The following is a 72,089-nucleotide window of genomic DNA, read 5'->3' as shown; positions in this document are numbered from 1 at the left end:
GAAGGATAGAGAGTTAGAAACATTGATGAGAGAGAAACTTCAATTCAGCTGCCTCCTGCACACTCCCTATTGGGGATGTGGCCACAGCCAAGGTATATGCCCTTGACCGAAATCGAACCTGGGACCCCTCAGTCCGCAGGCTGACACTCTATCCACTGAGCCAAACCAGTTAGGGCTTGGCTAACTTTTGCTTAGTGTTTACATGACATATTTGACATATTTTCCATCCATTTACCTTTAATATATTTGTGTATTTATATTTAAGGTGGGTTTTGGTAGATGGTTATAACTTGCTTTCATATCCAATCTCACAATAAATAACGTAAGGCATTTCAGACTACTAGCTGCCCACATCTACAATCTGTTTTTATCTTTTCCACACTAAATTAGTAAACATTAGAAAATGGGTTTGCTGGGTGGTAAGAGGTCAACCAAAGAACTAGTATACATATATGCATAACCCATGGACACAGACAATAGGGTGGTGAAGGCCTGGGGTGGTATATAAGGGGTCAATGGGAGAAAAAGGGGGACATATATAATACTTTCAACAATAAAAATTTTAAAAAAGAAAACAGATTTGCTAAACAGCTAGCTGACTAGTCTCTGCCACACCTAGTAATATTTATCCAGACGTTACTGTATTGCCATTCAGAAAAAAAAAAAAATCCCATTTCCCAGCTTCCACAAAGCTAGAGGATACTACGAGAAAACATTCAGACTAGCAGAATGTGAACAACAGTAATGGGGACAATGTCCTTGTTATCATTTGAAAGACAGGTTGTTTATCCTCATCGTTGTTCTTTCTGCTTCAGGTGGGCTGAAATGTGTTCACAGCAGGGACACAGGTTTAACCTTACAGGTGGGGAATCATCCCAGGAGAGAGATCAACAACAAGGTCTCTACAGAACCCCGGCCCCTGAATGAAGGAGGCAGAACTACTTTCCTAGATGGCCACACACTGTTAGTGAAAGTAGCATTGATATAGTCACAGGCACTACATTTTTCTTTTAAAAATGATACGCTTTCTAGTTACAGTGACTATAAATTGACATGAGGCAAGAATCGAAGCACTTAACCTACTCTGCTCAGTTATACTTACTTTTCAGAACAAAATAAAAACAACCTCTACAGTTGTAGCTTCTAACTTCCAGGAATGGCAAATAGTTCCATACATGCTGAATCAAAAGAGAAACTGAAGTTTTGTGGCCTCTCTGACTTTGGAAATAGTTTCCATATGATCTAAATTGCCTTACATTTTTTTTTATTTCATCTAAATCCAAGCAACAAGGTCATGTTACCACTGACCAGGTTTGTTCTGTACCAGAACAAACTTATAATATTCTTCCAACAAATGTTTAACATAAATTCTGCATTTGTGAATCCTGAGAAATAATAAGGATGCCAGGTGGCTAACTGGGCCCAAATTTTAAAACCAAAGCCTAGCAGCCATTTCTAAACAGGAGCTTCTTACACAAACTGTGATTCAGGGAGAAGCCTGCAATGAACTGCCTGCCTCCCACACTGAACTGCCTGCCTGCACTGTTCCTGACCCTTGAGCCAGCCCTTATGAAGGGTTCCTGGAGTTCCTGGAATTGTATTTCAACAAATAGGACTGAGAATTTCCCCATCCAACAGAAACTACATAAATATAATCCCATCAGCAGCTCCACCAACCAATCATAGCAGCTCCACACTGGCCAATCAGAACAGTGTTTTTTGGATCAATGAAAGGATCTGGAGACCTCATTTTCATAAGACAGACCAATCAAGGATGGGTCAAGGACTTCTGTCTATATAACTCAGCCTCCTCTGCCTTGAGGAGCTCGTTTTTCCCCTTTCTACCAAAGACTGAAGACTGCATTTCCCTGGATGAAGCTAAAACAATGAAAAAGTCTCCTCAGACCAGAGTAGAGCAGAGAAGGCAGAGGGGAGCAGGGCAGAGTGGGGAGAAGGAGAGAGAGATAAGAGTGAATCATTCATCAGCTGCCTCCTGTACGCCCCCTACTGGGGATCAAGCCCACAACCCAGGCTTGTGCCATGACCGGAATCAAACCCAAGACCCTTCAGTCCACAGTTTGATGCTCTATCCACTGAGCAAAACCAGCTAGGGCTCACACATGCGTATTTTGACTGAGTACTGCCAGACTGCTCTACAAAACGGCTACAATAGTCAATCTTTGCACCAGAAGAGGTTCATATCTCCTCCTGCCCACACTCATCATTTTCCATTTTTCTATTTTTCCAGTTCAATAAGCATGAAGTGATATCTTATTAGTCTTATAATATGTATTTCTCACTATGAGTTAGGCTGTGTCCTCATATTTTTGTTGGCCTATTGAATTTCTTCTTTGGTAAATTCTCTTGATCTTCTGCCCGTTTTTCTACGGAGATTGGTGTATTTTACACAACTTTTGTAGGGATTCTTGCATATTCTAAATAGTAATCTCTTATAGATTCTAGTCATTAAAAATAATTTCTCTCATCCTGATTATTAGTATTTTTCTTTGGTACTCCTTGTTAAACAGAAAATTTTAATTTGGGTTTGATTAAAATAATAAATTTGGTTGTGATATTTAAGTTTTAAGAAGTTCTTTTTCCTTGTAGGTCACTAAGACATGCTCTCTCCTTTAGTTTTCTTATCTTCTATATTTTATCTTTAATATTTAGGACATTAGACATTAATTAATCAATATTGATCTGTGAATGTTGTTAGGTTGGAATGCATATTATAATTTTCATATCATAAACCAGTTCCCTAACACCTTCTACACAATTCATTCTTTTCTTACTGAATTGTCAGCATTGAGTAATATTCCATCGTCTGGATGCATCACAGTTTACTTATCCACTCATCAACTGAAGGACATCTTGGTTGCTTCCAAGTTTAGGCAATTATAAATAAATCTGCTGTAAACATCCATGTGCAGCTCTTTGTATGGACCTAAGTTTGTACTTGGTTGAGTTTTGTTCACTATCAATACTTTTATCTAAACACTTTTTTCAGTGTATGGTTTTAAAAATCCAAGGAAGGAATAGTTACATGGTTATGAATTATATATGAACATTTCTCACTTTGATTCATCGTTCTAACACTTATTTTTTCTTATTTTTATGGAAAAGAATTCTCAAATGCTTCCCCCTTGCTTTTTCCTGAACTTTTCCATCTCTCCTCTTTCACCCCAGTCCAGGTTTTCACATCTATATCTGTTTCTCCTTTCCAGGCAAGGGCTCCAACTGGTGGGCAAGGCTGCCAGTAAGCAAAGATTTACTCAGCGTGTGAGGACGTGGAAGAATACCTGGCTGGTGCGTGCCCAGGCTAGCTTTCTCTGGCAGTGCTACACTGGAGACTACTGTCAAACACAACGTCATATTGACCAACGAGCTGGGGAAGAGCCATTAGAATCAGCAGAAATGATCTGTGGGTTGGTCTAATTTTCTCTCACTGTAAAGGAACATTCCTCTTTCAGGATTGTTATATTTCTTCAATTGACATAAGGAAAATGTTTAAATGGTTTAAACAAGATGTGTTTTATGAAGAAGGAACAATTCAGCATATACAATAGAGTTCCTATTTAGTAATGCTTTTTTGGTAAAGAGCAAATAAAGGATTTCCTATTCTTAGGTTTTCAGATGTGTGCAAAATACTCACATTTATTGTAATAACATGCTGAATGCTATAATTTTAACATTTATGGTATGGTGAGGAAATAGAGCATGGGCAGATAAAAGGAAATAATGCATATTGTAAGATACATTCATTTACCTTATGATCATACATAAATGGATCTTAATGTGCATATACTGTGTGCGTATTCTTGCACATAAATAAAAAATTTGCAAGTATTTGTGGGCACTATTCTATGAATAAAAAATATTTTAAATGATTAAAATATGGCAGCAGTCGATTAAACCCTGATTTATAATGCAACAAGTCCTGTAGAAGCTGTAACACATTCAAAGTAGATCTTGCTTTGCTATGGACTAACATCCCCTTCGATAATCTTAGGTGGGTTTACATCAGGTCACATGCCTTACTACTTCTTCATATAAAACAAGAAAAGGAAGAGTGATAAACTCTCCCAGAGTAATATACACAAGATCCACATGAACACACTTACTTTTGTGGTATCTCCTCTATGCAAGCCTCCATGGCCACTGCCCATACATTCATCTTTGACATTACAGACTGGTAAACCTAGCTAGACTCTTAATCTCTTCTGCATCTTCATTGTTTTCATTTTTCTATTATGTTTACCTTGCTTTTTAACTTTAGGTTTCCAGACTCCAGCCTAATCTACAAACCAAAACTTATTCCCACTATTTTTTGAATCATCCAGATCTTGGATTCGTCCAATGACCTGAAACTATGAAAACTCTCAGCTCTTAGCTTGTTGTGAGCAAAACTTGATGACTCACTGACTTGATCTGAAGTGTGTGACCATCCATGTGACTGCAGAAACCCTGTGTTTCAGTTTGGCATCAACCAAATGAATGCATGATTATCCTCCAAGCATAAGTGGGTATTTAGTCCATAATATAAGTCTGTTTACTCTCAGAAAAAACAAATATAACAAGAGTCCTCTGTCTTCAATCATTTATCAAAATGTATGAGTATAATACTTTTCCATGTTTTTGTGATTATTCATGGCTTATTATTCTGGTGAAAAAATGTTATAGGCTTCACATTGGGAAAAAGGTAATATATTTGAAATGAAACTCCTGTGATAATAAAATATTCTGCTATTAGTAAAAGGTAAAATAAAATTTTTATGTCACTATTTCAATAATTTCACTATTCCAATAAATGCAGGGAGAAGTTCAGAATATCCTCCCTAGGTTCTTATTAAATTTTTAAATAAAAAAATTAATAACAATAATTTAAAGCAAAATGTCTAATTTTATTATCAAATCATTTCACAGTACACTGAATAGAGGGTGAGTCTAAAATCACTTCACATCTCTGCATTTTGCTTTTCCCAGCAGTAAATTGTAAATAACGAACATCTATCTACTTCATGAAGATTTAGTCAAAATCAAATTAAATACTATATGTGAAAAAAAAATGTAAATTGTAAAACACTACTGAAATTTCAGGTATTATTCTGTGACATTTTCATCAGAATAACAAACATTAATATAAGAAAAACTTATATTTATTAAAACATGTAAAAGAAACTGGTGTTATTTTTTTTAGAATTCTTTTTTTAAATATATTTTTATGGATTTCAGAGAGGAAGGGAGAGGTAGAGAGAGACAGAAATATCAAAAAATGAGAGAGAATTATTGATCAGCTGCTTCCTGCATGCTCCACACTGGGGATCGAACCCACAACCCGGCATGTGCCCCTGACATGAATCAAACCTGGGACCCTTCAGTCCCCAGACTGACGCTCTATCCACTGAGCCAAACCAGTTAGGGTGAAACTGGTGTTATTATTAAATGAATTTTACAGTATTTATTACTTTAATAAAATATAGGTTAGAATCATAACTTAAAAGAGTGTCAAAACTTTTGAATTTGTGCATATTCAGCATTGTATGAAAAATTACTATTTACTAGGTGTATTGGTTAATAATGCGTATTTTATAATCAAAGAAAACACAATAATTTCAAGAGAAACATCAAAAGTGCTTCATTCAAAGTAATATCCATCGCTAGCTACACATCTCCCCCATCTTTCAGGTAATTTGTGGATACCATCCCAATAGAACTTGTTTTGAGGCAAACCATTCGGAGACCCAATTTTCCACTTCTTCGTACATTTAGAAGTGCTGCTCAGTACGTGTGTGTGCCATCGATCGGAACAAGTGGTAAACTGAAGGAGCAAGGACTGGTGAATACGGCAGGTGGGTTAATACTTCCCAGGCAAGATCTTTTAACGTGTCTTTAACTGGTTTTGAAGTGTGTGATGGTGCATTATCATGAAGCAAAATTACTTTGTCATGTCTTCTGGCACATTCTAGTCATTTCACGATCAAAGCGTGATTCAAATTGATTATTTGTTGTTGGTAGCGATCAGTATTAACAGTTTCACTGGGTTTTAGAAGCTCGTAAAGCTTCCTGATCCCACCAAACGCAGAGCATTCATTGTCTTCTTTCTGAAGTGATTTGTCCTTGCAGTCGATGTTGATGATTGCCTAGATCAACCCATGATTTTGTGCATTTTGGAATTCTCAGAATAAATCCACTTTTCATCACCAGTCACAATTCGATGCAAAAAAGACTTTCTTTTGTGCCGCTGAAGCAATATTTTACTGATGACTTTTTGGTTTTCCATTTGTCTTTCATTCAGTTGATGTGGTATCCATTTTCCTTCCTTTAAAATCTTTCCCATTGCTTGTAAATGATTGGAAATTGTTTGCTGAGCAACGTTTAATCTTTCTGCAAGTTGTTTTTGAGTTTGACATGCATCTTCATCCCATAATGCTTGTAATTGTTGGTCTTCAAACTTTTTCGGTTGACCTGGACGTTCTTTGTCTTCCGCATTGAAATCATCACTTCTAAAGCGTTTAAACCAGTGTTCACAAGGATCTTGAGATGGAGCATGTTCACCATAAGCTTCCCGAAGTATCCAGCAGCACTTTTCTTCAAAATAAGGTAATGAATTAAAACTTCCCACAAATGCTCTTTTTATTGGCACAAAATTCGACATTTTTAAGTGTAAAAATATCTATGATGTTAACACCTTCAGCAAATTTGACATATGAAGTTTTGAAACTTGTTGTCAATACAACAAAATAGCATACATATCAAATCGCATATATATCAACATATGTGTAACTCCACCTATTGAAAAAAATCTGCATAATTAACCGGTACAACTGCTACAACAATGCAATGAATATATGTAGTAGATAAAAATGAGCTAGGAACTAAGTCAGAACATTCAATGTTGAGACACATATTGGAGATTACTGAAATGGATAAATATATTTTTAAGTGTCCTTTCAAATATGCAAGGAATATTTGTAAGAGATAGAATGAGAGCTAAGAACTGAGAGCAAATCTATGCAGAAACATACCTGGTTATTCTTTTTTTGTGTTGACTACAACTTGTTGCCTATATACATAAAGAACTTCTTTGTGATACATTTCGCACACTTATGTCAACTAAATCCTACTTAGATAGACTAAGGTTAATTTTGTAAAAGAAACAGAGAAAAGGTTGACCCCTCCTGGAGGGACTCTGCCAGGTGCCAAGCAAATGTACCAGGGGGGGAATAGAAACATGCCAGCACACTATGGACTGCATATGACATATGATCTCAAGTAATAAGCTCTAGAGATACCATACATCCACTTTAATAAAATGTATAGAAGTTATGGTCCAGGGAACTGTAATGATAACTCAAAGCAAAGCATAGGGCATCTGATATAATATAGCGTTTCTCAAACTGGAATATTTGGCAGACAAAATAATGACTTTTTACAGTTCTTAACAAAATTTAAACATGTGAAATTAGCTGGGAATTTTTTTAAAAAAAATCAGCAGTAAGACACATAAAATATTGAAATATATTACAAAGCAAATAAATAAAATATATCAGTACTGGCTGATAGATTTCTAGATCAGTAGATCCGAAGATAGAGCCAATAATCATATCAAGTACTACTTATAGAAATTTAGTTCAAATACAGCATCACTTTCAAATTTATTTGGGAAAGATGAATTAAAAAAACAGTATTAGAAAAGAATGGATAGCCACTTGGAAAAATATAGTTAGATTTATCCTTCCTGTCCTTGTACCAAAATAAATGTTTGACTGATCCAACATTTAAACATAATAAATGAAAATCTTAAAGGGCTTCAAGAAAATATTGAAGATTTTTTAAAACATATGCTTGAAGTAAGAATGGCCCTTCTAAGTGAGATGCCACAAAATTAAGAAATAATTAAGGAAAATATTGATAAATTTAACATAAACATACAAAAATTAAAAATAAAAAAATGGTGAAAGTGTTTTAAAATAATAAGGTAGTGTTAATTTCTTAATTAGAGTGGTATAATAGTTAATGAGTTCACACGCATGTACGCACAAATTCATAAATACATACAAACACATGCATATCTGTGATTATAAATGTACAACAAAGCTTAGTTGAAATATAAAGAATAACTGGGGTCATGTTACTATACTTTTCATCATGTATCTTTTTAATTTCTGAATGTTTTAAATTGTTACCATGGATTGTGTCACCTTTTCTGAATAAAATACTATTTGTAACAACAAACATCTGTAGTTTTCTGATTCCAGCCATATTAAAATAGCTTGTTTTAAACTAACCCTCCAGCAGAAAACAATGAAAAAGGGAGGGGGGGGGGAATGTATAAAACATAGATTTTAAAGGTTTTGGAAATCATCCAGTATAGGCAGGGCTTGAAGGACTAACATCCTTGAGAGAAGGGAAGTATGAAACATGAGATTCGCATTCTTTCTGGAAGGAAAGACTTCACTGAAGTCATTTTCCAAATATCAGAGAAGGGAAACAGCATAAGCAAGAAGTGTACGCCTTACTGTGCTGAGACACGGAGGCCAGATCTGGGGGCTGCCTTCCTACACAATCACCAGGAAAGGAGGAAACCTCAGAGATGGAGTTCAACAGTTCATGCACGATTCTCCCCTAAGTCATCAGCTGACTTCTATCCTAAACTGCACTTACAGGGAAGACTCAAAAAACATTTTAAAAACTTAGTAGAATTAGCATCTGTGAGTTGAGAGCGCTAAACCAAAGATGGCAGCAGCCACAAGGCATTGAGAGACAGGCTGGCGTTCAATTCTGCCAAGGGGGGTGGCTCTGCTAAGTGCCCAAGGCTTTCATCTGAGACCCCAGAACGGCTATGCTCTAATAGTGAGATCGCACCTTGGAAATAGAGACAAAACTAAAATAAGTAGGCCTAAGGACCACTGAAAACTAGCCTTAAAGGACCGGTGCTCTGGTGTTCCAAAAGAAAATTTAGCCCACCTGGAGGAAGATAGTATCATTTGGAATTTATACAATTTTCATCCAATCCAAACGTATGAAGCATGCAAAAAGAAAAGAAAAAAAATCAAAGAAAAATAAGAAAAAGAGAGAAATCTACAGGTGATTTATATATTTTATATACCAGTTAGTTATCAGACAGAAATATTTAAAAACAGCCAAAGAAAATCACACGTTGCTTTCAAAAAAGCAGAAATAAAACTTACATCTTTTTTTTTAATGTGTGTTTGTGTGTGTGTGTGAAGAAGGAAGAGGGAGAGAAAGATAGAAGCATCAATGATGAGAAAGAATCATTGATTGGCTGCCTCCTGCATGCCCCCTACTGGGGATAGGGCCTGCAACACGGGCATGTGCCCTGACAGGGAATTGAACTGCGACCTCCTGGTTCATAGGTCTACGCTCAACCACTGAGCCACACAAGTGGGGCAAAAACTTACATCTTAATGGTCATCCTTACTATGGGAGGCAAAAGACAACGGGATATCTTTAAAGTGATCAAAAAGAAAAGTCAATTCACCTAGAATTCTCTCTCTAGGAAAATACCTTTCAAAAATGAAGGTCAAGATCTACCAAATGTACAAAAAAGAAAAGTTGAGCAATACACAAGCAGTTGGCCTGCACTCGTGCATATTATAAGATAACTAGAGGCCCGGTGCACAAATCGTGCATGGGTGAGGTCCAGCCGGCCCGCCCTGATCGAGGCCGATGGGGCCAGGCTGGCCAGGGGAGGGGACGCGGGAGGTTGGCCGGCCAGCCCTACCCCCTGGTCAAACTCCCGGTGGAACTCCTGGTCAAGGGGGCAATTTGCATATTAGCCTTTTATTATATAGGATTCCTCATATTAAATAAAGATGACACCATATGGAAACAGAACTTCAGAAATAAAGACAAACATTGGAAAGGTAAATATATATAAAAATTGACTACTTCAAGGAACAATATTGTCTTGTAAGGCAGAAGTAAAATTATGGCAACACTGGAGCACAAAAAGCAGGAATGGGGTCAATGGAATTGAACTGCTCGAAGGTGTTTGCACTGAGAAGTAACAAATGTGCTAATTTAAGGTGGACAGTAATATATTAAAAATGCATAGTACCGTTTCTGGAAATTACCACTATAAGAAAACTAAAAGAATACGAAGTGAAAATGTTAATGGAGAAGGAAAGAATGGAATAATTAAATATACCTGATTCATCCAAAGAAGACAGGAGAGCAGAAATAAAGAAAAACAAAAAATCCGGACAAATGGAAAACATAGACCAAGTGTAGGGGGCGCAAGGAATTTCAGAGCTGATCAAAGGAAGATATATAAGCACAAGACGGCAGGAGCACACAAGCTTCATTGGGCAACGTTTTGACAGGTTTGCATGGGGGCATGTCCCCTACAACTGACCAGAGGCTGAGGTGTGGGGATGAAAGACAGGAAATATAATCAAGATGCCAGAGTATCACATAGGGGTCTTACCTCTTCTAGGTGAGGTCTCTCAGCCGCCTAGTGGAGAGCTTGTCTGCCTGGTTATTAGAAGCTCCTCCACATTGATGGCTTCTGGGCATTTGCTTTTTGATAAATTCTGAAAAGTATATGTGCATACCGAGATTAGACTCCCTATATACCGAATAAAACAAACACTGGCTGTGGGACAGGGAATAATAAAAGCAAAGAATCTAGAGTCATATTTTAAGAGTTCTAATCCTGGTTCCAATATTTATTTCCCGGGTGATTCTGAGGAAGTAACTGAACTTTTATCATCTATAAAATGAACACAATAATAACAGTACTCTCCTCACTGTATAGTGTGGATTGTGTGGTTATAAACTGCTTAGACAGTGCCTGGTGTAAAATAAGCACTATATGGCAATGTCTATTATCAGTACTATTTTTAAAAGCATTTGATAGACTTCTGAGGATTTCACACAGAAATACCAGTTGTCTGGTAACTTTTAATGTCTCAGAGGATATACTAGTATGTTGAAATATATTTTTTTTAATTTTTTAAAAAATAGGTTCTGCCCAGCTGGTGTGGCTCAATAGTTGAGCATCAACCCATGAACCAGGGTTGTGGGCTCAATCCCCAGTAGGTGGCCTGTAGGAGGCATCTAATCAATGATTCTTTTCTCATCATTGATGTGTCTATCTCTCTCTCCCTCTCCCTCTCTGAAATCAATTTTTAAAAAAGTTCTGATGCAACCAACAAATATGCTTTTAAGATAATGCAAACTACCTACTTAGGGTTATTTCTATTAGCATGGTGCTCATCCATGTAGAGTGTTTGTAATGTAATCACTAGCTTTTGATACCTTCTGAAGTGTGTGAGGATATATTCAAAGTGTTTAGGCAACAGGACTCTAACATTTGGTTTGTGCTCTTATTCTGGCTTTATCTTGGGGAAACAGAAAATATTATTGGACATCTGAAGACCTTATTTAAAAGTCAGTTACAGCTCTTTCTGACTTTGGCCAAGTCAGTTCATATTCCATTCTTTCCACCTGCAAACGGACAGGATGAATGGTAGTTAGATGAACATTTATCTAACACACCAGCAGTCTGTGAAAAATGTGAATTCATACACATCCATCCATTCACACACAAAAAAGGCAGGAGCTGTCCAACCATGGTTTCTGAAAGGAGCCTAAAATTTTTGTTTTGTCGATTAAAACCGTATCAAAGTTATGGGACAATTTCCAGCGCATCTGTTCTGGACAATATTATCATAATTATTTCCTCCCATTGAACATCTTAGCAGCGCCAGAGCAATAAGCCACGGAGGAGCAAAGGTTTTCTTATTAAGCAGTAACAAGCCGCCAATTCTTTTCTTTCTCTTTTGTACGATCGATCATCTAAGTCAATTAAAGATTTCTGGCCCTAGCCGGTTTTGCTCAGTGGATAGAGCATCGCCCTGCGGACTGAAGGGTCCCGGGTTCGATTCCTGTCAAGGGCACATGCACAGGTTTCGGCCTTGATCCCAGTGGTGGGCGTGCAGGAGGCAGCCAATCAATGATTTTCTCTCGTCATTGATGTTTCTGTCTCTCCCTCTCCCTACGTCTCTGAAATTAATAAAAATATATTTTTAAAAAAGATATCTGGTGGAATTCTTCAAGTTAAAGTACATAAAGGCTATTTGGACTTAACAGCTGTTCATGAACACTCACCTCTCCGCTAAGTGCAAAGCTGGCGTTTGGCTCACTTCTCTCACTGCGAGGTCCAGCCGGTGTGGTCTGGGGGGGGGCGGGGGGGGGGGGTGGAGGCCGGGCCACAGGCTGGGACTTGAGGGGCACACACCGCGGTGCCAGGCTCCAGCCTGTCCCCTAAGCGAGGCGCCTGTACCCCCAAAGCCAGCTCTCCTTAGTCCTGCCATCCAAGGCAGTGCCTGCCGGCAAGTCCACCCATTAGAGAGACCCTTGGAGAGCTGAACCCGAGACCATGGGTGTCTTCCCTGCACCGGACAGAAAGGGAATGGCTCCAGCGACCCCCACCCCCACCCCCACTCCGCATCGGAAGGGCGGTGGGGGGGCGCATGGTCCCCAAGGTGGCCCGCAGGGCTGGGTCAGCACCTGTTCGCACCCGCCTCGAAGTTTTGAGGCAGGAGCTGGGGTGCAGCAGAGCGAACTGCTGAACTGCGCATGCGTGTCCTGCTGCGCCAGGCAGGTGTAGGCGGGGCCCCAGGTGGGGACGCCTCCAGGGTACCCGGATGCTGCGAGCTCCTCCTGCTGCAGAGCCAGTCTCCCGGGATCTCCCAGGCCGGCCAGAGCCACGTGGGATGGAGACGCCCGCGTGTCCCGGCCTAGCCAGACCGGCCCTGGGTGCTCCCCTGCGCAGGCCTTGGGCGTGTGCCCCGAAGGACCTTCCCGACGCCATGCCAGGAGCGTGGGGGGGACACGGCTGCAGGAAAGCGGCCTGCGGGGCCTGCCCAGGGCCCGGCGTTTTCATGGGGTCGCTCTCAGTGTTTGCTGACCACCAGCCCGTTCACTCAAGGAAACGTCCGAGACCTGGGAGGCCCGCGGGCTGAGTGAGTGGAGCGTTTCCAGAGCTGGGGGTGCCCAGCGCCGTGTGCCGGAGGGGGATGCCCGGCCCCTGGGAACGTCAAAAAGAGAATCCAGGCAGACCACGCCTTAGGCTCAGGGCGAGGCCGGGCTGCTCTGCGCAGGGACCCAGAGGAGGCTTGGCAGCCGCCGCAGAAGAACCATTATGCAGCAATGAACACAAGCAGAATGCTGGAAAGGCCTCTTCAGAGAAGAACATGAATCGGAGTCACTAAAGTGACCTCTTTGAAATGTTAAAAGCAAACAACTGTTAACAAAGAATTTCATACCCAATGAAAATACTTCTCAGAAATGAAAATTAAAAAATTTTTGAGTAATCCGATGACTGAAAATGTATAATTCAAGTGCTATCATAATCCTGGAGTGGTAATAGTAATAACAAATAAGACAGTCTCCTGAACAAAATTATTACCAGGTATTTTGATTTATATCACATGTTGAAACTATAATTTGGATAACATTTTATTAAATGTATTAAAATAAAATTCATTTTTTAATTAATTTTGTGATAATTAGAAAATTTAAGATCATATAAGTGAAGTCTCCCTGAAGTCTGTCCTGGGTCTGGGCCTTGTGGAGATAAATATATTGGAAATTAAATTTTATCATTCATATAACTTAATTATAGATATGTAAATTTTAATAATTATATAAATCATTAACCAATTATGTAATTTAATGTGTTTAATAATTAAATATATTCATTATAATCATATAAATATATATATTATTTATTAATTAAATTTCTGTTGGACATTACTAGAATAAAGTATCCAGTAATAGATCCACATATGTGTGATCAATTGATTTGTAAGAGAGGTATTTTAAAAACTCTTACTATTATAAATTAATATAAAAAGAAAACCAGTCTAATTTTAAAATGGGCAAAAGATTATTTGAATAGTCACTTCACAGAGTAGATATACAAATGATGCATGAAAATAGTATTAATCATCAGATAAATGCAAAGTAAAAACATGCTGAGATAGCACTACACACATGTTGAATAGCTGAAATTATCACCAACTAATTTCCTGCTATGTTTTCCATTTTTATACATCTCTTAAAATTCCTGCTTTTAAACAACTTTGAAGCATGTCTTACTTTCTGGAGTTAGCTAACTCTGACATGTTCTAATCTCTTCTGAGACCTGATACTTTTCTTGTTTTGTTTATTTTCTGTGCTAGCCTTTTCTTGTTTTATGAGTATAGTAAAGTCCTCTTGAGGGTTTCTATACTAGTATATATAAAACCCTAAGCAACCGGTCAACCGTTTGACCAGTCGCTATGATGCACACCGACCACCAGGGGTCAGATGCTCAATGCAGGAGCTGCCCCCTGGTGGTCAGTGTGCTCCCACAGCAGGAGCACCGCTCAGCTGACAGGTGCCAGACTCGGGGCTCACGGCTGGTGAGCGCAAGCGTCTCCCACCTCCACAGCAGTGCTACCCAGCAGCTGCGGCGGCAGGAGCAGCGGGTTTGGGATGAGCGCGAGTGGTGCAGCACCCAGCCCAGGCTCGGGCTCCTCCCTGGCCACCTGCCACTTCACAAACTACTACATCTCTCTGGGGATGTCAGACACCGGTTTTGGCCCAATCCCCGTTGGCCTGTGGAGATGGGGCCGGAACTGGCAGTCCGCCATCCCCTGAGGGGTCCCTGATTGTGAAAGGGTGCAGGCCAGGCTGAGGGACCTCACTGGTGCACAAATCTGTGCACGAATCCATGCACCAGGCCTCTAGTTAATGATAATATTTTGGAGGTACTCTTTTCTCTGAAATGTCTACTGCTTCTGGTGTCAGTTAATGTGATATTTGCTTACCTATGCATATGTCCCATGACCCTTTCCTCTGTTCACATATAAGTTTGAAGAACTGGTTTGATGAGCAGGTATCTCTTATTGTCAATCTGTTTCCTGAATGAGGAGGGTCTGATTTAAAGTTCTTTGTGTGTGGTGAAATGTTTGTCAATTGGAGTTATTTGAGGGTTTGTGGGCCGGTTGGGGTTGGAGAAGAAAGCATGAAATTGGGGAAGAAAGGAAGCTCACTTCAATCACTTTGGTTTATGGTTCTATCATTAAGAAAGGCCCTCTCATCAACTAGAGCAGTGGTTCTCAACCTTCCTAATGCTGCGACCCTTTAATACAGTTCCTCATGTTCTGGTGACCCCCAATTTCATTGTTACAAATTGAACATAATTAAAGCATAGTGATCAATCACAAAAACAATATGTAATTATATATGTGTTTTCCGATGGTCTTAGGCGACCCCTGTGAAAGGGTCGTTCGACCCCCAAAGGGGTCGCGACCCACAGGTTGAGAACCGCTGAACTAGAGCCTTCTCTTGTGCAGGCTCTGAATCAGTCAGTCATCAGTAGGATTCCAGTGGCCTCCCATTTTCAGGATAGTCATGCTCTTATGAGTATATTATTTTTATTCCTCCTTGTTATCCTTTTAATGAATTGGGGGAGGGGAAGTATTGAATCTATTGTCTTGTAAAAGTAGTCCACTAATTTTAAACCTATAGAACATAAACCTCAATTTTTCCTGTGTTCCTTGAACCAATGTTTTGTGTTTATTTTATTTTTTACCGTATAGGCCACTTCTAAAGAAAATTAAATCCCTAATTCCTCTTTTGCAGATCTTCCCACATCAAAAAAATGTTTGGCATAATTAAGGATTATAGAAGTCTCTCCAGTAGTACTCAACCTGGTGTGGGAGAAGTTAGTGAAGTTATTCAGCCTCCATGGAAATATCTAACAGGGGTGACCTACTAGCAAGAGCATGGACTTTGGAATTAGATAAATGGAGACTTGAATTACATTTCTCAAACTCAAGGCCCTAACCCGTGGTCGGCAAACTGTGGCTCGCGAGCCACATGTGGCGTTTTGGCCCCTTGAGTGTGGCTCTTCCTAAGCCTTAGGAGTACCCTAATTAAGTTAATAACAATGTACCTACCTATATAGCTTAAGTTTAAAAAATTTGACTCTCAAAAGAAATTTCAATCGTTTTACTGTTGATATTTGGCTCTGTTGACTGAGTTTGCCGACCACTGCCTAGACAATGTTGCTTAACCTTTTAGAATCTGCATTCCAATACATGAGTTGGGAAAAATAATCTTGTCTCACAGGTTTGCTGTGAGAATTGAATAATACATGTGAAAGGTAAAGCAGTGTTAACACATAGTTGGGTGCTCAGTACATGCCATCCCCACTCCTCTCTCTCATACATTCATCTGTAATCCATGATTTAGACATGCCAATCATATAATAATCACACTCTTTGGATCCCAAGAATATTGGGGTGACATTGGTTAATAACCTTATACAGGGTTCAAGTGAGCAGCTCTATAATATATCTGTATATTGCATCATGTATTTACCACCCAAAGTTATATCTCCTTCCCTCACCATTTATTCCCATTTTACCTCTTCTATCTCCCCCACTCCTCTTTCCCTCTGACAACACTGTTGTGTCTGATTGTTTTGTTTTTGCTTAATCCCTTCACCTTTTTTCACCCAGTCCCCCAAACCCTTTCCCCTCTCACATCTGTCGGTTCTCTGTATCTATGAGTCTGTTTTTATTGTGTTATTTTATTTTGTTCATTTGACTCCACATATAAGTGAAATCATATGGTATTTATCTTTCTCTGACTGGCTTATTTCATTTAGCATAATAATATTTTAAAATATACTAAAACTCTAATATTGGCACTGTTATAGGATGTATTTGATTCTTTTGCTCCTCTGCTCATATTCTGAATACCTGAGTGTCTTTTGAGCATATTAATATGTCATACTGTAGTAGTATTCAATTTGGGCATCTCTTTGAGCTCCAACCCTACCTAGTTATTCCTCCTCATCCTTAAGATCTAAGCTTTAATATCAATTCTACAGTAAAGTCATCTTTCCTCTCCCCAACTAGATCAAGTCCCACTTTTATATACTCCCACCATACTACTGTATAAACATTTTGTTTGTAACTCTGTAGTTCTGCAGTCTTCATGGTTTATAATCGTATTATGTCTGTGATTATTTAATATCTGTCTTATTGGCGAGATTATAATTTCCTGAGGGCCTTTTTGCTTACAAGCATATCTACAGCGATCAGCCAGTCCATAGACAAATTGTAGGAACTCAGTATTTTTGGAATGAATGAAAGCAGAAAGCTTCAGGAGCGGCTATTTGTTTACTTATTTGTGGTTTTCACTATATTGTCCCCAACCAAGGTATTCTCATATGGATTTAAAGAATCACCTTTGTTTTAGGGTTAGTCAAGCGTTCAATCAGATTGGGATTTTACATTTGTAATGTTATCTTTAATCACTTCTAGCACTTTTAAATATTTAGCCTTGACTTCCACTTCATTTGTTTACACGGGTTCCTTCTTAAAACTGAGCTTGGCATGTACAGTTTTCTACAGGCTCTCTGCTTTTCATCTTCATCAGCATAGTCATAAATGTATTTGACAATTATGTTTTAATCAGAAAGAAAATTTTTAGGAATCATTGAAAATGCTGTTTCCATAATTTAATGGCCTAATGCTAAGATGTTTATCGGCATTGTTTTACACTCTGATTATGTGGGGGGACATGACATAGGGATTGGATGATAAAAGGAAAAGAGTACTGTGTCTAATTGCCCAGCATAAGTACAGAGTTCTAAAGGGTTTGCCTGCCTTTTAAAAATCTCAGACCGATATAATTTACCCTTTAATTCCGACAAATTAGTGAAAGAGGATCAGATTATTCAGCTAAACTATTTCTTCAACTCCTGAATATTATGGTGCCAGGGTGGAAGTATCACTTCAGATAAGTATTTTAAATTAACAAACAATGAAATTCTTTGTGCAATAAACTAGCTTAAATTCAAAATTTGAAGTTTATGTTTGCCAAGGATAACTCTGATTTTTTGCTTAGCTCACTGTGCTCTCTAAAAGAGTTTACATTTCTTTTAAAAATATTAGAAATGCTAGAAATGTTCAAGATTTCAAAATATAATATTGAATAGAAAAGTATACATTATAATATTCCAACTGTAACAAATTAGGAGAGAAAAACTTTCGGTGAATTCTGCTTTGCTCAAAATGCACAGACTGCTTTTATTAGACACAAAACATTAAACAAATTAAAATGTGTTCTGGTAAACTTTGAAAACTAAATTAATACGGTTAATACTATTTTATAAGCCTTGACCTCTGTTTTAAATTCACATTTAGAATGTTTATCTATAAATTTTCATTAGCTGTAATAATCTATTTTTTGCTCTAATAATATGTAATATTCATTTATGTCATCAATAATAAAATTAGGGATAACTGAATATTTATTTAGTAATATTGACCCACCGTGGAGAAAGAAAAATCACTGTGTCTTTCATGAGTAGAAAGATTGATAAATAGTATTACTATTCTCATGGAGCTTATCCTTAAGTCTAAGGAATTAAACATAATACAAGGCAAAATTTTAAAAATTAATATCCTATGATGAGTAAAAAATTAATATGGTCAAATTAAAAGGGCATATTAAAGACCATTATTTAATTATTACCAGGATAATTGCAGGGAACTTCCTGGAGGATTTCACACTTACTGAAGTGCTGAAGGATAAGTAGTGTAGTATAATAGATGCAGTTTCCCCAAGGTAAATAACAACAAAAATGATTACTATGTTATTAATAAAAACTAACACAAATTGAGCACATACTCTGATGTTCTTTTAAGTACATGACATGTAATATCTCAATTGATTCTTAGAGCAATTCCTAAAGGTATTACTTATCCCACTTTTTAAGATGAGGTAATTGAAGCATTGAAAGTTGAGCAGCTCACTCAAGACCACACGTTGTGTAGAAGAGCATAGAAAATCAATATGGAACAAGACTACAGAGGTCTTTAAATCTATAATAATAAAAGCATAATATGGAGAACCAAGATGGCGGTATAGGTTAACGCCGGAGTTTGCTGCCTTGAACAACTACTTCAAAAGTGAAACTAAAAAACGGAACGGACATCACCCAGAACCATAGGAACGCTGGCTGAGTGGAAGTCCTACAACTAGGAGGAAAGAGAAACGCATACGGACACTCAGAGGAGGCGCAGTGCTGAAGTCAAATTCTGAGGTGCGGAGTGCGCGGAGCGGGCTGGCGGCGGAGGGCGCGGTTAGCGTTTTCAATCGGGAGGGAGTCGCAGACTCTGAGCTCCAGATCCGGGCGAGTCTTTAGGGACCCAGACTCAAACGGGAGAAGCGGGACTGCCTGGCTTCGGTCAGAGCCAGTGCAGCTTTCTCTCCGAGGTTTGCAGCGGGTACTGGGACTCAGAGAGGCAGAGCCCCTGGGGACAGGACTGAGAGCCGCCATAACTCTCCGGCCCACCCTGTTGATCCTGTGCGACCCGCCCCGCCCAAGCCCTGCACAGAGGCATTTGCCGGATAGCCTCAGGCAAAGGCTAGATTAGCACCTCCCTAGAGGACAGAAGTTCTCTCACTGCAGACACAGCTGATTCTCACAGCCACTTGGCCTGGAGGTCAAACCCTCCCTGGTATTAGCTACAACAATCAAGGCTTAACTACAAGACTGCGCACAAAGACCACTAGGGGGTGCACCAAGAAAGCATAACAAAATGCGGAGACAAAGAAACAGGACAAAATTGTCAATGGAAGATATAGAGTTCAGAACCACACTTTTAAGGTCTCTCAAGAACTGTTTAGAAGCCGCCGATAAACTTAATGAGATCTACAAGAAAACTAATGAGACCCTCGATGTTATATTGGGGAACCAACTAGAAATTAAGCATACACAGACTGAAATAACGAATATTATACAGACTCCCGACAGCAGACCAGAGGAGCGCAAGAATCAAGTCAATGATTTGAAATGCGAGGAAGCAAAAAACACCCAACCGGAAAAGCAAAATGAAAAAAGAATCCAAAAATGCGAGGATAGTGTAAGGAGCCTCTGGGACAGCTTCAAGCGTACCAACATCAGAATTATAGGGGTGCCAGAAGATGAGAGAGAGCAAGATATTGAAAACCTATTTGAAGAAATAATGACAGAAAACTTCCCCCACCTGGTGAAAGAAATGGACTTACAGGTCCAAGAAGCGCGGAGAACCCCAAACAAAAGGAATCCAAAGAGGACCACACCAAGACACATCATAATTAAAATGCCAAGAGCAAAAGATAAAGAGAGAATCTTAAAAACAGCAAGAGAAAGAAACTCAGTTACCTACAAGGGAATACCCATACGACTGTTAGCTGATTTCTCAACAGAAACTTTGCAGGCCAGAAGGGAGTGGCAAGAAATATTCAAAGTGATGAATACCAAGAACCTACAACCAAGATTACTTTATCCAGCAAAGCTATCATTCAGAATTGAAGGTCAGATAAAGAGCTTCACAGATAAGGAAAAGCTAAAGGAGTTCATCACCACCAAACCAGGATTATATGAAATGCTGAAAGGTATCCTTTAAGAAGAGGAAGAGGAAGAAAAAGGTAAAGATACAAATTATGAACAACAAATATGCATCTATCAACAAGTGAATCTAAGAATCAAGTGAATAAATAATCTGCTGAACAGAATGAACTGGTGATTATAATAGAATCAGGGACATAGAAAGGGAATGGACTGACTATTCTTGGGGGGGGGGGAAGGGGTGTGGGAGATGCGGGAAGATACTGGACAAAAATCGTGCACCTATGGATGAGGACAGTGGGTGGGGAGTGAGGGCAGAGGGTGGGGCGGGAACTGGGAGGAGGGGAGTTATGGGGGGGAAAAAGAGGAACAAATGTAATAATCTGAACAATAAAGATTTAATTAAAAAAAAAGCATAATATTCTAATTAGTCCAGATGTCCTTCTGGACATCCTTCCGAATGAAGCTGGGGCTGGGGCTGCTAAGGAAGCCCAGGTCCCAGGAGCCAGAGGGAAGCCGGTGCCAGCAGTGGGGGAAGGAAGGTCTACTCTTGTACGAATTTTGTGCATCGGGCATCTAGTGCTTTTATAAGATGATTTGGTTTCCTTAAATGATGGCCACTTATAGAAGAGAGTGATTCCAGTTAAAAAAATTAAGGATGCAATGTAAAGGAATGGAGTTTAACAAAATGAGGAGACTCCAGTGGAAACATTGAAATAGTATGGGAAATTGATGATAAATATCTGAACTAGGGACAATACTAAAATCCTGGCTGAACTGAATGGGAGAAGTGAGAAACATGAATCTAGCTAAAGTTTAGATTTCAACCATGCTGTTCAAGAAGGTATAATGAGTCATTTGGAAAAAATTTTCCCACCAAATTTGCTTTAAGTTTTGAAATGTTTAATATATAAGTGCTTAAGTTTGGATTACCTATGTTTTGAACCATTTAATTCCCAGCCAATATTTGATAACTAATCATGATGTACATTATCTTTACAATTTGTTCTTGAGCAGCTTTGTATACGAGGTCCTCCTTTCTTTTCTTTATTTTATCAATCTTTCTTACTTTCCCTGACTTGTGTAATTTATCTCTATATTCTGCTCCTAAACACCTACTCATTTACTTTCTAAAAATATTTAGAGTATCTATTGTCTTGTCCATTCCTTTACAATCATTTTCTATCTTCCAGATTATTTTCTTCTAGTTTAGAAATTCATTTCCCTCATTGTATTCAAATTTTCCCTTAATAGAATATTTCTAAACTTATGATCATCTCTCCTTTCACATACAAATACCTACTCAGGTTGACTTTGCAGACTTTTGGTATTAAGGATGTTATTTATATTAATGTCAATAACCCAAATTTAAAAGATAACAATTTTGAAAATTAAAAATGATTACTAAATCAAAATAAGGATGCCAAAGAGACTGAAAATAATAGTTTGAAACATGATTATTTTAATATGTATACAGGGAAAGAGTAAATTCACCAGCAGAAAAAAAATACCAAAATTAACATTTTACAGATTTTTAGTCTCAAAGCACAATACATTTTTCATAGAAACAAATATATCACCATTATAGGTACCATAATATGGCAACATTTATACACACAGCCATGTACCATTAGGAAAATCAGTGGCAATGGTGATGCAACACATTAGTTCATCTTCGTTCAACGTTTGCTATGATACTTCCTGGCCCGCAGGAGTATTTGCCAGGATATAAAAGAAAATATGACGTCAGTGAGAACAACACACAAAAAGCTCTGGCTACCCATGCTTACCCCTTTGTTTACTGTGTGATACAAGGAATGTTTCCCACCATCGCTCTTGACTTCATTGCATTTACTACAAAAGCCATTCCCAGGGAATCAAACAGACTAACAGATTTATGTGGATATTAAGGAATTTTTTTATACAAACAAGAAGTATAGCACCAGGACTTAGTATCCTATATGCCTAAACTTAACAGAAGAAAAAACTATACAGATACTAAGTGGAAAATAATTTGAGATTATTTGGAGTAGGTAATGGCATAGTATTAAGCTGGGGAGAAATGTAATAACACCGTTTCTTTCATTTTAGAGTTGTTATTTTTGTCACTATTGTTTTTAAATGTACCAGATGATTGTCTGAGGGCCTTCACATTCAATGTTTAGATTCATGTTATTAGTGGCATATACAAAGCACCATATAATATAACATATAAAATGTAGAACAACCATGACTATGTAATTAACTGTAGAAATAACTGCTAAGAAAATATAGCAATATTTAACACAGGATTTCTAAAACCATTACATATCCATTACTTTTTCCAAAGCTAATAATGTCCCATGTTTTATTTTACAGACTTTGTGTATCAAGATTTATATGCATTTGGCATTTTTTTTGGGGGGGGGGGTATGGGGGCAGCTGAAAATAGTTGCGACCTTCTGTACAGTAATGTTACAGTTTTATACACTTCAGAAATATGGCATTTGGGATAGTCTTCACGCTCCTCTTCCAGGTGTTCCTCCTCACACAACAGCAAATACTCTGAAAGCCTTTCCTCCTGGAGGATTCTGTAAACTGCAAAAATATAAATAGTACATTGATGTCACCTCTACATATAATCCCTCAAATAAATCATGTTTTCTTATGACAGTCAAGTAAGCCGCCCTGTGAGGCCAGATGGTCACCTGTCTTAGGCTGCTGTAATTTATAGTTATTGGAAAGCTAGAATGAGGATGACATAATTCTTTTTATTTTAATTTTAAAAATATATATTTGTTATTTTTAGAAAGGAAGGGGGGGGGGGAGAGAGAGAGAAACATCATTCAGCTGCCTCCTGCAAGCCCTCTACTGGGGATGGAGCCCACAACCCAGATGAGTGCCCTGACTGGGAATCCTACTGGCAACCTTTGGTGCCCAAGATAATGCCAAACCAACTGAGCTATGTGGGCCAGGCAGGAAGTGAGACATTTTACAGTCTTCTGCTGAGGACTCTTATTCCATAACTTGCGTGTGTGTGTGTGTGTGTGTGTGTGTGTGTGTGTGTGTCTGTGTCTGGCATGGGTTCTGTAGGTTTGCACCTTCGTGACCAATAAAACCTTGAGAATGATGACACAATTCTTTAAATCTTGGTTATATGCTGAGCTGCAAGTTCACTAAAGAAACTTAAGATGCATAGTAGTCATAATAGTATTTTATATCGACCTTCACCGATTCCAGATCTTGTTTTCATAGATTACCACCTCTGCTTCCAACAGAGCAGCTCGCAGCTGCAGTGCAGTTTCCCCGGGGGCATACTGAGATGCTGCTATTCAGTGCTGAGACCCAGCTTCACTGCCTGACTGCCAAGGTCAGATAGGAGCGGCAAGTGAAAAAGATGGTGCTATTTAAGCAATACTCTGCAGCCCTAGCATTAGCATTTCCGAAGTCTGACAAAATTTAAATTTTATGGCTATCATATTCATTAAGATTTTTTAACATCTACAGTTTCAAGAAAACTCTTAGTGAGAAAATTTAATGGTCAAATCTGGAAGGTCCTAAGAATTTTTTCATTAAAATGAAAACACACACACACACATACCACTCAATCTCATTTTGGAGATATTTTAAGACAAGTGAAAAGCAATACAGAATCATGCATTTTACTCTTTCTTAAATTACTTATATTTTATTTGCCAATATCAATCAAGGGATGTTTTGTTTAAATGCCTAAAGTTTAAAATATATTAATAATGCCATTAATCATTATTTATTCTAATCAAATGTATGCTTTTGAAGTCTGATTGTGTACAGGATTTTTTAAATGACAATATTTACACAACTTTTTTAAGCATATAGTTTTCCTTTCTTAATGATAAAAAGGACTTTGGAGACCAACACAATAAATGCTAAAAGGGAGATAAAGTAAAATTCCTTGTATATGTTTATTCATGTATAAGAAAAGGGGAGAATTTTAGAGTATATTTAAAAAAGGTGTGCACACACCATAAACATAGGAGCCAGGTTTTTCACAGAAGCTGATGGCCACTTGAAAGCGATTTTATCCAGAGGACACAGATTGACTAAGTTCTAGAAGTGAATGTATTTTCTTTGTACACAGTGATAATACTGGGAAAATGCAGATTTCTGAGCTTACAGATCTAGCGTAAACCTGAGCTCTGAGACTGGCCAGTTACATGGCCTTGGACATACCACGTATCCTCTCTGAGCCTCAGTTAATACTCTGTCAACATTAGTGTTGACAGAATCATCTTTATAGTGCTGTTGGTGGAACTGCGTTAATGTACTTGAAGTGCCCAGCAGCATCTGGGGAATTCGTAGCAGATTCTCAGAAATAAGTATTCTCAGTCTTACTGTTTAAAAATAAAGTTAAGAAATATGACAGGTGACCTGGCTGGGTAGCTCAGTTGGTTGGAGGGTTGCCCCATACACCGGGTTCAATTCCCGGTCAGGGCACATACCTAAGTTGTGGGTTGGATCCCTAGTCAGGGCATTTATGGGAGGCAACTGACCCATGTTTCTCTTGCACACCAATATTTCTCTTTTTCTCTCCCTCCCTTCCTCTCTTCCTTAAAAATAAAAAAATTAATAAAAACATATCCTGGGGCGAGGATTAAAAAAAAAAGAAATATGACAGGTATAATGAAACTACATCGATCAGCTCAGCTTATGAAACTGCTTATCAGATTCTTATCACTCAAGAATCGACTATATATCGTATCTGCTTAAGGAGACCATAAGCCAGGCTGTAGAGAAGTCACCTTGACATAGTCTCATCTGAAAACAGATGCTAAATACAAATCAGTCTTTTCATGGAGACGGCACCCCGATGGTTCTGTGGAAGGCAATCCTGGCCCTGCAGGGCACACCCTTCGGTATCCTTTAAAGCAGTGGTTCTCAACCTTCCTAATGCTGCGACCCTTCAATACAGTTCCACATGTTGTGGTGACCCCCAACCATAAAATTATTTTCATTGTTACTTCATAACTGTAATTTTGCTACTGTTATGCATCGTAATGTAAATATCTGGTATGCAGGATGTATTTTCATTGTTACAAATTGAACATAATTAAAGCACAGTGGTTCATTACAAAAACAATATGTAATTATATATGCGTTTTCCGATGGTCTTAGGCAACCCCTGTGAAAGGGTCATTTGACCCCCAAAGGGGTCGCGACCCACAGGTTGAGAACCGCTGCTTTAAAGGAACCTTACTAGAACGTAGACCTTCTCTACATATGTAAAAGTTAGGGGGTATTCTGTATCTATACAAAATATATGGGATTGAATACTTCCATAAGTACCAGTGATTTGACAAATCACTATAGGTTCTTTCAACTTTTATTAATACTTGATAAAGTAAGCCCCATGAATTTTCTCAAACCACCAAAATATATGATACTAATGAGCCAGATACGCTGAGATGACCTGCAAGAGTTCACTTATGTCATAGGAGGCACCCAACATCCAATCAAAAAGAAAATTTGGCTCTGGGGAAAACCAGACTCATTGTTTTTTGTCAAATATTTTGTCAGATAACTGGATTAGAGAAATATTCAGTGCCTTGCTCATCTAGGAGGAATTACATATAAAAACCTAATCTAGAAAATCCAAAAGAGGATGAAAGCTATTTCCTCATTAGAAGATCAGCTAACAAAAGAGTGGTTCTGACTTGTAATCCGATTTTCATTTTGATTTTTGTAAGCCTGCAGGAGGCAGGCACCTCTGGTACTACGGCCTCTCCCATCCCTGGTAAACCTCCTACTGCCATCAGCAAAGGAAACGCCGCTCGGCCACTAACCTCAAACCCACACAGAAATGAGCTGCTCATAAAGCAAGCACAAAAGGATAGAGAGATTACATATGTGATTGTGAGTGTACCTTTCTGAGAAGATTCCATTCTGAAAAGAAGCAGTGTAAGCCTTTCTTCGGTCCACGGGCATAACGTCCACGTAACCACCGTGATTGCGAACCACCCCGGCATGGACCGCTGCTCTGCAGATGCTGGACAGCTGAGGGGACAAGGAAGGACCTGCCGTTAGCAACCCCCTGTGGAACTCGTCTGCTCGCTCTTCCGCTGGACTGGGTCGCGCTGACCTCTGTCTCTCCGTGGATCCTCGGGAGCAGCAGCGGGATGAATATGTTTTGTGCAGAGAGGAATGTTTCAAAAGTCAGAGTTAAAGCCATTTCTGAGCCCATCTGAGGGCAGAGCTCAAGGGTGGCTGCAGTGGTGAGAGCCCTCCCCATCTAATCTAGGGAAGGCATGCCATCCAAATAAAAGGCTTTCTCTGTTGTTGAAGCAATAAAATGCAAATCAGCTCCTTTGATCTTTTCTGGGCCTATTGATCATTCTCAAATCTCCGCCTTTGCTAGTCCCTGCTGGAGTCACTCTGACCTAATGTTCACAGACTGTGTTATCAGAACCTCATTTATCTTCAGCTTGACTTATAACAATTCAACATGCCTCTGTATATCTCTATGGTCCCTTTTCCAAGATACAGGTATATATTAAATGGGGAGTTTTTCCCTATTAAATAATATAATATCTTCAGAGAAAATTTTCCCCAAACAGTACCCCCCCCCCCCCCAAATATGAAGAACAACCACAGCTTCCACCTAGATGTACAATGTCTATAGCCACCCCCGTGTGAACGTCTGACTCAAGGGACCAGGACTGTCCGCTCTGTGATCATTGCATCGTGTCAGTTACATAATATGAATTTCATGGGATTTCCATGGAGGAGAAAATTGTTGTTTCAGGTCCGGCACTTTCAAATTTTTTAAATGACTGACTCTCTAAATTTTAACATTTGCTTTAATGCAAATGTTCTGCCGAAATTTGTCAAGATAGCTGCGTACAGCCGGAGGCAATCCCACACAGAGAAACACCAACTGGTCCAGCACGAAGTGACCCACCTCCTTTCCCCACGGGCCTGTTCTGGTCCCACTGGTGTGCTCTTCTCTCATCGCCACGCACATGTGAGGGGCTTAATGTGCTTTGCGAAGTGCATCTTACGTGACCTTGCTTTATTACTGTGCTCTGAACCTTGCGGCATCCGTCAGTATTTATTAGATCAGAGAGCCAGAATGCCAAGCTGGTTAATCCTCTTCATGTTTTAATCAGCCACAAAAGGCTATATATCTAAACCCCACATCCTTACTCTCAGGAGGCATTTTATCCATCAGTTAAAGTCCCTAGCTGAATTAATATTTGTATCCAGTATGGTTCATAACAGATGGAATTAAGAAGAATTCCTTACACATTTCAGTATTTATCTTGCTCCCTCAAAAGAGGCATTATCAGCATTTTTTCCCCAAGGCAATGGAAGTGCTTAGATAGCACTTGCTAAATCCAAGCATGTAATATGTTTTGAAACTATTGCTTTGCCCATAACTATGCAGTCAGCAGGCATTCCGATTTGAGTTCAGAGATCAGAAGAGATTTTCTGTTCATGTCCACACTTTAAAAGCATTAATACATCATGGGGAAAAAATTTATCTGTGAAAACAGTGGAACATTTTTAATGAATGCAAGAAGTAACTTCATCTGTCACAAATGAGAAAGAAAAGCTGACATCAATAAAACATATAAGTTGTAACTCTACAGAGGAAAAGAGAGGAAGGTGGGGAAGGGAAGAGGGAGAAAGGAGGGAGGTGGGTAGATTGGTTCTCATCTCTCCATATCTTGCATTTACAGATGTAATACATTTTGTAGTGGTGGGAAGATTGGCAGGTGATGGTTGAATCTCTTTCTCTGCACTTACCAGTAATAATAATCTTTATATTGCCAACTTATGCTTAAAAGGATTTACATAATAATACATAATTATCTGCCCATTTCACTGAAGAAGAAAGATAAAATGATCTCAGGATATAAGTCCTAACAAATCCTTCACTCTAGCAAAGAGATTTCTTATTGCTATAGGGCTGTGGAGGCTATTTTGAAAGATTTTCAACTAAAATGAAAAGTTTTGGTGCTTAAAGATACAATCTGGAAAGAATGATTTCTTTGAAACTCTCTGATGATTCTAGATATTCTAGATATGCTCATTCATATATACAAATTAATTTATTTTTTTCAACAAATATTTATGTGCAAGTTATTTTCTTCGTTTCTGATGTTACTCTGTCCTCTAAGTCAAGTCAGGGAGCCAGCCTGTCTTGATCACAACTGGGCACCCATCAAATCGTTGATGATAAAGTGATGCATGAAATGCCCAGCTGCTGCCCTCGAGGGACTTAAAAACTAATAGAAGAGGTGGGGAAACAATCATAATACCTCACCGAATCAGCTAAGTGCTAATAGGAGAAAACAATGCAATAGGGTTGAAAGAAGGGCAACATTATCCGTGGATTAGGAGAGAAAGTAGCCATAATTTAGGATGTGAAGAGTGACCATGATTTTGACAGAAAGTTAGAAAAAGGATGTTTTTGGTTTTTTTAAACAGAAACAAGAAGATACAAACAAACATGAGCACCAGCAAGTTAAATATCAACAGGACATTCAAGCTGGAGATAGCACACTGCAGAGCTGGAGCTTGGGGGAAGCTGATATGTGGAGAATAATTTCAAGGTAAAGCTGACCTGAAAGAAACGCTTGCATTTAAAGGAACTCAGCCAGAGAAACAAGCTAGTAACATACATATTGCAGACCACTCTTCACAGTCGCATTTCCATAGAATTCAACTGAACACATGCATCAAGATTATTGTTTCCTAAGAGTGATTTTGTAATTCCCTGGTTTAGAAATCTGTAATGGTTTCTTTTCTTTCTTTTTTTTTTTTAAATATAGTTTATTGATTTTTTTACAGAGAGAAAGGGAGAGGGACAGAGAGTTAGAATCATCGATGAGAGAAACATTGATCAGCTGCCTCCTGCACACTCCCCACTGGGGATGTGCCCGCAACCAAGGTACATGCCCTTGACCAGAATCGAACCAGGGACCCTTTGAGTCTGCAGGCCGACGCTCTATCCACTGAGCCAAACCGGTTAGGGCATGTAATGGTTTCTAAATGTCTGCCACACAAAATCCAAATTCATCAGCATGCATTCAGACTGTCCATTTATGTTTCAAGAGCTGGATCCCTCTGTCACACTAAATTGGTTGTAGCCTTTTCAGCTTCCATTCTCACCACTGCAAAGCAAACCTATGTGCTCTGCTCCCTTGCAGCTTATGTGGTCTCCCTGCATGTCTCCATGGACGCCATTCACCCCACCTAGAATGTGTTCCTTAATCCCCTTTTCCAACCCACGCTTGAAACCTGGCTCAAGAGGCACTCATCCGTACCAAAGCCAACACAGTTCAAATGCCTTGTCCGATCCCAAGAATGCCATCTACTACAGCACCCCTCAACTGGTTTCCTTTTGTATGAATTCTAGCATATTATCTGTTTGTCATTCTATGCTACTTTGTAAATCCCCCTTTGGCAGTGAAGATATTGTTCATACATTGGACCAATTATTAATAATCCAGTGTATATTTCAAATGCTGAAGAACCAAAAGGAAGATTAAAGAAAAGCAAAATGCACTTTGCTTCCAAGAATGCCTCCAGACAATTTCATTAAGTTTGTGATATAAGATATATGGGTAGGATATAAAGAAAAATTTAATCAAAATAAATTATTGTGCACCCCTATTTACATATGAATATTCATTTCTCAGTATTACTGATCATTAACTCTTCTGAGAATATGTATGTCAGTGCAGAATCTGTTTCCTTATTCTGTATAGTAACACCTCCCACCCCTTTTCCACGGAGGCCGCACTTCCAAGACCCCTGGTGGATACCAGAAACCACAGATAATACTGAACCCTATATATGCTATGTATTTCTCATATATACATACTAGAGTAAAGTTTAATCTATAAATTAGCCAAAGTAAGAGAGTAACATCAATAATAAAATACTACAGTCATAAATATGGACTGTAATATGTTATGCAAATGAGGTTGTGATGTCTCTCTCTCTCCCCTCTCCCGTCACCCCCGTAGAATATCTTACTGTGCTATGGTCATCTTTCACTTAAAGGAGCACTTCAGGTTTTCTCTCTGGCATCACTACTCTTGCACTTGGGGTCGTTATGAAGTAAAGTAAGGGTGAGTGGAATGCAAGCCCTGCGATACCATGACAGTTGACGTGATAACAGATCCAGCTATTACGTGACTAACAGGAGGGGTGCATCTACATTATGGAGATGCCAGGACATCAAAAGACTTCATCAAGCTACTCAGGACAGCATGCAATTTAAAACAAACGAATTGCTCATTTCTGAAAATTTTTTATTTCTTATTTTCCGACCATGGTTGGCTGCAGGTAACTGACACCACGGAGTGTGACACCTTGGACAAGGGGGGCAGCTGCAGTGTATGCGCCCACCCAGAATGAGGACAAATGTAAGAATATACTGAAGCAGTTTCATATAGCCTTCAGTGGCACTGCATTTAACAAACACTTCTATAAAGTAGTTAATAAATTAAAACGTGTACATATACACATTTAAATGTGTATGTATGGAACCTATACATACATGCACATACAATACACGCAACACATACACAAACTCACGAATGCTGAGAACTGCATAAAGTAGGATACTTACATCAGAATAAACTCGAGTTCCAATCACACGAGCATAATGTGGATTTGCTTGCATACAGTTACGAGGGCAGTATACCCTGAAAAATAAATATTTATTTATGCATAGTAAGTAGCTGGTTACTACAATCTTTGTTATAACTAAGAAGACAGACGTGCTTATACAAAAGTAAACTCAGCATTCTAAACCCTACTTTTTTTTTCTTCCGAAATAGGTCAAATGTAAAAAGACACCTTTGCTTCTGTTTACACTAGACACTTCCAGCCTTTGGCACAAATGTGTTTCTTTTCTTAAAAAAAAAAAAAAAAAAAAAAAATTGCCAAGAAGGTTTCTAATGTAGGACTTCAAAGCAGAAAGAAATACCAGGAAGTAACTCTAAGAATCCGGGTGTTTGGTATCTAATGTGACTGTAGAATTTACTAAACAGATAACTGGGAAAATCTGAATCATTGTTTGACTCGTAGATCTCATAGTTTCTTTTCTCTGTGTTCACATCCTAGGTGTCTCATCCAATTTCATGGTTTTAATTATCATCTATAAACTGTTGATTTCCAAATATTCATCTAGAGTTGAGGCCATCATAAATAATTGTTTCTTCATGCTTGTTTTGAGTTAATATCCTTTCATTTATCTGCTCTTGGAATTCTCTCTCAGAATAGATTCTCTCTCAGAATAGATATATGCCTCAACTTATTTAAGTGATATAAAATTATAAACAAATGCACCACAATATGGTTCCCTAAAAGTCATAAAATACTATATAAAAAATACCATTATGAACTAATTTATGCAAATATTAGACATTTTATGAGAAAAAAGAAGAAAGCCTTTGTTTCACTGGTCTGTAAAAGAAAATGGGATCGGGGACTTCACAGACTAATTAAGGTCAAAATCATGCATAAATCATTATTTCCACTGATTTGTTATACTGGTGACAGTGAAAGTTAAATTTTACAAAAATTATATCATTTCCCTTTTGGGGAGGTAGGTATTTCCCTTCCTGAAACAAGTGAAAAAAATAAAAAACTTTTTATTAATATTTTACTTGAAAGATCTTTTCCTTTCAGAACAATATTGCTATAGATTGTTCCATGGGTATAAAATTACCATTTACTGAGCATCTCCTCCAGGGAGGATTCATGCTGAAAGGCTCCACTGTGATCCTTACTATTCAATCCTCATAAACCTGTCACAAGCCTGAGAGAGGGCCTGCCATAATAATGACATATAAAATTTTTCCTTCTCTCACCATATCATAAGGTTAAAATTTCCCAGATTTACTTAGCAGTCTGTTTCTTCTTTCTATAAAGTACAATGTATAAGTACAGGGGTTTGAGATAGTTGAAAAAGAAATTCTACAACATTTTCTAAGATTATAAAACACACCATGATCTTCATTAAATCTGTGAGCCTCATGAGACCAAACTAAGTGAAATGCTAGTAAGAGGAGATGATACTTTTATAATAAACATATTTGATCCGTGTTTATAGCAGCCTGAACAGCCTGAGCCAGATGTCTGGTACACATGTGAACACTCTGATCGCAGGCACAAGCCCGCTGCCCGAAGAGCGGAAGCTACTCCAGCACTTGGGGAAGAACACTAGGAATGTGTGGAACTTTGTGACAGCCCATTGCTGCCTGCTGCCTAGCAGTTTGAGATCACACACCCTTTGAGCCCTAGAGACACGAGAATTTCAGGCAAAACCAGTTATCACAGGATAGACGCACCTTACATGCTCACTGGTAAGCAAGAATGCGAACATTTAGAAAACGTTACCTTGGGCAGTGGGAAGCCGGTTTATGAAATGGACAGAGCTGTTCCACCGTGGTCTCACAGGTGACAGCCTGAACTGCAGAAATCAAACACAAACAAGGAGCAAATTCTTTGGAAACAGTAGCACGCAACACAATCATAAGAAAGTGAAATAGAAAAAAAGTGCTAACCTGTTACTTTAGAGACCGTAAAGGAATTAGCAGACTGGTATTTGCTGAAGATGAAAACAAAAAATGTCAATCATCTACACTAATAAAAGACAAAGATGCTAATTGACCATACCTTTGCTATGCCCCAAGCCACGCCCACCAGCCAATCAGAGCGACTATATGCAAATTAACCCAACCAAGATGGCAGCCGGCAGCCACGGAACTGGAGCAAGCAGGAGGCTTGGTTGCTTAGGCGATGGAGGAAGCCCAGCTTCCTGCCTGCTCTGAGCTGGCTGTGGCCTCCACTCATGGTAACAAAGTTTCAATTACAGAAGACAAATAAATCCCAGATACCTGCTTCCAGCCAGCCTCCACTGGGAGCTTAGGTGGCTAGGGGCCATGGCCAGCCTGCAAACAGCCATCAGCCCCCTCACCCAGGATGGCCACACCCCCATGGAGTGAGGGTTCCTGCTGGGGGGCTTAGCCAGCCTGACTCAGCCCCTCACCCAGACTGGCCAGGCACTCCTATATAATAAAAGGCTAATATGCAAATTGACCCCAACAGCAGAACGAGTGGGCATGACTGATCACTATGACACACACTGACCACCAGGGGGCAGATGCTCACTGCAGGAGCTGCCCCCTGATGGTCAGTGCGCTCCCACAGGGGGAGCTCTGCTCAGCCACAAGCCAGGCTGACAGCTGCCAGGAGAGTGGTGGTGGTGGGAACCTCTCCCGTCTCCTCAGCAGCGCTAAGGATGTTTGACTGCAGCTTAGGCCTGCTCTCTGCTGGCAAGTGGACATCCCCTGAGGGCTGTCTAGAGGGATGTCTGACTGCCAGCTTAGGCCCAATCCCCCCAGGGAGCATGCCTAAGCCAGCAGGTGGTCATCCCCCGAGGGGTCCCAGACTGTGAGAGGGCACAGGCCAGGCTGAGGGACACCCCCCCCCCCGCCCCGAGTGCGCAAATTTTTGTGCACCAAGCCTCTAGTCCTATATAATAGAATCCTAATATGCTAAGTGTCCGGTTGACTGGTCAGCTGTTCAACCAATCAAAGTGTAATATGCTAACGATTTGCTAAGGACGCTCAACTGCTTGCTATGATGTGCACTGACCACCAGGGGGCAGACGCTCTAACCAGTAGGTTAGCTCACTCTTGGGGTCTGGCTGATCGAGACTGAGTGAGATGGGCTGAATACGCCCTGGAGCCCTCCTGCGGTCCCTCCCTAGCTGGCCAACCTCCCGCGCTCCTCCCTGGCCTCAATCATGCACCAGTGTGTCCCTCGGCCTGGCCTGTGCCCTCTCACAATCTGGGGCTCCTTGGGGGATGTTAGAGAGCCAGTTTCGGCCCAATCCCACAGGCCAGGCCAATGGACCCCACTGGTGCATGAATTCGTGCACCGGGCCTCTAGTTTTCTTATAAGTATCATCATCCACACAACTTCTGTATGTTTTAGGTCTATGAATACTTTGTTTTTTTCTTAAACACTCTTATTTAAATATCTAAATAAGTAGCAATATAAGAATACATCATCTACTTTATGCTAAATCCATATTACCTTCGAGTATGAACCAAATCAATAACATTCTTAATATTAGTGAATGATCTCTTCATTATCAATCTCAAAACTATTTAATCTTTCACAACAGTAAATACAAGGTAGTGTTATAAAAACACTAAATAATAAGTACCTTATAGGAGTGTGCATTATTTAATCCCCCTAGTATGCAGTAAAATGCCTACTGTAAATGAATGAATTCCTCTTCATCATATGCATTATAAAAAAATAGGGAAAGAAAAATAGGTATACCATTGTATACCAACAATTTCATAGGTTTATCTATATCCAGATTTTCAGAAAAGCATCTACTGCAAAAGGGAAGGCTTTAATATGAAACACCTTTCAATTTCAATAGAGTTTCCACAATAAACATAATCAAATAGGAGTTAAGAGGAAACAAATAGGATAAATGTTTTTAAATCAAACATCCAGTGTTTGCCTTACTAAAAATAATGACTAATATTTATTATTTATTCAAGGAAGTTATTAAATATTTGCAGAATGAATCAGTTAATAAATGTTTCTATACTTGAAAGTAATGGGGGTAATGGCTGACTACCACACATCAAGCTTTTGGTCAAAACTGTCGACAAAGGATCTCATTCCATGAATTTGCAAAGGTTTTAAATAAAATCCTATCATTATGAATTTCAACTTTACTGTGGAGTTTTGTGCAATTGTTTCTGTACAAAAGGAAACTGACACATTTCCTAAGAAAAGGCATTTCATCTGAGGTTCAATAATGTTTCTTTTTTCACACAGAAGCAAGAGACACTACAAAAATATTTCCCAAGCCCCTATTTTTCTACTCTTTAGAGAGTATATATGAAAATATACAGGGTTTTGGAATAACATATTTCATGTTCTTAACAGGAGAAACATTTTAAAAAGATAATCACTGCTTTTATATTAGATTAAATTACATTTAAATGAACAAAAGAAAGGTGATATACACTTAGTGACTTTTCAAAATGCTCTTTGTTATCTACTAATCTCAGTTTATTAACGAAGTTACTATTGTAAAGAATAAACTATTCTTCCCTAAACGGGGCAGGGAGAATATGCAAATCTATAAGCCTTCTCTGCAATATTTCCTGTCATAGCTGAAAAGTTTATTGGCTCACAATGAAAACCACTATACATTTGTGTGTTCTTGATGAAACTCTAAAAAATTTGGAGTTTCAGGATGTTCTTTGGAAGCAAAGCGTTCAACTTTCATTTCAATACTTCTTTTTCTTTTTGTCTATGGAAATGTTGTAGCCAAAATGAACTTTGAAAATGACCAGTTTCTCTCTGTATAAATTCTTTTATGCTTTGCCCCAAAATAATTTATTGCCTCATTATTACAATTTAAAATCAAAAGAGCATTCAGGTACTTACCCAATTGTTTGAATACCATTTCTATTGGATTTGATGAAATAATGTTTTCTTCCTTGTCTAGTGATATCTACCCAACCGCCATCATTGTCTATTATACCATAATGAATTGCAGCTTTACAAATACTGGATTGCTTGGTGAAAAGGGGTGGAGAAAAAGATATTAAAATATTAGAGTTCTGGATAAAAGACAACTAGTTACTATTTACATAACTTTAAATTTGACAAGCATGTCTGAGAAAAATATCTATGCTTATATAAATTATTTTGCACATTAAAAATCAAATATTATATGAAAGGACTCTATCTCCAAATAATTGTATTTATAATAGTTACCATTTCATAATATACACTGCCAACAACTTTAGCTTTACTATCCACACAGCCAGCAGGGCATTCATATCTAAATGAAAGAAAATTGGGACAAAATTTAGTTTCTCTGAATGTCAGCAAAAAAATGAAAATATTTCTGACATTTTGGTCAGTTAATTTTGACAATAATAATAATAAATATTACCGATTGCAAGTTGTTCCTTTGCACTGATCTCTTAATCTTACTTCACAAGAAACAATTTGGGCTAAAAGAAAAAAAAATAATGTAGAAAATGTAAAAGGTGCTATGTAATTCTTCAGAGTCAATATAATGGCAAGCTTTTACCATTCTAAAAATATTAAAGGTGATAAAATATAGATGGATATGCCACCTATGGGAGCCTTTTTTAAAAACATGTTTTTATTGACTTTAGAGAAGAAGTAAGAGGGATAGAGAGATAGAAACATCCATGAGAGAGAAACATCAGGCAGCTGCCTCCCACACATCCCCTACAGGGGATCCAGCTAGCAACCCAGGTATGTGCCCTGACCTGGAATTGAACCGGTGACCTCTTGGATCATGGGTTACTGCTCAACCACTGAGCCACACAGGCCGGCTAAACCTTAAAATTTTCGTAAATAATGCAGAAGTCTTACACATTTGCTGCGTGCTTACAACTTCATTTGTGTTACTATCATCCGCTCTTGCCCGAACGTGGGTGTCATGGACTTGTGACTGCTGCCGTTCAATTTCATTGGTTTCCTCTTCACGGGGAGTGTAGTACCTGTCTGATCCTTCTGTTAGAGAGAATGAAGTTAAGGAATATGAATCCCACTTAAGTTTGTACAAATGATCAAGTAATGATAAATCTTGACATACCTGTTTAACATTTAAAACTAGAAAAATCATTATTGTTTTTTAAAATTTACTATTGTTCGAAGTATTACAGATGTCCCCCTGCTTTTCCCATTGACCCCCTCCACCGCACCCCCACCTCCTCCCCAGGCTTTCACTGCACTATTGTCTGTGTCCATGGGTTATGCATATATGCATATAAGTGCTTTGGTTAAGCTCTTCCTGCTCCCCTGCCCCCTCCGAAATACATCAGATTGTTGCATGCTTCAATGTCTCTGGATCTATTTTGTTCATTAGATTCCGCATACAAGTGAGAACATGTGATACTTGTCTTTCTCTGGTTGGCTTATTGTACTTAGCATGACACTCTCCAGGTCCCTCTAAGTTGTTTCAAAGGGGTCAGTCCCATTTTTAGCACAGGTTTTGACTTAAGGAGGTGCTCTTATGTCTACATTGGAGTGAATAAAACACACATCAGCTTTTGAGCCCTTGATTTATTGATGCTACCATTTGGCTCTTAAATGGAGTCTTTTCTAACCTTTGCGTGTATTGTGAAAAGCAGAGAATCAGTTCAATTCATGTGATCAGTGATTAGTTTTCATAAGACACTGTGAAGTCTACCCAGTGATCTAATAAAGTCAGGGTTTAGTGAATTTGAATTTGTTTTCCCAAAGGAAATGATCCTCAATATTTTCAGGAGGATCACATTTAAAATTCTCCCATAAGGAATTCAGACTAAAGAAGGATCGATGTGCCCTTGCTATTTATTACAACATCAGTTTTCCTGGAAAGGTTGTCCTCTTTCAGAAGGAAATCCAGCCGAAACCGGTTTGGCTCAGTGGATAGAGCGTCGGCTTGTGGACTGTGGGGTCCCAGGTTCGATTCCAGTCAAGGGCATGTACCTGGGTTGCGGGCACATCCCCAGTGGGAGATGTGCAGGAGGCAGCTGATCGATGTTTCTCTCTCATCGATGTTTCTAACTCTCTATCCCTCTCCCTTCCTCTCTGTAAAAAATCAATAAAATATACTTTTTTTTAAAAAAAAGAAGGAAATCCAATGTGCAGAAATTTAAACTTGACAATGGAGAATCATTTAGAACGTTTAATTTAATATCTTTTCCAGGTTGGATTATATGAAGGGGTCAGAACCTAGAAAAAGGACATCAGGGTAAAGTAAGGTTTAAGTAAAATGCAGTGGCCATTGGGGGAGGGGTAAGTAGGTTGGAGGTTTGCGGGTAAAGAGGACGGAGAACAGACAGACTCACATACAATGAAAAATGTTTCTAGGAATTAAAAATGGCTCATAGAACAGAATGAAACATATGGTCACTTCTGGTCACTTATTTTAGTGAATGAGCATTGAGTCATTAAGAGAAAAAGGGCACATCTCTTTATGAGTGCTGAAAGGGGATGCGTTTACTCATAGATTTTCTAATACACTTAGTCTGCATTAATCTTTTTTAGTCATCATTAACAAAAAAGTACAAGAGTAAAACATGTTCACACGGATGGATGCCCAACAGACGCATGATGACTTTCACAAAGCTTTGTCAAATCCAGTTTATCTTCGTGTGCTAAAGGTAGGACACTATCTTTGTAGTTACCTTTAGGACATCAAATGCATTTGAGGGTACTGCTTTTTATAATACTTTTACAATACTATTCTTTTTTTCTTATTTTGGCATGAGAAATTGTATACTCTACAGTGAGAAGCAGAGAATCAGTACAATTGAGCATGGTTCAAGTAAGAATCAGTATTCTGGCAAAAGCTTTTAAAGCGCTAAAAATAGTGTTAAATTGCTAACTCCTTCAAAAAATGATTAGTGCCCTAGCTGGTTTGGCTCAGTGGATAGAGCGTCGGCCTGCGGACTGAAGGGTCCCGGGTTCGATTCTGGTCAGGGCATGTACCTTGGTTGCGGGCACATCCCCAGTAGGAGGTGTGCAGGAGGCAGCTGATCGATGTTTCTCTCTCATCGATGTTTCTAACTCTCTATTCCTCTCCTTTCCTCTCTGTAAAAAATCAGTAAAATATATTTTTTTAAAAAATGATTAGTTATGGAGACAACTCCAGCCAACAATATATTAAGATTGCTTTAAAGAATGTAAATATACTTGTCACTCTGGAATAAATTACCAAGTACAATTAGAAGTTATCTGGAATAATCATGAAATTTTCCTTTAAACACATAGTGGTATACTCGGAGTTACTATGAAGTATATTTTTAAATATTCTAAACGGTGTCTTCAAAATGTTTGAAATAGAGTTCTGGAAATTTTTTGAGTAATTAAATACACATCTGTTTTTTCTAAAACAGCAATTAATGCACAAGTTAAATTAAAATATCAACCAAACTAAGCACCAGGACACAACAGCACATACCTTTGTAGCACAGATTTTCCCGACAGCCTCCTCCAAAGCTGGGTGGGCAAGCTGAACAGGGCCTTCCGTGTTTGTAGGGGGCGTGGCCCCACCAGTTCCCCCTTAAAGAGATGGTCAGTACTCTTCAGAGGTAGTCTAAGAGCATCATTTATAAGACACTGCAAAATAGTACTGCTTAAGAATCTTCTAAGTGGTGATTTAGATGTGTAGATGTAAGACATTTATATCTTTCATCACAGAATCTTTTGGTTACCTGGTTTAAATGTAAAATGCTGCCTCATTCTTTTGAAATATACTAAGTAATTTGTTATACATATTGTTAAAAATTACAAAATCAAACTTCGGCAGAACACCAAACTCTGCTATGGAGTATTCATCTATATTCCATTTGTTTTAATAAAAACAGATTTTAGACTTAGCTCTGACCCTACATATGACTGTGTGATATTTCAACTTTTTAATTCCTTTGAAGTACCGATTTTATGCATCAGGCAACCATAATTATTGTATTAAGTAAACTGAGTTAAAACTGTATACTTTACTCAATAATACACACTGAAAATGAGAAAAAATCAGCAATATAAAGTTATTTTCATGTTATTAAGAAAAATTTACATATGAAAGTGGTCTTTTGTCTACTTACTTCGGGGAATAATTGCACACCAAGTAGACAGCTTTGGGCCATATCTGCCCCCAGATGTTCATGTTATGGCACAAATTAATGGCACAGCCTATTCTGCTGCTTGTCGCCCACACCACCTACGGGAGGGAACAGAAATGGCAAGTGGAGATGAAGTAAGACGCAACATATCCGAGAGGGAAATGTATAAAACACAACTTGAGAAACAAACCTTTATCATTCAAAATGAAATGAGGCAATGTCAAAAGTCAAAAGGGATATTTTTCCTAAGGCTTGGGAAAGCGCTTCATTCAATTAAAATAACAGAACGGCAGCTCAGTAACTCTATCTGGCTATCAAGTGTAAAGCATCTTCAGAATACATTTACTAAATAATCCAAAAGTTACATTCTCACAAACCTCAATTCTGTGTTAATGTTTCCATGAAGAAGCTTACCTAACAAAGGAACAGAATTTCTCATCTTAAACTGAAAGTACTGGAGCCAAAATTTAGGTGTTCACATTTCTTTCTTTTTTTTTAAGTATTCTTTTTTTAAAAAATATATATATATTATTGTTTTTTTACAGAGAAGAAGGGAGAGGGATAGAGAGTTAGAAACATTGATGAGAGAGAAACATCGATCAGCTGCCTCCTGCACATCTCCCACTGGGGATGTGCCCGCAACCAAGGTACATGCCTTTGACGGGAATCGAACCTGGGACGCTTGAGTCCGCAGGCCGACGCTCTATCCACTGAGCCAAACCGGTTAGGGCGGTGTTCACATTTCCTTTACAGTGTGACATTTTCATTGGGCCACTGGTTGTTAGGGAGTTCAGTACTGATCTTGTCACACACAAAGGCATAGTGGACAAATTCTCGGCTTTAGTTTCCCTAATAAGCAGCCACAGGTCTTCTGGAAGCTCTGAACTGCGGTGAGCTTTATCTAGTTGAATCTGCCTTCAGGTGTGTGATTTCAAAGTTAAAACATACCCAATACCAAATATAAGCATTCAATAAAAATAAAAAGAGATTAAATGCTGCACACAGATAAATACCGGATATCAGTGGTAAATAAAACAATATTTGTATTATTTGGAAAATAAAAAAATAATGATACCCGAATTTGAAGGTAGTAAACTTCTCCCCACTTGCAGTTATTGGGGCCATATTTAAACTATTTCATATGTAAAATCATTGCAATAAAGTCTTTTTAAGTCTATGTGTTTGGAGAGTTTTTCCTGATCCTTACTTATATTGTTTGTAGACATTTCTAAGCTTATTCTACATGCATCAATCACTATATAATTAATAACCATACCAAAAGCTATAAGAAAGACACAAGTTCAGTAGCCTACGTTCTCCCATAGTTACACAAATTCAACTTCGAGAAATGACGTATAATGTACCCCAAACATACCTGTGTATAATGAGTACATACAGGACCAGAACATCTGAATGGGCAATACGGGTTGCATTCATGTTCATATGGGTAGGTGAAGTCTCTCACTTCATCATACCATGCTTGGACATGAAATGTTGGAGGCCTATATCTATTGGAAATAAAATAATCACAAAGAGCAAGTCAAGTTGGAGAAAATGTAGAACCAAATATTGCAAATAGATTGATAAAGTAGGGTAGAGAGATTTTTGTGTGAGGTATTAATCTTAAATACCTCTACCCATTTCATTACTATTATATCAATGACTTAAAATAAAAATAAGTCTCAAATACTGTTGATCATCCTTGTATATTTATTTTTTTATTATTCATGTTGGTGTGATTATTTGTTTTCCTTTTTGGCACCAAGCCTTTGAAAATGTGCTACATGAATTAGCATTTCATTTCAAACATGTTGTCAGGAACAAAAAGTTACATGTGAAGATACCTTCCCCAATGTGCTCCCAAATTCTGTCCAATCGATGGAAGCAAGCTTGCAGGCCCATGTTCCCACAAACAAGTTTCAGCCCAGGACTCTGCAGACCTCTCCAGCTCGATATCCCACGTCTGTAGTTCAAAACAAAAGCGAAATACAGATACCAACATTTAATATATATGTATAGTTTGGACATTTCTTCAAAATACAGTGTTGCTCAGTTCTCACATTTTCTCCCTTTGTACTCATTTGTAAAGTCAACATCTTAGTCTGGGTGCTCACCATCTCTCAAGATTTTTACACTAGCAGCTTCCTTAATGTCCTTGCCTCATCTCTCCTCCCTCCAATATGCTCTAACAAGTGTTGAGAATTACCTAAGTGGACACAGATACACTGAAGTGATTCCGCACTATGAACAACATGCGACAAATCCCCATATCCATGAAGTTCAAGACCCTTGATCCCTGTTCCCCATCACAAACCCTGCTCTTCCTTGTTCTCTATGGCATTGTTTCCTTTATCTAAAACATCCTTTTCCCAATGATTTGCCAGACAGACCCCTACTATACCTTAGCAACCCAGCTTTATGTAATGCATTCTTGACACCTTCCCCATTCTCTCAAATGCCAACTATTCCCTCCTTGGAGCTCCTGAAACTTTGTTAGACTCCTTTGTTTAACAGCTATTACACTGAAATGTTAGTATTTGTCTATATGCTTATCTCTTTCTTGAGACTGAGTTGCTCAGGACAGTTATTTAAGTCATGCTGGTGTCTTTAACCCTATTTTCTGTGTCGTGTGGACTAAGTTTAATAAATGTTTGTTGAATACATGAATGATTGAATCTGAATCCTATAAAACATATATGCATCTTGTATACAAAATTCAATGAGGGTGATTCATTCACACTTTAAAAGTAATTTATAAAGAAATATTTAAAATTGCAAAATTACTACCAAAATGCTTTTGCATATCTTGGGTTTCATATTCAATTTGTTAATTTGTACAACAGACAGTGTGGTCTTGCCAGAGCAGAGTCAAGAAGGATGAGGTCTGCTAAGTACTAATCCAAGATTTAGAGCAATTTCAGCTCAATGGTAGGTAGAGAAACAGAAACACAGAGGGTTAAAGTGACAGGAAAGAGCAAGTCCGGAAAGCAAGTGAGGCTTGTGTGTTAATAATACTGCAGAGGGGAAGAAAAGAGAGAGGGCAGGAGCTTAAAAAGCTAAGATGCCAGAGATTAGGGAGAATGTTTGCTGGGTTTCATTTGGAAAGGATGACAGAAAGCTAATCATGGCTGTGGGTTCACAGGAAGAGATGCCAGAGAGAGAAAGAACGGAGAATGTGTGGAAACAAGTTTCTTCATACCTTCACATAAATTTTTATAAATGAACATGCCTTCTCACACAATTGTGAATCTGAAATACATAGATTCATGGTTTCAAAGCCCCAAAGCAAAATTTGTACTAGATTAGAATAAGTACATTCTTATTATAGGACATCTTTATTATCTAGCAAAAATACAAAAATGTATCTTTACATGAACTAAAAAATTAAGAGCAGCAAAAGTAGCTGATTTTCATAAAAGCTTTAATTTTACTTTGAACTGACGTCAAATACTCAAGATGACAGGTTTTGTGACACATCAGAAATGTATGCTTAAGTATTTATCAGGCAAGCCCTGTAGGTGCTAAACATGAGCATACTATTTCTTAAATTCTTAAACTAGACCTAATTATATAATTAAATATTTTATGTAATTATACAAAAATACTAAAGGCCCGATGCACAAAATTCGTGCAAGAGTAGGCCTTCCTCTCCCTGGCTGCCGGCACTGCACTGGCTTCCCGCTGGCACCCAGGACCCGGGCTTCCCTCGCAGAACTGGCTTCATCCAGAAGGTCGTCTAGAACATCTGGTCCAATTAGCATATCACACTTTTATTATTATAGATAATTCAAGTTGCTGTCATTAATTACCCAAACAAACTAGGTAAGACAAAAATATTTGGCTATAGAGTCCCAGAAAATGAGCAAGAGGCTGATTTCCTTTTGTATCCAGTAGATTGGAGATTAGAGAGTCACCCCTCAAAAGCAAGCAGGCTTCCAGGTAGAGCTCCCTGGAAAGTAGTTTGTCCTAGAGAGACAAATTCTTGTCTTCAGTCTTGGGCATCAGGTTCTTGCATGGCACTTCGTTCACAAGTACAGTGGAACTACACTTAGCCGTAAGTTTCTAATCTAGCAACCGCGTATTCAAGGAGTAACCAAGAACCAGAAGAAAAACAAACAGTTCCTAGATGGCTTTTTAAAAAAACGCCTGAAACCACTGTAGTGATTATAAAGCCCAACATGTGGAGTTGAGCCCTCTCCCTTCCTTTCCATTTGAGCTGGATAGCGATTCCCTTCTAATGGACAGAATGACACTGCGAGACTTCTCAGGCTCTATCTGCTTCTTTCTCTTTTAAGACACACATCTTGGCAGACGTGAGCCCAGCAGCCCTGCACAAGTAGCTGGAAAGATCATGTGGAGAGACCACACAGAGACAGAGAGACGTGGAGGAGCTCCTTGCTGGGGTTTTTCCAGCCCCGGCAGGAGACCTGTCAGTGTGCTCGTCCAGGTCACTGCAAACGCGTGAGAGACCAGTGAGAACCACCCAGCTGAGCCCTGGGAAGAGACCTTAAGACCCTTATCCAAGGTCATTTGATGCTTTTCTGCACATAATGCTACAATCTTAGAGGTCAGTTTTTCCTATGAAGTTACAGATGGATCCCGTTTAGAGGGGATATACATACAACCAGCCCCAAATTCACAAAACAAAATGTTATATTTGAAAAATTTGTGTTTATATCTGCTGCCTAGAAATTGAAATAAAATTTGAAACATATCATTCAAATCCTTTAGGCTAAGTTTCCTTACTTATAAAATGTGTCAGTTGAAATAGAAGATAACTCAGGTCTCTTCGAGGACTAAAATTCAATTGAGTATATTATATGGGTAAGCTGTTTTTATGGAATGACAAATTTTCTACCTAATCCATTAAAAATAAGGAGGGAAATACATATATCAAGCAAACTATAAGACCAAACTAGGGACATACAGTGGGCCTTGACTTACGAGTGTCGCGACTAACAAGTTTTTTGAGATACCAGCTGTCTCTTGGACGATTTTTTGCATTGAGTTGATAGAGTAATTTGAGTTAACGAGCTCCTTAACGAGCTCGGTTTCGGAACGAATTAAACTCGTAAGTCAAGGCCCCACTGTACATTACTTTAATATAAGAACTAAGACAGAGAAGCCTGCAATTAAAATGTACTATCAATCTATATATATAAAAGCCTAAGTGACCAGAACGACCAGAATGACCTGAATGACTGGTCGCTATGATACTCACTGACCACCAGGGGGCAGACGCTCAACACAGGAGCTGCAACACAGGAGCTGCACCTCCTGCAGTCCCTCCCCCTGGCTGGCAGGCCCTAATCGCCTGATCAGGGCCGGCCCCTGGGCTGGGACAGGGAACCAGCGTTGGGTGGTGGCAGACACAGCCCCTTTCCCAGGGGCACCGAGGGCTGGCTCCCTCCTTAGTAGGGCCAGTGGCCAACCTCTTGTGCCCTGTCCCTCCCCCTGGCTGGTAGGCCCAGATCGGCCTGCCGCCTGGCCACTGTGGTGGCAGAGTGGCAAGGAGGAGGGGGGGAGGTGGGGAACGGCATGGTGGCAGGGCGCTGACGATGGCGGCATCGGCATCCGGTGTCCGTTCCTTCTGTGCCCAGGCCAGAGACCATCGCCTCCTTTCCAGCCCGGTCCTGATCGGCCTGGCCCTGATCGGCCCTGATCACCAGCCAGGGCTAGGGACCCCACCCGTGCATGAATTTCATACACTGGGCCTCTAGTATTTAATAAATATTAATTAGTGACAATTTTTAAAGTGATTATTTAAAAATCTATTCAAGCATAGGTGTTTAGGTCAAATTCAATAACACAAATCAAGAAGACTCTTTAAAAAAAAATACATACTAAAAATATAGCTGTCCTAGAAGAAATATTACCATAACAACATGGAATGTATATTTTTATGCCACAACATTATATGTCAGGTTTTAAGACCACCAGTAATTCATACCAATCCCATTTAAATGTAGGTTAGTCTCTATACATTTCTATTTAAATTCAGGTTGTAAATTAAATCAAGATGGCCTGAAGGGCTTTTTTCCTCCCTGAACTATTCACCCAGCACTAATTTAAAGCCAAACCACACTTAAAATTACCATTTCTTTATAAGATGGGTACTTGAGGTGTATAGAAATGAAAAACGCTGTATTTTCCACCTACATCTAGGCTGTTTCTTCTTAGAGTTTAGTAAAGCATCGAATGAAGTTTTATTACTAAAAGAAACAGAAAGCAATTGACATTCTTTGGCTCCAATGTTATTTTTAAGCTAGTTCAACCTGGAGGCTCTACAGTGTGTGTGTGTGTGTGTGTGTGTGTGTGTGTGTGTGTGTGTGTGTGAGAGAGAGAGAGAGAGAGAGAGAGAGAGAGAGAGAGAGAGAGAGAGAGATCGTAAATATTTTACCAAAGGACTTTCAAAAGTAAACCTAGAAATATATAGTAATTTTAGTGCTAAAATGTTTTACTTGTAGAAATTGCAAGTTATGTAGCTATCTGACATGTACAGACAATTCCCTTGGCTGCTATACTTTGGAAAGTATGAGTGAGCATATACAATTCTGATTCCTACTGGAATACCTGCTTATCCTGCTTTAATAACAGACATTCAAAGAAGGTTGGAAATCACTCAACAATGTAGCTTGAAATAGTTAATATTGCCAGTTGCCAGTACCTTGGGCAAAATCAGTACTGTACACAAGACAAACACAGTCCTTAGTCATATTAATTTTTCCTTCTCTTTGACATGGAAATAGTTTTCTCTCTTAAAAATGATTGTGTTGTCAAAAGCACCTCCTTGACCACAGTTAATTTAGAGCTTTTTCTAAGTTCACATCATTTGAAAATGCATGTCCTGGGAATTGTTTAATCTTTATAGCTTAAAAATGTTATTATAGTACATTAAATAAGAGTTGAAGGCCAACGTTAGTCACTAAGAATTTGTCTAACGATGAGCATTTTCTTATGTGAAATCTAATGAACAAAATAAACTGATGAGAAAAATAGATCCAGAGACATAAAAGCATGGATTTCCAAGAGAAATGCAAAAAATAACCCACGGACACAGGCAATAGTGCGGTGAAGGTGGTGGGGGGCAAGAGCAGGGTGGAGAGGGTCAATGGGGGAAAAAGGGAGACATCTGTAATACTTTCAACAATAAATGTAAATTAATAATAATAATTGGTCTTTGGCTATCATACCATTACATAGCCTAATTAATGACAATAATACCAGTTCATGATACAATTTAATATTTCATATGGATTTTTAAAATACGCACTGCCCTCTGGCAAACTAATAACATGAAACCATGGTGATGTTGAAAAGGCAATTTCACTGGAAGTCCAGATCTAAGCTGGAAGCTATGGTCTTACCATCCTACTATTGACAATCATAAGTAGCATTATAAAATTGTTTTTAAAAACGATTTAAGCATTTGAAAACAATTGAGAAATGAATTCCATAAGCATCCTTCTTTTGCCCCCTCCTATCTCCAAGCCTACTTTAGTTCTGAGCTGTTGGAAATAATAGCACTCCAGCTTCCAATGGTATTAAGAATGCCCCTTCCCTAGGGTCATGTCTTCTGACATTTGCAGGTGAGGCCATTAGTGATATATTTTCCTCTCCTTTTCTTACATTAATGGAGCTAAAAGTATGCTTGCACTTGTCCAAAGTACTGAAGTTATGGGTAATTTAAATACATGTTAGACCCTGGCAAAATTTTCCTTACTACTGAAATTGTGTATTTTCAAATTTACCTTAGAATATGTCAAATTTTGTTTGTTTACTTATCTGTAACATTAGGAAGCTGAAAAAAAAATCTCTTCCATTTTTTTTTAGTTTCAAAACTCTATTATTTTGGACTTACAGTCTCTTACGGAATACCTGTAGTACTTGTAAAACACCAGAAAGTGTAAAATAATCTTTTTATTCATAATTAAGGGCATTTCTTAACTAAGAAGCAAATGCTGTGTTGTGGTTTTCAGGAATGTAAAACCAAGAACATCCCAGATCTTCTAATTAGGTGTATACAGCAGAGCTCAATTATTTCTGGCTATTCTCTATATGACAAAGCTTTAATATCACCCAAAGCTGGTAAATAGTTAACTGATTGAATAAAACAAGAAAATATCCTCAGTAAAGGGGATTGGGCTTGCAGCCCGGGCATGTGCCCTGACCAGGAGCTGAACCATGACCTCCTGGTTCATGGGTGAATGCTTGACCACTGAGCAACACTGGCCGCGTGTTATCTCTACTTTGATTGAAACTCTGTGTCTGTGGTCAATAGAACACAGGTTTTGTTCCTAAGATCAACTGATTCTGACCAGAACCTCATTGTCCTGAGGGCTTGATGATTAAGGGAGTGGATATGAAGGAGAGAAGGAGTCAGGTGATTCAGGGCGCTGGATGAGGCCAGAGTGATTCAAAAGGAAAGAAAGGAGAAAAGTTCATGTTGAAGAAGTGAAGTTTCTGCAGGGTTACAATCCCCTTCCCCCCTCTTATCTGACTCTTACTATCTCACATGCCCACCTCTTCCACGATGGTCCCCGAGCTTCAGAAGGGGCATTTTAGGCGTTCAATTTACAAGCAGGAACCACAGCAACAGTAGAGGAAGCAGTAGGCTTGGAGATCCGTATGCTAAACCACAAGTTAGTCTCTTTAAGAATGCCAGTTGAGCCCGGCCAGTGTGGCTCAGTGGTTGAGCGTCGACCTATGAACCAGGAGGTCATGGTTTGATTCCCAGGGCTCATGCCTGGGTTGTAGGCTCAGTCCCCAGTGGGGGGCGTGCAGGAGGCAGCCGATGGATGCTTCTGATCATTGATGTTTTCTATCTCTCCCTCCCTTTCTGTTTCTCTCTTAAATCATTCTTAGTAAATATCCTCAGTAAAAAAGTTAACACCAGCCGAAACCGGTTTGGCTCAGTGGATAGAGCGTCGGCCTGCGGACTGAAGGGTCCCGGGTTCGATTCCGGTCAAGGGCATGTGCCTGGGTGGCAGGCATATGCCCAGTGGGGGATGTGCAGGAGGCAGCTGATCGATGTTTCTCTCTCATCGATGTTTCTAACTCTCTATCTCTCTCCCTTCCTCTCTGTAAAAAATCAATAAAATATTAAAAAAAAAAAAAAGTTAACACCAGGTCTCTCTTCAGCTTAGTCCTAAAATCCCAATGGAAAAATCTTTGAAATAAAGCAGTTTTCTACATGTAATTTCCCCCCACAGCTAAAAGGAACAGTAGTTTTTTTCAGCCAGCTCATGAACAGAAGTAGTTGAAGAAAATCAGACATATAAGTTATCTCTTCCTAAATACCACCTTTAAAGGGTAATTCTTGCTGGGCTATCCCTCCTGGAAAAAGCAGATTTGCAAATTACCCATTCTACTTCAAAATGAAATCCCTCCCAAATCACTGTTGTGTTTTCCTATTTAAATCAGAAAGTGCAATTCAAGAACTGAATGGAAAAAGTGTCAAAGTGATCTTCTGAGCAGCGATAACTTGACCTTCAAGAACGAATTCATTATTTTATGGAAGCAACACATTGGACAGTTCACAAGATTTCAGATTTAAATTCCAAAAAGAATGCCTCATTATAAAATCTTTAAAGCCACCCTCTTTTCTCTCCCTGTTGGTGGTGTTATGAGAACTGTAAAGAAACGGACATCAGTGAAGTAAATAAAAAGTCCACCCGTGCTGAAAGAGTGGATGATGTTTTGTGACAAAGTCATCTGGTATAAAAAGCACAATTGGAAACAGCAATACATTCCTGACAACTCCGAAAGGACCGAGGTGTTTAACTACACTGCTTCACCTGTTTGGAAAAGACTTTGTAGTTACAGGGAAAATGCACAAGGCTCAGATTTCAAAGGAAACACCTGTGTTACTGGGCAGACAGGCCTTGCCAGGTACTGAGAAAGTCAAGTCGCATGACCTGGGGCAATGCACTTATTAGGGTCTCCTGGAAGTTAGAGACAGGAGACAGATGTGGTGGTGTTTTACTTAAAATCCACTTGAAAGCAAGGCCTGAAAGCCTTAAAAATATAGCGGTCTAAAAATTGAGGGAACTGCCTCTTCATTGTATTAAAATTAAAATAATTCTTGAAATGGAAATTTAATAGGTGGATAAGCTCACAAGATAATTTCAGTTAAATCCATTAGTTCAATACTAGATAGAGGCCCAGTGCACGAAAATTCATGCATGGGTAGGGTCCCCAGGCCTGGCCAGAGATCAGGGCCTTCCGGCTGCCAGCCAAAGCCTTCCTTTGTTCCATGTCACCCCTCTGGTGGTCAGCGCACATCATAGCGGGTGGTCGAACTCCCAAGGGGACAATTTGCATATTAGCCTTTTTTTTAAATTAGCCTTTTATTATATAGGATTAAACAGACAGACTGCATGCATGATGTAGGGGAGACTGTCCTTGTGAGGCAGCAGAGCCATTCACGTCACACAATCCTTACATTTCTACAGAATGTCTGCTAAGTCATCCCATCACACGCACTGCCTAGGCCCTCAGGAGACTGGCCATAGCTTACCTAGGCACTCATGCCCTGCCCACTCCAACATGGACTGCGCCACAGCTGCCTCTCTGGACCTTTAAAGGGCTTATGAAACACCGGGAGAGCTCTTTAAAATGAGATTCTGGCCGAAACCGGTTTGGCTCAGTGGATAGAGCGTCGGCCTGCGGACTGAAAGGTCCCAGGTTCGATTCCGGTCAAGGGCATGTACCTGGGTTGCGGGCACATCCCCAGTAGGAGATGTGCAGGAGGCAGCTGATCGATGTTTCTCTCTCATCGATGTTTCTAACTCTCTATCTCTCTCCCTTCCTCTCTGTAAAAAATCAATAAAATATAAAAAAAAAAAAAGATATTTAAAAAAAAAAATAAAATGAGATTCTGATTTGGTAGACCAGGAGATAAATCCAAGCTACGACATTTCTAAGACCAGGTATCAGGACCCAGCACTGTATAACTGCACAGTGAGGAGGTTCTAGCTCCTGTCCATTCATATATCTTGGCATTGAGCTCATCAGAGATTTCCCCCTAAAGGAACTATTCTTTCTTTTCCCTCCTTACCTCCTTAGTTACTTACACTTTATCCTTTCACCAAAGTCCTATTCTCTCTCCTCTTGGAATTCATTCCAAGGACAATACCCCATTTATCTCACCCCATTCCGAGCCTTCTTAATCACATAATTTACAGATTATTAGACAGATCTGTATCTAATGCATTGGGTCTTAATTCCCAGTGTACAGAAACCCTTCAATAGCTGAACTTGGATTATTTCTATATATGCCATATCTTTGTGTTAACTTCAGGGCTATGATGTCTTCATTTCGTTTCTTGTCATTTAAGATAGGAGTAGTTAGTAATTCTCAAGACTATGTTCTGGATGCTTGTTTAAGGAAATTCTTTAGCAACTGAGAAAGTCCCACCTATCACAGTGGTTCTCAACCTCCTGGCCCTTTAAATACAGTTCCTCATGTTGTGACCCAACCATAACATTATTTTCGTTGCTACTTCATACCTATATAATGTTGCTACTGTTATGAATCGTAATGTAAATATCTGATATACAGGATGGTCTTAGGCGACCCCTGTGAAAGGGTCATTCGATCCCCAAAGGGTCGCAACCCACAGATTGAGAACAGCTGATCTATCAGTTCTTTACACATGGACTCAATTTATAAAAAGGACACCTGTATTTTAGTTTACTGATAGCCCATTCATTTTAGATAGCTTCAAGACTGATCTGAAAGTCAAGCCCAGAAAAATATATGAAAGGAAAGATAAACTCTAATAATAAATCACTTATGCATTAATTTATATTTGAATACCAAAATAATAGTAACCTGGGTGTTGAAAGTAAAAAAGTATTAATTGCTTTTATTTAATGTACTCAGGGATGCTTTTCTAATTTTCAAAAATAAAGAGATGGGTTATCAAATGAAAAACTTCTTGGAGAAGTTAATACAAGAAACAGTTTATGGACACATAGAAACGGAAACCTACCATTTAACACTATAACCGCAATTTAAACCAAAGGCTAATATTAAAACTAACAAACATGAACATGTATATGTTTACAGACTGAGTAAAACGGCTATATTAAGTTGCTCATTGTGCCTATATTGAGAAACTGTGTTAGGTCTTCACTAATCATTCTGGTCTCAAGAATGATAAATTGTTATGCTTCCAAACAGTTGTTGGGAGCTGCGTAAGCCCCGCGTTTTCCTGTTTCCCCCAGCTGCTAGGAAGCTCAAAGCTAGTTTGATACCCATAGCATTCTCAATCTGTGTTCTTCAACAGTTAAACATGACTAAGGTGATAGTTTTAAAAAGTATTGTTTTCAAAAGTCCTTACTTGAAAATCTGAGAAAGGTTACGGTGTTAAGTATTCTTCATTTGTTCCTAGATAGCCTTTCTGAGCTCCTAAGTGCCTTCTCTCTGTCCCCAAAGGCTCAACTCTACATGCTGAGTTATCTCAGGCTCTTAGGCCCGGATGCCAGCTGGATTTGGCCAATCGAAGACACAGACAGGAAATCAGAGGGTGGGGGTGAATTTAGGTCTGTATTACCCCCTCCCCCCCTTTCATCCCCACTCATCATCTCTGAGTACAGATGCTCCTCGATTTAGGATGGGGTCACTTACGTCCTAATAAACCCACTGTAAATTTAAAGTATCGCTGTCGAAAATGCATTTAATACAACTAACCTACTGAACGTCATAGCTGACCTCGCCTACTGTAAGTGGAATACATAATTACTGAGCAGGAATTGGTCCACCGTCCTACTCTGCTTTTCATGCTAAATGTTCTCATCTTCTGTTGCTTATGGAGGGAGTGAGAGTAGACTGGCTTTTGGAAGGGGAGGGCAGATCACCTGAGAAAACAGTGGGCACTTGAGGAGGCAGAGGTGGGTTCCAACTCCTTTCCTCTCTGAAAATTGGGCTGGCAAAATGGGTATCAAGCGACCAGGTGATTTCTGGAATCTCTCTATTCTCCAAGTCACTATAAGTGGAAAGATCTGGAGTATTCCCCCAATAAACCAGAATGGAAACTCCCGCCAGTTTTTAAAAACTGCAGCTAGGGTTTGGGTGTATTAAACCTGCACCTGACCAAGTCCATTTCATTAGTCTTGCCAACATCTCCTTGAATATTCTGAGATTGATGTGGTGATGACAAAGGGGTTTTAGGATGTACTCACACTCTGGCCACTTCTCACCACTCACTCCTAGCCACTCCACCCCTAGCCACCATCAGATTATTGCAATAGCCTGTCTCCCTGTCCACACCCTTGCCCCACCTCCCACCACCAGACGTCAATTCTCAACAAAGACAGAGTGATTCTGAGTAGGTGAGATCATTCTATCAGTCTGTTCAAAGAGCTGAAATGTCTTCTCATCACCCAGACTGAAAGTGAGCCTTTACCCAGGCCTGTTCTGCCCTCCTCACTTAGATCTTACATCTCTTCAAACCCTCACACCCTGCCAGCCCATGGGCCCCTAGCTGAGTGTGCAGATTCAAGGTCCTTCACTCCTATTCCAGGCAAGGAAGGGCATTTTGTTGTGAATTACTGGGCTCTAGACAGTGCCTGGCATATGGCAAATTCCTAATACCTGAAAGGAGTAAGTAGCAGTAACAATTTCAACATTTTGTGGCATTTTTCTGGCTCTGGGTGTTGGACTCTTCTGTTAAACTACTTCCCTCCTGCCTTGCTGGCCAAGACCCTAGATTTGCTGCTTACATTTAAGAAGGAATCTTTAATCTCCCAGAACTCCAGGGTAAATAAATACTAAATTCAATAGAATGGACTGTAATGTCACTTTCTTCCCATAGGTATTGCCATCTACAATGCAACATTCCAAAAAAAAAAAAAAAATCTGAAAATTAATTTACATTCATTTGAAAGTGTTAGTGTCTTTAAAAAATTAAAAACAACAACTATCTATTCAAATTAAGGTTTTGTGAACTTTTAATTCTGTAGACCAAGATACTTACACATAACTTTATTGTATCTAAACACTATTATTAGATGGGTTATTGCAATAGCCTGTCTTCCTGTTTGATAGATTAATATTATTAAAATAAAGTTACCTTAGGAAAATTAGATAACCTACTGCAAACAGAGAATTTTAAGCCTTAATAACTTTAAATAATGATAATATTCTTTGAAACCAGAAAGGTATTCCATGTACTTTTCAAGGCATGTAAATTATATCATATAACAATAGATACAGATATTTTTGAAATGACTGAAGTTTTGAAAATTACCAGGCAAGTGCCAGTGTACAGGGAGAAAACTATCTTTTTAGAAATCGTTGCAATAAAACCTTAATTGCAGTGAATTCCTGTCACTTTTAACAAGAAATGTGTAAACACTGAGCTTTACCTAAATGAGTCCTGAGGCCATCACTTTGTCATCTGCATTTATTCTGAATATCGGTCTCTAGGGGCAAATGCGGTCAGCAGACAGGAATTCCACAAGAGTAAACAGAGAAACTCACAAGCTAAGAACACTTTTTCAGGCTGGAGTTCAGGTTATGGACAGTCAGAAAGAGGGCAAAACTCAGACTAGCATCACCCTGTTCAGCAAATGAGGCTGTCCCACATCCAGTTTCTGGAATTATCAGCTGGACTGAAGCCCAGAAGAGGCTTGAATTCCAGTTTGAGCATGGCCTTAGGGAGAATGTCGGTGGCAAACAGGAACCAAGCCATCGGCATGCCCCATGGGCCACCGGCTGGTTGGCTCAGAGCCTCCTCCAGCTGCCTGGCACAAGGAGGGGTACCCAGCTGTATTGTGTTCTATCTTTGGAAATGTGTATTCCAAGTCTGGCCCACAGGTCAGGCACAGCCATCCATCCTCCCCGCACAGCCTATCGATGCTCTCTAAAATGCCTGGAAATAGTTGTAACAGTGAAAAATGGCTCGTAGAACTGGCCCATGTCTTTTTTTAGGTAAAGTGTCCTGGTTGCTAAAGCACATCCTAGACTTTGGTACATTTTATAACACAGTGAACTATTTAGTTGATTTTAATCAACTATGTTAAAAATTTAGCCATCTATGTTAAAAATTTGTAGCAAGAGGTACCCATTAATTCATTATATTATTTAAATTCCAGAACTTTTGAATATTTTTACTATAATCTCAGTGGCTCTACATTACTGGACAATTTATAGTACAGTGTGAATATTTTTAAAAGTAGGAAAAATCCCGAATTATTTGAAACATTTATTCAACTTTATCTCTAGTGTTTCCAAATTCCAGGTCAGTATCTCCAGTGTTGGTGGTATCCTACCTTACACACCTTTTCTTAATATCCCTCTTACCTATTCCCCATATGTATCTCATATATAATTTCATTGTTCCACCCATTCCTTCATTCAACACTTATTTATTGAGCATTCAACAATATTTAATCAACAAATATTTACTGAGTACTTCTTCTATGCATCAGGCCCAGGTTTATAAAGAGAAATAAGGCCCAATCCTTACACCTTTCTAGGAATTCAAAGTCTTGGAAAGGAAAACAAACATGTAAATATTTAATTGCAACAAAATGTTAATTCTAAGTAGGCTTGAATAACATCTTTTAGGAGCACAGAAGGAGTGGGGCAGGGAATGTGTGCACCAGAGAAAATCTTATAGAAAGATGCTTGTACTTGGTCTTGAGGAAGAGTTGGGGAGCAGACAGGAAGCATAGGCATCTGGGCAGAGGAAATAGGCAAGGAGGCACAGAGCACCACCCCCTTTGAGAACGATGAGTAGTTCAATGTGAACACAGATTCAAATACACACAAGGGAGTTGAGGGTGAGGGGCATACTGGATTGACCAGGCTTCCTTTTCGAAGCTAATCAGCCTGGGCTTGAACTGCGAGCACAGAGAGCTAAGGCAAGTTGTGTGCAGCTGAGTAACCCCCCCAGATCTGCTTAAGGGAAAACAGATTTAGTAACAGGGAGGAAGGGGGACTAAAGGAGAAAGAAAGTAGGAACGGACTGGTATAGTCTGCTGGCTGGGAGCCATGGTGGCTAATCTTGGGGTGAGCAAAGGTTAGGATGAAACACAAGAGATAGATTCAAAAGACAGAATCTACAGAATTGGCACGGAATTGTGCATTTATGCGTGTGCGTGTTATGTCGAGTGGAAGTGGGTGGAGGGCAGGCAGGAGTTGAGGATGTGCCCGATTTTCTGGGTTTCGTTGTTATTGTTTGCTTAGAGAGGGCTGAGCAGGTGTCTGAGAGAGAATCCAGGGAGCGGAGTGGGAGGACAGGCAGGGGTGGAGTAAAAGGTAAGACAGTTCATTTTCTTTTCGGACACCTTAGCTTGAAGTAACTGTCGGGTAATATTACACAGCGATGACCCAGGCAATAGAAACTATGAAAATGAATCTCACAGAAGATGGCTGGGTGGAGATCTAGATTATGGAGCCATCAACATATGGATGAGATTTACAATCGAAGGAGTAGATAAGGTCCCGAAGAAAGGGAGCAGGCCCAGAGAGAAGACCTGGGGAGCAAAGGTTTAAGAGATGAGCAGAAAACAAGAACATGTGATGAAAAAAAAACACAGAAAAAAAAAAAAAGAACCAAGAGATGGTCTTAAAACCCATGGAGAGGAAAGGTTTGAAGAAAGAGAATATGCTCAACAGTGCAAATGTGTTTCCTCACCACGGCCTGCGGGGTTTATATCCTTATAGCAATGTTACCGGCGAGGAAAGCAAAGCCCAGAATGGTTGCTGATTGTCGGAGTACACATACCAGTAAGCAGCACAGACGGAAGGTGAGCCTGCTGTTATCTAGGTCCAAAGACAGTGTTTCCCCCCTAAAATCCATTATCTCTTCAGCAACAACTTCATTTGATGACCTAAAAGCTCCAGGTTCTCATTTTACCCAAAATTAAATGTGGGTAATCTCACTCCTTAGGATCACTGGCTTCCATAATCAATAATTCACTCTCCCCTTCCTGATTCTGCCACAGGTCTGTGCTTTCATCAGTCTAACTGCTTCAGTCCTTGACAACCAGCCTGCCATCCACCGTGCCTCATCCTCTGCCTCCACCTGAGATATGCCCTCCACTCTTTGCCACAGTGAGGGTGGCATCTTCCCCACTCATTAACCCTCCCATTGGAATGTCCCATTAGTCTGTGCTCCCTTGGCATCATTCATACACATACAGAGAATGTGGTTCTCTCTGCTCACTTGAAATTTTTCCACTGTGTCTATTCTTCTCAATCAGCTTGTAAGCTCTTCAAATGAAGATGTGGTTTCCTGGAGTCAACTTTTAACCCCAATAATTAAATGAGCATAAGAGTAGGGGTAGGGATGTATGTTAATAAGTGTGAATGCTGCCATAGGTTCAAGGACAAAGAATAAACCAAAATAAGCACCCAATGTAAATAAAGTAACTGGCTATTCAAACTGTTAATGTCATGTGACTTATAGAGTAAAAAGGGTGGCATGTACCATAGAGAATTGCAGATTTTACAGATAACAGCTCTTCAGCCAGCACTTAGTTTGTGTTGTGTTTTTTTTTCTTCTTAGAATAAATTCACTTTAAAAAACCTTTTCAAATAAATTGTTTTCACAAGGTTGATAAACATCTGGACTTATTATGTAATACATACATGAACAGTATTTCAAATAAAATAATATTGTTCTTTGAACCTCCCCTTAAATGTGTATTCCAGAAAATGTGGGCCAGTATTACAGTTGGGCACTGAACTCCTCAGCAGCCCAGTTCTCCGCCAAGTCACAGCTCCCTGGCTGGTTTCTGAATCTACATTTCAAGGATGGAATGAAACCAGTGAAACCTACAAGCAAGTCGGATCAACAGCCCAAACCAGACATCATACAATAGACAGTTATTTTCTTTGGAAGTCAGACATCAGAACGAAGCACAGAACTGTTCTTTCGTTATTTCCATATTACTGGAAACGCACATCAATATTCTCAGATTGTTTTTGTGGGTTTGAACTCCCAGCTTCTTCCTTATTTTAAATAAGAAGCAACAGAATCCTTCTCCACGTGGATTAAGCCTACGGTGGCCGCCTTGGGAAGACCCCATACTTGGCTCTTTCTGTTTGCAGAAGTCATGGAGTTTGCTTACTTTGGACAAACACTTCAGCTTGCACACAAAGCAGAAATGTGAGACATAACTGATGTCATTTCCTGCAAAGAATTTTGTAAAGAGCTAACAATTTCCTCAGATATCCTATTTAAACAGTATGTAGAAACATCAAATTAGGTATATGTTTTATTAACACCTCTTGAGACCTTGCAATATGCCTGGTACTGAGCTAAACTTTACATAGGTTAGCTCACTCAACGCTCACAACAACCTTCCGAAGTGAGTACACATGCTGGGTAGACATAAGGAAACTGAAGGAGAAAGAAATGAATTAACAAGCTGTCCACAGCCAACTAAAGGGTATCAGTGCCAGAATTTAAACCCAGGCAGCCTGGTTGCCGGGGCCCAATTCTTAATCGCCGCTGAGTTCTGTTGAGTGCTACTTACTTTCTTTAGGGTAAAAAATTCTCCCAGTGAAAGCTAAAATAATATAATTCCATATTTTGAACTTTGAAGTCCCATGTTCAGTGGAAGTTACCCATCAAAACGAATGTAAATGCAGAAAAATAGAAAAAGGAGAATGCACTGAAATTAACTGCACCCTGCAATGTATCCCAGGGGAATGTTTTCTCAATAGTCATTGAATAAGTTTGCTATCACCAATGGTTATTTATTATCAGTCTTTGATGGTGCATTCCTAATTCATTCAAATAGTATAATAGATTTTTAAATTATGTTTCTAAAATTTTAGGATATAAAGTAGGCTATTAACGACTTACATGCTAGTAGTCTTAAAAAATAACGTGGTTCCCCAGCTTGCTACTGTAGTGTAAGAGTACATATAAGGTTATTAGGATAGGTCACATATTTTTATTTAATCCTTTGCCCAGGCTGATTTCCACACTTCAAAGTTCACAAATAAATCCAGAAGAACAAAAAAGCCATCACCATGCACTCAACATAAAGCCACCACAGAAATGTAGCCTTTACAATACGTCACTTACATATTTCTCAGAAATAAGGGCCCATTTGAAAGAAATTTAAACATATATACACACACACATACATATATACAGGGTGGGGCAAAAGTGATTTTACAGTTGTAAGTATGCAAAACACAGAGTTTATTCTTGTGTTATTATTTATTAATTATTGTTTTATTTTCCACATGGACAACTGCAAACCTACTTTTGCCCCAGAATGTATAATCAGCAATCCACAAAGCTTCTTCAAATTACTGGTCCCTGGTTTTTCAAATCCACCACTCGTAAGAATGTTCCATTAGTTAAGAATTAGAAAGTAATTGTTCTACTAAGTCACTTAAAAGCAAACACACCAGCTGTTCACATTTTCAAAATCAGAATGTTCCTGGTAAGAGAAGAATTTAGAGCACTTAGTAGAAGCATTGACATCTAGTGGTATTTAATTCTACTCTGAAATTCTAAAAGCTCTTAGAATGAAATGAACACTAATAAAAGAATACGCATAGGAAGATACTCTCGAAGAAAATCTTTTATGGGTTTTTTGGTTTGTTTGCCATACAAATGGTAAAAGATTAAATAGTAGCATGAGGGCATTTAACCAAGCAGGTTGAAAGCATAACAAAAAAACATTTCTTTGTACATACCATCAGAAAAATGTCCTTACCATATACTCCATGTTAGATGCCGTTGGGTACACCTGACTTCGTAATTTATTATGAAGGTCCAAGATGCTCTGCATGTCATTGTCTGTGATGGCCCTTTTCCCTCTTTGCTTGGCCGTCCACCACTCACCATCCTCATCCATGTACTTTTCCAAAAGTTTTTCCAATAAAGTGGCATTAGGAACGACCATGGCTGGAACTGCTTTAGCCATGAATAGCAGCACTGTGGTCACTCTGAGCCACTCCCACGTGGTACACTTCATAATGAATGATCTCAGGGTTTCCCTGGGAAAATCTCCAAGACAGGCTCTTCCACTCCTTCTGGCTATAATGATATGCAGTGCGATTAACATGAAAATCTAGGCAGATATTAATTTCCTAGTAATAAAAGTAGAACGGTCGCAAAGGGAGTGCACCAGTTTGATTTCTCTCTCTATAATGCCAGAGCAAATGGACATGCACTTTTGAAACAACTATTCCCACCCATTTTTCCTCCAAAGGACTCAACACAACGAAATGTATTGTTTCCCAAAAACAGACAATACATTTTCCAAGAAAATATAAAGGAGGTCAAAAAGAAATAGCAAAAGTAGCCCAAAAGAGTCAAAGCTTAAAAACTAATTTCTGAATCGCAAGGCTCCAAATGGCTGTAATTACACAGCCAGCCTGCAAAGGGCACTGCCTACCTAGAATGCTTTATATCAATGTAGAGGTCCATGCTAAGGCTCCGTGTTCTAAGGCTTTATTTTTGTCCCAGCGACCTATCTACAGTTCACATTCAGAATGTCCGCAACATCCTGAAACTGAGGTGACTGTTTTAAAGAAAGACAAAATGGTATTCATACGTATGTCCCTGGGTACAACCAGAGGGCCCAGCGCTCGCATGCGAATGCATGATTCGGGTCCCTGGGGGAAGCCTCCTGTGACCCAGACGCTAGCCGAGAACCTCAATCGTGATTTCCTGGGAAGTGTGCCTAACCTGTGGCCCTCGCCCGATGGAACCAACAATTCACCCGCAACATCAGAGCTTTCCTGGCCACACGCCCCGGGCGCACGGCTCTCTCAACCCAAAAGAAAAGCGCGCGCCGGAAGGAGGGGGTGAAATGTACAGTCTTTCACAAGAACCAGCGCCCCGAAGTCTCCCTCGCCGCCGCTTTCCGAGCAGCCCACCCACCCACCCACCCTCGGGTCTGTTGTGCAAATGGGCTTTATTTAAAAGCAGGGATTCGGAAGAAGAGGAGGATGCGTGGCGACGGGGCGATGCGTTTTAGAAAGGTCCTTACCTCTCCAGTGTGAAGTTCCCCTTGAGAGCGGAGCCCACACGAGCCGGCCGGCCTGCCGCCCCTGCTCCACGGGCCACCGCACTCGGAGGGTCCCCTGCGGGAAGGACCGGGCGCCGCGCGTCCAGGGCGACCTGGGCGCCGACTGCAGCGGGACGCGAGCCTGGGCCTCCGCGCTCCTGGAGGACCTCACGGAGGAGCAGGCGAAGCTCTCCGGCGAGAGCCTGGAGTGGGAGCGCGGGGTGCCGCCTGGTTAGCCGGCCGGGGTGCGCGCCCGAGCGTCTCGGAGCGCCCTCTGCAGGAGCTGGGCGCGGGGGCAGCAGCGATCGCGGCGGCGGAGGCTGGCGGCGACGGGGGACTCCTGCTCCGAGTGGCGGCGGTGCGCGGAGCCGGGCGCCCTGAGCTTCCCCCGCTCGCTCCAGTCCCGGGCATTTATTGCGGTCCCTGCGCGCGCACGTGACGCGAGCGCCCTCCTCGCCCACCCCCACCGCTCCCAGCCCCGGCCCGGCGCCAGCCGTGGGAGCGAGGAGCAGCCGCCCGCCTCTCCCGGGGCCCCGCGAACCAGGACGCTCGGCCTCGGCGGGGACCCCGTGGGAGGTGTGTGCTAGGAGAGCCCGACCTCCTCCCGCCCCTCGCGGCTCCCCACCTCCCGGTGCCTTCCAGATGGGATGCAGAAATGGCTTTTAACAAGCCGTGCAGAAAAGGAGCGGCCCGGGAGACTGGCCGAGGGAGAGGGGTGGCGGTAGCAGTCTTGGCGCTGGGAGGTGCAGGAGGGGAACTAGGGGGCGGGAGGGGGAAATGAGGAGAGAGGGGCTGTTCCTTTTAGGTATTTTCCTTGCCAAGGATCGCCTGTGTTTCCAGGAGCCATTGTCTAGAATTCAGAAATTGTTTTTTGGCTCCTTTAAATCTTGACGGTGACCAGAGGGGGAAGGGGTTTCATAGCGTGAAGGTGGATCCCCGACTCAGGATTGCTGGACAGTTGAGAGCCCGCTTCATCCTTCAAGTAGATGGCAATCGCCTCCCAAGTTGACCACAGCACTTTTTTCTTCTGTGATGATGATGTAGGCATTTATGGAGTTGATCTAAAGTGTACCGTCAATTAATTTATCAGAGCTACGTGGGCAGGAATTCAAATCCCAAACCGTGAATTGACGGTGAAATGAGGGAGTGAGTTCCCCTGCTGTTCATGCTGCAATCTGGAGTAGGAAGACTATTCATCTTAAATTCACAAAGTTTCACCCTACTGAGTGCAGTGTGGCTTCTATGGGTACATTTTTAAATTAAGAAACAATTTGCTTTTGCTACACTCCTGTAGTGAGTGATGATTTGAATTTTCTTTATCTCTAAATGCTAGAGAATAAGGCTTATGATCTGATAAAGTAAAACATTTCTGATAGTAACTACGAAAATCATCCCAAGCCCTAACCGGTTTGGCTCAGTGGATAGAGCGTCAGTCTGCGGACTGAAAGGTCTCAGGTTCGATTCTGGTCAAGGGCATGTACCTTGGTTGCGGGCCCATCCCCAGTAGGAGGTGTGCAGGAGGCAGCTGATTGATGTTTGTCTCTCATCGATGTTTCTAACTCTCTATCCCTCTCCCTTCCTTTCTATAAAAAATCAAAATATATTTTTAAAAAAATCATCGCAAGCTGCTGCCTGTACCATCCAGCTATACTTCATCAAACCTAAAAATTCAGATCCGGTCCAGAAAAGGGCGCCATCAGCGACCAGAAGGTCACAGAAGTGAAAGGTTTGGGCAACATACTGTCATAGAAGGTGTCATTTTGCAATTTCATAGCAGCTTAAGCACAAAAAGACTATTACAAATAGTTATTTGTAACCCTCATGTTATATTTAAAAGTACGGTTATAACACGGTTCAGAAAACGGGCTTTCTTTCCCTCCTGAAAAGTAATGGTTGACTCTGAAGTTTGTGATCAAAGAACTGTCATTTATTATAGCAGATGAAGAGCACGTTCTATACTGCAGTTTTAATGAGGTATTATAAAGCATACAGAGCATCAAAGACCGTTAAAAGTAATAACATGACTTGACACATTTTCAAATAGAATCCAGTTTAGGAAGAAGGCAATGAAGATGATAAAGACATGAAATTAAAGGCATTGACTCTGGAAATGTTTCCATTATAAACTTTGTGTATAATGGATACACATTATACATCAGACACCTACAGGCTTACATTAAAGAAACTAAGATTTGGTTTTAGGTTTTAATGCCAAAACTTTCTCCAGGCAAGGAAAAAAAAGTTTCTATTCCTTGTTTCTCTTGGCTTCCAATACGGTACTGCAGGTCATACGTTTATGTACAGGAATGATTTAAACATTCACTGTAGTCAACATGAACATACCTGATTTGATATATACATGTAATCTGGAAATACCATTTTAAAGAGTAATCAAACACAATATTCTCAAAGATGATACTGTTCACATTTTGTATGTAGACCGAAGAAAACACCTCCACACAGAATTCGTGTAAAAGTGGCACTTTGGTTTGTGGCTGAGCCTGTTACTTGCAAAGCCCTGGTTGTTTTTAGCATTACTGCTTTCTTGTGGCAGACACTGGTTGGTTGCCTAACCCAAACCAGCCTTTAACCCCTTTCTTCCAAACCCATAACTCCCAATTAGCTGGGGGTGTTCCCCCTTGCACAGGCTGTGGAACTAGCATCCTTAGAAGGTGAATGTTGGTCAGTGAAAGCCAGTCCTCACAATTCATCCCTCCAACCGGGGGTTGACTTAGCATGGGGATGCCCTGCAACGCTGACTACTGAAAGGAAGGGAAAAATGAACTTGAGGGTGAGGAGGGGGGTTGGCAAGGGTTTTCTTTCGTGAGAAAAAGAGATGCAAAATGAGAAAATGTCCCTTCTGGTGCTGATGTGTAAGTCTGTGAAATTTAAAGATGCAGATTTTATCATGCAAACAAAGAGACGATCCTGAGGACAGAGACTTACCTTCTTGGCTGAGCAGAAAGACAGGTGGTGCCTGAGGCTTCCTGCCATTGACCAATCATGAGCTCCTAACCTCCATTTTTCTGGTTGTAAGAGACCATCAGTGTATTGTTTAAGCCACAATGACTTATCTGCAGCTTCAACTTTTCTGATCTATTTCTACAAAGAAGATAGTTTCCTCTGGCAACATCATATTTCCTCCATGCTGCTGTAGCTAATAGTTTCTGCTCATGGGCGTACTTAGGAGTTATCATGAAATATATCCATAGGTGTGTTTTCTATCTGTGTACTGTACTTGCACAAGTGGGTGTAGATTCATCTTTAGGCACTTCACCCATGTCAGGTTGCAGGATCCCACACCTCAATCTCAAGCCCAGGTTGCTCTATGACCGCTAAGTTAGTCAGTACGTCGTCCTCCATGAGAGGATGTGAAAATGGACTTTGTGTTATTTGGGGAGGCGGAAACTGTAGTGTTTTAAAGTATGGAAATTTAAATTAAGATGTCCAAATTAGTTTCCTGACGTGTCACTAGTCATGCAACCTTGATTATGCTACTTCTATGAGCCCTTCCTCCTTATAGGCTATCTCACTTTATAATGTCATGAGTTAAGATGAGTTAATACATAAAAGAGTTAAATATTACAGTGGGGCCTTGACTTACGAGTGTCCCGACTAACAAGTTTTTCGAGATATGAGCCGTCTCTCGGCCGATTTTTTGCTTTGAGTTGCGAGCTAAAATTCGGGTTACGAGCTAGCTTCAGATACCCCACCGCTAGTTGGTGCAGTGAACGTCACAGTGAATGCCACAACATCAGCCCAGCATCACGTGTCTCACTCGTTCACTTTTTGATTTGACATATGAGTAATTTGAGTTACGAGCTCTGTCACGGAACGAATTAAACTCATAAGTCAAGGCCCCACTGTATTATTAAACCAAAGTGGAGGCTTTATAGTTGCTATTTTAGAAATGTAACAGGCTTTATTCAAATACCGTTCTGCTGAAAAGTTTAAGTTTTGAAAAGAGGTAACTCGCTATGCACATGGCAGAAAATAATGTATATCATCTCTGGCAATGGACAGTGGTTTAGCCTCTCACAGGTGATACAGTTTTCAAGTCTGCTGGCCATAGAGCCGTTTCCATTTTTATCCAAAGACCTGAAGGTACAGTTAACCCTCGAGCAATGCCGGGGTTAGGAGCACACGCCCCCACCTAGTCGATCTCTAGTATAACTTTTGACTCCCGGAAAACCTAGTTACAGTTTGCCCTTTGCATCTGAGGATTCAACCAACTTTGGTTCCAAAACTATTTTTCGTCTGCTGGTGGGAATCTGTGGCGAAGATACTGTTTTCAATCTGCAGTTGAGACTCTACACCTGGGAAGCCGTGGCTGGGACTCCATGGGTGGGAACAGGCCATCGCTAATGTGAAAATGCTCTTTTCCATTTGCAGTGGGTTGAATCCCACTGCAAAAGGCTTGGATACAAAATGTTTTATTGAAAAAAATCCACGTGTACGTGGACCAGTGCTGTTCCAACCCGTGTTATTCAAGGGTCAACTATATATACACACATCTATGAAGCCACGCATAGTCTTTTTCTCGAATGTACAGCCAGTGAAAGTTTGCAAAGTTAACACACCTGTGTGGAAAGCGCTCCAATCCAGCGAGAGAAGGTAGCCATTCCGGGAAGCCTCCTGTCTCCCCTGCCCGGTGCAGCCCCTCCAAAGGTAAGTACTATTTCAGCTTCTTTTCTAAAATGAGTTTCGCCTGTTTTTAATCTTGATAGAAATGGAATCATTCAGGGGACAATCCCATCGCTTGCCTTCTTTTGTGTCTTGTGTCTTTTGTTCAAGATTCACCCACGCTGTTATCTATAGCAGTGATTTCTTCTTCGTCTTTGATGAACATACCACAATTTGTTTACCCTCTGCTGTTGATTATTTGAGTTGTTTCCAGTTGAGGATTGTTCAAAATAAGCTGCTGAGAACATTCCTGAGACACGTGTTTCTGTACACATGCAGGGTTGGCAAAAGCATGTTTACAGTCGTGAGTACGCAAAACACAGCTTATTCTTGTATTATTTATTAATTATTGTGTTATTTTTCATACAAACAACTGTAAACATACTTTTTCCCCACCCTGTATTTACACTTTATAAAAAATTGATTTTTAGCTGGGAGCAGGACTCTAGGTTCTAACAAACGTATTTATTTATTTGTAGGTGTGTTCTGCAAGCATGGGGAACATGTGTTTTTTAAGACATAAAGTACATTATAAATTTCTTATTCCTCTTCTTTCTTTGCCTTTTTACTCTCTTAATCATGTCTCCTGATGAACAGAATGTCCTAATTTTAATGAAGTCTAGTTTTTCTGTCTTTTCCTTTATGGTTAACGATGTGTGCGACCTGTTGGAGAATTATTTGCCTATCTCAAAGTCTTGTCATGTTCTTGCTTTATTTTTTTACATTCTACAGTTGAGTCTCTCATCCATCTGGAAGGGATTTCTGTGTTATGTTATGACAAGGGAGTAAATGAATTTTTAAAGAAAGATTACAATGATTCTATTAAAGGCCTGCCGATCTTGTAGTCATCACTATAAAACTCTATACATTTGGTCAGGAGAATTTATACATTTCAGAATTGAGAGATGTGAAATGTCTTTGTTCTTTAACCTACACTTATTATGATGCGTCGATGAGATTATTTAAAAAATAAATGCTGAGATCCGTATTGATGCCGCGACCCACAGACTCTCTTTCCTGATGTATAGTAAAGTGATGAATTTAAGCTTACTTTAAAATTTGCTGCGGACCTATTTTGTCATTTAAGTGTGACTGATCTGCAGTCATAGTGCAATGATTTATGTTTATCTTCTGCTACCAATGTTGCTCTCTCTGCATTTGAGAGAAAAATGCAACGTTTTCTGTATGTGCTTCTCTGCTGTTCATGATATTGTTTTCACTGCTTGAAGTCTCTTCCACTCAATCATTGCTGAGTGTCCACACTCTATAACTTCTCTACAAAGACTTTCACTGATCCAGCCAGCCATTTTCTCCATTTCATTTTCTTCTAAAATCTCATTAGTTGTTTATTATTTGCATGATAGCTATTCATGTACTTGTTTTATCTCTCCAACAATGCTAACAGCTCTTTGAGAAAAGAAATCATGTTTATGTGACCTAATGTACTTTACAGTGCATGTTAGATGGAAAATTTGAAAATTTGGAATTTTGCAATATTCTGTACTCAGAAAAGTACATGCATGTCCCCGGATGTATAAACCTGTGGACAGGAACACTAGAATCCACAAAATAAACAAAGCCATCATCCTAGCGATGACTAGCACCTGGAGGTTGTTTTTTTGTTTAGTTTGGTTTCTGAGGGGAAGTATCTTATATTGAAACAAACACTTTTGTCATAAATGATCTCTGAAGCAGGCTAGCCATTCAGATCAATTTAAAAATGAATGCCAGGCATGGCATACCTGTTCTCTCGAGTAAAAACTGTATTTCAGAATGATGCTCTTACTGGAGTGATATCCTGCTATGTATGTTTTACCTATCAGTGGTTTATATTTCTGTCACTTTGTTTAGAGCAGTGGTTCTCAACCTTGGCTGCACATTCGAATCACCTGGGAATCTTTGTAAAATCCTGATTTCTGGGCCTCATCCTCCAGAAATTCTGTTTCTTTTTTATGGGGTGAGGCTACAACATTAGTAACAAAGAAACAGAATTTCTGGAGGATGAGGCCCAGAAATCAGGATTTTAAAAAGATTCCCAGGTGATTCTACTGTGCAGCCAAGGTTGAGAACCACTGGTGTAGACTCTAAACTTTAGAGCATAATGGCGAACCTGTGACACGCGTGTCAGAGGTGACACGCGAACTCATTTTTTTGGTTGATTTTTCTTCGTTAAATGGCATTTAAATATATAAAATAAATATCAAAAATATACATCTTTGTTTTACTATGGTTGCAAATATCAAAAAGTTTCTATATGTGACATGGCACCAGAGTTAAGTTAGGGTTTTTCAAAATGCTGCCACGCCGAGCTCAAAAGGTTCGCCATCACTGGGCTAGATGAAGGTCCGGCACGTGTGCTGGGTTAGCTCATCAGCATTTACAGTCACAGCAGGGACCGTAGCTGCAAATTGAAAAGACGTATTCCTTGATACATACATCCCAGTTGGAACACGGAATTTAATTTCTTTAAGTCAGAGTGTACCTACATCAGCAGTAAGTAATGCTAAAAGTTTTCAACATTAAAGAAATATCTCTGAAGTACATGGAAATGGGGCTGCAGCTTCATGTTTTGATGATGACTTTCTCTGATCCGCAGAAGAGCTGCACCTGTGTCCAGGTTGGAGGGTGCCCTTCAGGTCCATGGGGAAGGGCTGCTGCCAGGCCAGTGCTAGAAAAGGAAAAGTGTTAACTCTTTCATCAACAGAGTGAATGTCAGAGACAGGCTTTCCATCCTCATATAGGGAGGAAGAAAACCTTCACCCTATCCTCAGCTAACCCACGCAGAAATAGTTGGCAAAAAAACCTGCAGCCCATCTTCAATAGCAATTTTAAAGAATTATACTTAACCAAAGTGAAACAGTTAAATCCCTGGTGGTTTCCTACAAATACATACCCTCCACAATGAAACAATTATATATAAAATATAAAAATTAAAAATTATATACACATCAAAAGAGTATATATATATAATACTAGAGGCCCGGTGCACAAAAATTTGTGCACTTGGGGGGAAAGGGGGGGGGGTCCCTCAGCCCGGCCTGTGCCCTGTCACAGTCTGGGACCCCTCGGGAGATAACGACCTGCTGGCTTAGGCCTGCTCACGGGTGGCAGAGGGCAGGCCCAATCCCTAGGTGCAGCCCCTGGTCGGGCTCAGAGCAGGGCCGATAGGGGAGTTGGGACGCCGCCCCTGTCATGCACACAGCAGGGTGGATTGGGAGGTTGCGATGCCACCCTCAGTCATGCTCAGGGTAGGGCTGATTGGGGGGTTGGGGCACCGCCCCCTGTCACACTCAAGGCAGGGTTGATGGGGAGGTTGCGACGCCACCCCGTCACCCACAGAGCAGGGCCCATCAGGGGGTTGGGGAGCTCCCACCTGTCACTCACAGAGTAGGGCCGATAGGGGAGTTGGGGCACCGCTCCCTGTCACACACAGAGCAGGGTGGATCAGGGGGTTGGGGCACTGCCACTGTCATACTCAGGGCAGGGCCGATGGGGAGGTTATGGCTCTACCCCATCACACACAGAGCAGGGACCGTGGGATGGGGGTTGGGGCGCCGCCCTCTATCACCCACAGAGCAGGACCGATCAGGGGGTTGGGGCGCTGCCCCCTGTCACACTGATCCCGGTGCTGGGAGGCATATTACCCTTTTACTATATAGGATAGAGGCCTGGTGCACGGGTGGGTGCCGGCTGGTTTGCCCTGAAGGGTGTCCTGGATCAGGGTGGGGGTCCCTACTGGGGTGCCTGGCCAGCCTGGATGAGGGGATCATGGCTGTTTGCAGCTGGTCACACACCCTTCAGGGTGTGGGTCCCCACTGGGGTGCCTGGCCAGTGTGGGTGAGGGGCTGAGGGCTGTTTTCAGGCTGGTGGGTGACTGAAGCTCCCAACCTGTCCTTTTATTCTTTTTTTTCTTTTTTTTATTCTGGGCCAGCTTTAGCTCTGAGGCTCCAGCTCTTAGGCCTCCGCTGATGAAAGCAGGTTTCTGGCCTTTGTTTACCTTCTGTATTTGAAACAATGTTGCGATCCTGCTGGCTGAAGCCTGGCGGACTAAAGCAGGTTTCTGGGGTTTTGTTTAGCTTCTGTATTTGTAACATAGTTGCTTCGAGTTGCAGCTCAGAGGCCTGCAGTGGCAGGCGGGGAACGTTGGAGTCCTCCGTCACTGAAGCAAGCAAGCCTCATGTTAGTTTCAAGCTGCCTGGCTGCCGGCTGCCATCTTGGTTGGCAGTTAATTTGCATATTTCCCTGATTAGCCAATGGGAAGGGTAGCGGTCGTACGCTAATTACCATGTTTCTCTTTTATTAGAAAGGATATATATGTGAGTGTGTGAGTGTGTGTGTGTATGCAATATTTGAATATTAACACATTATTTCCCTAAATAGCAGGAGAGAGTAAGAACATTTTATTTCAATTAGATAAGTTATAGGGCAAAGCACTAAAAATTTGGAAGAAAATGTGCAGCTTTTCATTTGCTGTATCTTACCTCTAGCTAGTCTCCTGAAAATAAGCCCAGGAATTAAGAGATTTTAAAAGCACTTTGATTCAAAACAAAAGGAAATAACTATAAAATAATGTTTTGAGTAAACAATGACTTTATAAATAACTAGAGGCCCCGTGCAAGAATTGTGCATGGGTGGAGTCTGGCTGGCCCACCCCAATTGGGGCCAATCAGGCCGGGTGGGGGGAGGGGCGGGCAGAGGAGAGGGGCTGCGGGCTGTTGGTGGGCCAGCCCCGCCCCTGATTGGGGTGGGGAGTGGTGATCTCAAATCTTAATTCTTCCAAGAAATCCTCCTAACAGTCCTTCTCTAGAAGTATCCTGTCTATACTCTACAAAATCCATGGATCCTGAAACAATGAGGAAAAGCCAAGGTTAAGAGTGAGATGTGTTTTCAGACTTGAGAAGACCTTGGTCTTAAAGTAGAAGGGCTATTTACACTGGTGTCCAGATATTAGGATCTTTAAAATATAAGCTCGTTTACATAAAAGAAATATCTACCAACCTAAACTCATAACAAGCAAAATTAAATTTAGCATGGTCTTGCTAGAATTTAGGTATATCATTTGACACTGTAGGTATAAAAATGTGACATTTTAAAGGAAGTGGCTTTTACAATTTTTTATTTATTTTTAAAGGTTTTATTGATTTCAAAGAGAGGAAGGGAGGAGCGAGGAATAGAAACATCAATGATGAGAGGGAATCATTGATTAGCTGCTTCCTGCACGCCCACTGCTTGGGATCCAGCCCACAACCCGGGCATGTGCCCTAACCAGGAATCAAACTGACCTCCTGTTTCATGGGTCGATGCTCAACCACTCCACACTGGCCATGCTCTCTCTCTCTTTATTTAAGCATTCATTGAAAACCAAGAATATTATAACTGGTCTTAGATTGAATTATTTGCCCACAAATCTTTCTCTTTTATTGACTTTGGCCTTGGCCATGTGACTTGCTTTTCTCATTAGGATGTGAGTGGAAGTTAAGGCCTTTGTAGGCTTGGAAATTTTCTTCCATCCCTTGAATCTTAAACTTTTGGAGGCTTGGAAATTTTCACCTGCCTCTTGGAGCTTCTGCCTCTGTCATGAGGCTGTGGCTCCTTTAGCTTTGGTAGGACTGAACCAATCAAAGCCCAGGAGTCCAGCCTCGTCCCACTGAGGCCAGCCAAGACCAGAGCCAACCTGTCTGATCCCTAAATACACAATTAAGAGCTAATGTGTGCTGCACAAAGCAGTCACAGCAAAAGACGGATAAATACTTTTACCTTTATTTTTAAAAAATATATTTTATTGATTTTTTTTTTTTACAGAGGAAAGGAGAGGGATAGAGAGTCAGAAACATCAATGAGAGAGAAACATCGATCAGCTGCCTCCTGCACACCCCCTACGGGGGATGTGCTCACAACCAAGGTACATGCCCTTGACTAGAATCAAACCTGGGACCCTTCAGTCCATAGGCCAACGCTCTATCCACTGAGCCAAACCGGTCAAGGCAATACTTTTACCTTTAGTGTATCAACATAACAACCCTTTGAAATACATGTTATTGAGGTTCAGAAAGATTAAGTGACTGGCACAGAATCTGATGATACATCTTTTCCTCAAGGCTAAGGAGCCTACCATGACACCCCTATCCCTGCCACCACTCCTGCTTAAACCCCACTGCTCCTTTTTTCTTTCTTTTTTTTTTATGCACAAGTAAATAATCTTTTGAAAATTGGAAGTAGAGAACAAGAGATAAGTAGCAGATGGCTCTGGCTGGTTTGGCTCAGTGGATAGAACATTGGCCCGAGGACTGAGGGGTCCCAGGTCGATTCTACTCAAA

General features: G+C 40.1%; 1 protein-coding gene across 2 annotated transcripts; it reads right to left on the bottom strand.

The window, feature by feature from the left end:
• Window positions 1-21,867: 21,867 nt before the first annotated feature.
• Window positions 21,868-60,107, bottom strand: CRISPLD1 (cysteine rich secretory protein LCCL domain containing 1; the record flags this gene model as incomplete). Of its 2 annotated transcripts, XM_081111668.1 has the most annotated exons (14): window positions 21,868-23,005; window positions 26,310-26,440; window positions 31,029-31,104; window positions 32,804-32,876; window positions 32,971-33,014; window positions 35,891-36,021; window positions 36,224-36,290; window positions 36,405-36,465; window positions 36,857-36,997; window positions 39,435-39,535; window positions 40,078-40,193; window positions 41,471-41,603; window positions 41,940-42,058; window positions 59,791-60,107. In XM_081111668.1, the coding sequence occupies 14 exons, from the start codon at window positions 60,049-60,051 to the stop codon at window positions 22,954-22,956; spliced, it is 1,506 nt and encodes a 501-aa protein (XP_080967794.1). In that variant the 3' UTR covers window positions 21,868-22,953. The 2 variants fall into 2 exon arrangements, with proteins under 2 accessions (XP_080967794.1, XP_080967795.1); XM_081111669.1 differs by lacking the exons at window positions 40,078-40,193; window positions 41,940-42,058; window positions 59,791-60,107 and having other exon boundaries at window positions 21,872-23,005; window positions 41,471-41,538.
• Between the last annotated feature and the right edge of the window lie 11,982 nt (window positions 60,108-72,089).

Source organism: Myotis nattereri, assembly GCF_964212035.1.
Source record: "Myotis nattereri genome assembly, chromosome: 17".
NCBI lineage: Eukaryota > Metazoa > Chordata > Mammalia > Chiroptera > Vespertilionidae > Myotis > Myotis nattereri.
Note: the sequence above shows the minus strand (reverse complement) of the source record. Positions and strands in the feature narration are given on the sequence as shown.